Source organism: Canis aureus, chromosome X (assembly GCF_053574225.1).
Source record: "Canis aureus isolate CA01 chromosome X, VMU_Caureus_v.1.0, whole genome shotgun sequence".
In the NCBI taxonomy this organism is placed as follows: Eukaryota; Metazoa; Chordata; class Mammalia; order Carnivora; family Canidae; genus Canis; species Canis aureus.
The window spans coordinates 108,114,979-108,175,926 of NC_135649.1; the positions used below are offsets into that span (position 1 = coordinate 108,114,979).

The 60,948-nt window shown below is 42.4% G+C and overlaps 1 long non-coding RNA gene across 1 annotated transcript; it reads left to right on the forward strand.

The window, feature by feature from the left end:
* The first annotated feature begins 46,364 nt into the window (after positions 1-46,364).
* Positions 46,365-60,692, forward strand: LOC144308282 (uncharacterized). Its single transcript, XR_013374798.1, has 2 exons — positions 46,365-46,714; positions 60,337-60,692. It is a non-coding gene; the product is annotated as an uncharacterized LOC144308282 (long non-coding RNA).
* The last annotated feature ends 256 nt before the right edge of the window (positions 60,693-60,948 follow it).

Here is a 60,948-nt window from a genome sequence, read left to right on the forward strand (position 1 = left end):
TTAGAGAATCCCTTTGGACCCAAGTTCTTACCTCTTTGCCTTTTCTTTTGCTTTTTTTTTTAGATTTTATTTATCTATTCATGAGAGACACAGAGACAAAGGCAGAGACACAGACAGAGGGAGAAGCAGGCACCATGCAGGGAACCCAATGTGGGACTCAATCCTGGGACCGAGATCACACCCTGAGCCAAAGGCAGACGCTCAACCACTGAGCCACCCAGGAGTCCCATCTCTTACTTTTTTAATTTCTGCTGATCTCTCTGGTTTCTGGGAGGAGCCTGAGGACAGGCCAATGGTAAAGAGCAGAGAGCAAACACCGTGGATCCTAATCATGGCACTGCTACCAGAGCCATCCCTGGTCCCTGGTGTTGTACCCAATGGCACAGATTCTTGTAGGCCCCAAACCTCAAGCCTGTAACGATGTGTACTTCCTGCTCCCAAAGTCCTTGACTGGACTGGAGGACTGGAGGTTTTGTCTGAAATGACCTGCTCCATTGATAATGTATCTCCTCTTCCAGGGATGGGAAGAAGATTCATTCTTCAGAGGGCACCAACAGCAAATTCTTTTTTCATCTCCTATGATATAGAGTAGGAGTGCTGTAAATGCCAAGCAGTATGGATTTTTAGAATGATGAGTCATTGCTTCTGTTTTTTTTCAAGGCAATTATTCATCCCGTCTGAATTTCTTCAAGATGAGCCAGTAAGTCTGTTCTATAGATGAAGAGAATGGCTGAGATACCCAAAAGCCAGAAGAGTGATTTAGGTCAAATAGTAAAGCTGGGGCAAATGACTTAGAAATAGTGCATCTGTTTTGAGAAAAGCACTGAAATTCAGAACTGATTTTCAAGAGCTGAAACTGCTTACCAGTGTAACCCTTGGCTTTGCCGATCCTTTGGCACCAAAGGTCTGGGTTATTTTTGTGGGAGAAGGAGTCTAGCTTATGCTTTACTTTCTTCAGGCAGGCGCGCACTCCTAGAAAATGCCTCTTCAGCTCCAAGCTACCTAGAGAGTTAATTCACAGACAAAAAAAAATATCATAAACTTTAAATCTGCACGTTGTCTAAGGATCAGATCCCTTCACCCCCAGTGAAGTCTTGTAAATACCTCCACCTCTTACAATTTCCCCATCTGTTGTCCACCCAACCCCCCATGCCCACCCTGACCCTAGTTTCCCACCTGCAGTGTTCCTCTGCCTTGAACCACCATCTTTTGGCTCCAGACTTCTATGATTTCAAGCTTCAGTGGTTCCCTCGGTTTCTTTAAATGCTCAGAAAATCACTGCTTATTGCCTTTTGTACACTCTTAGTCCTGGTGGGGAAAAAAATCTCCTGTTACCTATAAACACTCAGATTGCTTCCATTTTTCAACTCTATTTGTCAAAGGTGGGGCGATAAACTGGCTTATCACTGGAAGGAGAGGACAAAACTTTCCCACCCTAATCCCTCTGGAGGCAGGCCTGTTGCCTAGCTTACTTACAGGTCTCTCCATGTCAACCAGCAAAACAGTATCACAGCCTCGCATGGACCTATGAAACCAGGAGCCTGAACTTATTTCACAAGGCATTGCTATCCTTATTTGGGTGTTAGGAAGTCTGGGATACCTTACGTTTTTTTGTGCCTACTACATGCCAGGTGGCACAATCCTAAATTCGAGCCCCTGTGTGTCCATGGGAAACATTATTCTGTTCAGATAGTTTGGATCACTGATGCCTTTATTTCGTAACGATCAAGAAGAAAATGTGTTGCAACTAAAGGATTGGAGAAAATGTCAACTTCAAATCCTCAGCATCATCTTTGAAGAATTCCAAAATATTAAATATTCCATTTTGCAAGGATAAACTAATTTAGAAAATGAGTTTGGGAAAGACAAAACAATTGCACAGATGTTGCAATTCCAGTTACATAGTTAACGCTTTGCCAAGTGGGGCTACCAATTTAAGCTCTAACTCCAAGGGGGTGTTGATATACCCAGGGCATATACCCCTGGGCATGATATACCCAGGTTGGGCATGCATGTGGAGGAAAGGAGGTGGGATCAGGTGACATCCTGATGTCACGTCATCGAGTACTTGCCCACCCTCCAGTTCAGCGGGTCAAGTGTCAGCCCACTGAGCCTGGGTTGTGAGTCCAGGACGCTTGGAATCAATCTCATTCTTCATTCCAACAGTACTTAGCCAGCTGTTACCTGTCAATAAATATCTAGCTCCAGAATTCCACACTGTGAATCAAACTCTTTAAGTCATGGAGCATTTCTCATCCTGCATACTAAACACTGACTACATTCAAAGCTTGGTTAAAAATGACTTCATGGGCTATCTTCTCAGACATTGATTCATGCCACACTTCTCCATGCAGGTTTCACTTCTGGTATACTAAAAATGGGCAGAAGTGCTTCGTTTCTAAAGCATATGGAGTGTCTGTGTTTGGGAGGAACAAAGCATCTTAGAAGGGCTATTTTGTGCCTCCTCTAACACCTAGGGAATGCTTCTTTCCCCTCTAATTTTTCAGCACTTTCTTTTCTGTAGAAGTAAGCAAAAGCATCAAAGTCAAAACATCATTTGCCTTGGATTTCAAAACCATAATTTCTGTTTTGCTTTATTGTGCCTAGCTAAAACCCTGTGGCTTAGTCTTTGTTTTGCTGTTAAAAAAAAAAAAAACACTTTGACAAATGTGATGAGGAGAGAGCACCCAACTGTAAAATCTAATGTTGCATTTGGGTAAGAACTTATTCCTTATTCTGTCCTTCCTCTCCTACTTAAAGCAGCAATCACCTTCATCTGGCTACTTATTGACAGATAATAACTTACTGAGTACTGTTGAAACAAATAATTAGACTGATTCCAAGCCTTCTGGCCCTACGGCATGGGCTTCGTGGGTTGGTACTTCACCCACTAGACTGGAAGGTAGGCAAGTACTTGATGACATGCTTTTGCTGGCTCCTGAGGTGCTCAACACATCTCTCTACTGATTCACAGTTTTGTGGGCTGGGAACCTGAAACAACTGAAGGCACTGAAGACAACTCAAATTATTCACAGTCCCAACGGTCAGAATTTTTGGATGCATCTATGGGAGAATTGTGCAATGAAAGCTCCCATGGATATATTTCAGTGAATGATTATGGGTTTAAGGCAAAGCAAAAAGACGGTTGCAACACTGTGGCGTCAAGTGGCCACCAGTGGGCTTATGTGGACTGCTAATATCTTTGATAGGAAAGCACCACTCCTGGACCCTATCATACAAGATTCTAAATAATTGTTTCCAATCTTTTCCTGCCTCATCCTACATGCCCTGTTACACCCCAGATCTTGTGTTTGTACTTTTGTTTGAATGTCTGCCATTGTCGTTGTTGTATCTGCCCAGGTTCACCCACCACCTAGGAGAACCCGCCAGGTTCCCCACAGCAGCTGGAACGATCACTGAAAAATACCCACGGAAACTGAAGAGGACAGAACACTTCCAAATTTATTTTACCAAGTCAGCAGTACCCTGATACCAAAGTCAGACAAGGCCACTACAAGAAAAGAAAATTACAGGTTGCTATCCCTACTGAACATTGATACAAAAATCCTCAACAAAATATTAGCAAACTGAATGCAGCAAGGCTCATACACCATGATCAAATGAGACTTATTCTTGGGATGCAAGGATGGTTCAACATACATGCCAGTAAATATGATATGCCACGTTAACAAAATGAATGATAAAAATCATATGACTGCCTCAATGGATACAGGAAAAGCATTTGACAAAATTAAACACCCTTTCTTGATTAAAAAAAAAAAAACTCTCAACATATTAAGTTTATATGAACGCACCTCAAAATAATTAAAGTTGGACCTGACAAGCCCGCAGCTAACATCACACTCAGTAGTGAAAAGATGAAAGCTTTTCCACCAAGATAAGGAACAAAGCAAGCATGCCCATTCTCATCACTTTTATTCAACATAGTACTGGAAGTCCAAACAATATCAGACAAGAAAAAGCATCCAGGGATCCCTGGTGGCACAGCGGTTTAGCGCCTGCCTTTGGCCCAGGGTGCAATCCTGGAGACCCGGGATCGAATCCCACGTCGGGCTCCCAGTGCATGGAGCCTGCTTCTCCCTCTGCCTATGTCTCTGCCTCTCTCTCTCTCTCTCTCTCTCTCTCTCTCTCTGTGTGTGTGTGTGTGACTATCATAAATAAATAAAAATTAAAAAAAAAAAGAAAAAGCTTCCAAATTGGAAAGGAAGAAGTATTGTCTTTGGTTGCAGATGGCACGATCTTATATATAGAAAATCCTTAAAACCCCAAACAAACAAACAAACAAAAATCCTGTTAAAATTAATAAATGAAGGGCAGCCCAGGTAGCTCAGTGGTTTAGCACCACCTGCAGTCCAGGTTGTGACCCCAGGGTCCCAGGATCAAGTCTCACATCAGGCTCCCTGCATGGAGCCTGCTTCTCCCTCTGCCTGTGTCTCTGCCTCTCTCTGTCTCTCATGAATAGGTAAATAAAATCTTTTAAAAAATTAATAAATGAATCTGGTAAAGTTGCAGGATATGAAATCAACATAGAAAAAAGTGTTGCATTCCTATACACTAACAATGAACTGTTGGGAAGAGAAATAAGGAAAACAATCCCATTTACAATAGCATCAAAAAGAATAAAATATTTAGAGATAAATTTAACTGAGATGAAAGAGCTGTATGCTGAAAACTATAAGACACTGATGAAAGAAATTGAAGAGGTAACAAATAAATGAAAGATATTCTATGTTCATGAGTTGGAATAATTAATACTATTTTTTAAATTTATTTTTTATTGGTGTTCAATTTGCCAACATATAGAATAACACCCAGTGCTCATCCCATCAAGTGCCCCCCTCAGCGCCTGTCACCCAGTCACCCCCACCCCCTGCCCACCTCCCCTTCCACCACCCCTAGTTCGTTTCCCAGAGTTAGGAGTCTCTCATGTTCTGTCTCCCTTTCTGATATTTCCCACCCATTTTTTCTCCTTTCCCCTTTATTCCCTTTCACTATTTTTTATATTCCCCAAATGAATGAGACCATATAATGTTTGTCCTTCTCCGATTGACTTATTTCACTCAGCATAATACCCTCCAGTTCCATCCACATCGAAGCAAATGGTGGGTATTTGTCGTTTCTAATGGCTGAGTAATATTCTGGAATAATTAATACTATTAAATGGGGTCCATACTCTCCAAAGCTATCTATTGATTCGATGCAATCCCTATCAAAATTCCAATGACATTTTTCACAGAAATAGAAAATTTGTATAGATCTGTAAAAGATCACAAGTAACTAATGCAATCTTAGAAGAACAAAGCCAGAGACATCCGTAACACTTCCTGATTTCAAACTATATTACAAAGCTATAAAAATTAAAACAGTAAGGTATTGACATAAAAACAAGCACATAGATCAGTAGAACAGAATTGTGAGTCCAGAAGTATACCCATGCATAAAATCTTTTTTAAGATTTATGTATTTATTTATTTTAGGGCAGAGGAGCATGCACAGGGGGAGGCGCAGAGGGAGAGGGAGAAGGGGAGAAGCAGACTCCCCACCGAGCAGGGAGCCTGATGCAATGCAGGCCTTGATCCCATGGTCCTGAGATCTGAGATCATGACCTGAGCTGAAATCAAGGGTCAGACACTTAACTGACTGAGCCATATACCCATATGTGGTCAATTAATTTTCAGCCAAAGTGCCAAGAATATACAATATGGAAAGGACAGTGTTTCAGTAAGTGGTACTGGGAACAATGGACCCCTATCTTAAACCATACACAAAAATCAACTCAAAGTTGATTATAGACTTGAACATAAGAACTAAAGTCATAAAACTCCTATAAGAAAACATAGGGGAAAGTCCCTTGACTTTGGTCATGGCAGTGGTTTTTTGGATCTGACATCAAAGGCAGCAAAAGCAAAAGTAAGTTGGACCACATCAAACTAAAAAGCTTCTGCACAACCAAGGAAACCATCAACAAAATTAAAAAGGCAGCCTATGGGATGGGAGAAAATATTTGCAAAACCACATATCCAATAAATGGTTAATATAAAAAATATGCAAGAAACTCATAATATAACTCAAAAGCAAAACAATAACAACCACAAACAAATACATAACCCAATTTTAAAAAATGGGCAAAGGACCTGAATAGACATTTTTCCAAAGAAGACATACAGATGGCCAACAGGTATATGAAAAGGTATTCAACATCACTAGTAATTAGGGAAATGCAAATCAAAAGCATCATGAGATATCACCTCACACCTGTTAAAATGGCTATTATCAAAATGATAAGAGGTAAGTGTTGGCAAGCTGTGGAGAAAAAGGAATGCTTGTGCACTGTTGGTGGGAATGTAAATTGGTGCAGCTACTGTGGAAAACATTAAGGAGATGCCTTAAGAATTTAAAAATAGAACTACCATGTGATCTAGCAAGCCCACTCTCAGATATAATACTCAAAGAAAACTAAATCATTATCCTGAAGAGATATCTGCACTCCCATGTTCATTGAAGCGTTTTTTTATAATAGCCAAGGTATGGAAAAAGCCTAAGGGTCTGTCAATGGATGAATGGATAAAGAAAATGTGATACATATATTTTGCTATTTGTACCAACACAGGTGAAACTGGAGGGCATTATGCGAAATGAAATAAGCCAGTCAGAGAAAAGACAAACACTGCATAGTATCACTTATATGTGAAATCTAAAAAAAAAAAAAAAAATTAAATAAATCAAACTCATAGAAACAGAGAGTAGAATGGTGGTTGCCAGAGGCTGGGGGTGGGGGGGGGGAAGGGAGAATGAAGCAAGGTTGATAAAAGGGTATAAACTTTTGGTTATAAGGGATCCCTGGGTGGCGCAGCGGTTTGGCGCCTGCCTTTGGCCCAGGGCATGATCCTGGAGACCCAGGATCGAATCCCACATCAGGCTCCCGGTGCATGGGGCCTGCTTCTCCCTCTGTCTATGTCTCTGCCTCTCTCTCTCTCTCTGTGACTATCATTAAAAAAAAAAAAAAAAACTTTTGGTTATAAGATGAAAAAGGTCTGAGTGTTTAATGTACACCGTGGTGACTATAGTTGATAATACCATGTTGTATAGTTTTTTATTGAGATGTAATTGACATATAACATTGTGTAAGTTTAAGATGTGCAGTGCGTTGATTTGACACATGTATGTGTTGCAATAAAATTACCACCAAAGCGTTAGCAGACACCTCTATCATGTCACATAATTATCTTTTTCTCTTTTTGTAGAAAGAACATTTAAGATCTAGTCTCTTAGCAATTTTAAAGTATATATTAAAATATGCTGAGAGATATTAAGTGTTCTCACCAAAAAAAAAAAAAGCAAATATGTGAGGTGATAGATTGTTAGTTAACTCAATGGTGGGAATTCTTTCACAATGTATACATATATCAAATCACCACATTGTCCACTGGATGTATTATAAGTTTAACTTTCAATTATATCTCAGTAAAACTAAAAAACACCAATAGGACCACAAAAGTCATAGCATCCCCCTACTTAAAACCTTTCAATGACTTCCTATTGATCCCAGAAAAAAGTCCAAACCCTTTTAGCTCATGAGCACAGGGATCAGGCCCTTGCTTATCTCTTTACTACTTTATTTGCATGCTGCACTCACGCCATATCCAATTATGGGCATGTTCTTTTATGATTTGCCCATTGAGAATTTCTCCCTCTGAGATCCTTCCTTGTTCCCTTCCCTGCCTTGCTAATGCCTATATAATCTTTAAGAGGTGGCTCAAGCATCACCTCTTACTGGCCTTCCATGAACCCTCCCATCTCCAGAATGAGAGAAGTACCCACCTCTGTAACATCCGAGAACCCTCTGCTTATGTCACTCACTCTGTGCCAGAGCCACTCCCTCATCAAACCTCAAGATCTTGAGGACAGAGTCTCTTTCTCACCTAATGCTCCCAGTGTCTAGCATCCTTCCCAGATCTGAACAACTAATCAAATTTATTTGGGAAGTAGAGAAAGGGCTATTGAAAATAGAGATATCATATTACACAGGGTTTTTAAAATACTGATTATAGGATAGTGTAGAGAAAACTACTCAAATAAACCTGAAACTCAAGAAATAGAAAATATCAGCTCCCCAGAATACCCTCAGTGTGTCCCCTTTCAGGCCTTACTGCCCCCAAGATAAGCATTATCCTGACACTATAAATTCATTTTGCCTGTTTTTGAACTTTGAAGGAAAGCAAATCATATATTGTCCTGTGTCTGGATTTTTTCACTGAAAAAAATTTCTTTTATGAGCTCCAACTGTGTCATGTGTGACTGTAGTTTGTTCATTCTCGTTTCTGTACAGTATTCCATTGTGTGAATATACCAAAGTATATCCAACCTACTACCGTCATGCAGTATTTGGATAGTTTCTGGTTTGGGGCTTTTACAGAGTGCTGTGATTTGTATTCGTATTTTAAAGTTTTTCTGTTAAGTCGCTTAATTATTTTGTTGGTGGAATCACTTTTCCCAAGGAAGGCCTTCAGCAAAGGCCTTAATGCCAAGCTAATTGCACGCTCTCTTTTTTACTTGTCGAGTTAATCAGAGCTGGATCAGTGAAGTCAAAAATGGCAGATCAATTATCAAAGAGTTGAGGAGTAAAATCAACCATCTAGGACAAACGTAGTTTACAAGTTTAAGCAAACAAGTACAATTTTGGACCACAAACATTCTAACATGCAGTTTCCTGTCATAAACATTCAGTCTCAGAGTTATAAGTCCACAGTCCTTAGAGTTAGTTAAAAAAACTTCATGATAGTACAGAAAGGCTCTCTGCTCTTTCTTAGTAAATAGCCTTAGAAATTCACCTTTATGGGCAGCCCCGGGGGGCTCAGTGGTTTGGCGCCTGCCTTCAGCCCAGGGCCTGATCCTGGAGACCTGGGATCGAGCCCCACGTTGGGCTCCCTGCATGGAGCCTGCTACTCTCTCTGCCTGTGTCTCTACCTCTCTTTCTCTGTGCTTCTCATCAAGAAATAAATAAGATCTTAAAAAAATGAAATTCACCTTTATAATGACAATATAGAGAAATCGAGATTTAGCTCCAAGGTTGGGAAGACTGGTATGTAAATATTTGTTAAATTTCTTCCTTGTCTGTCTAAGCAAAGGGTTATGGTTCATCCAGTGTAATGTATTGTCAAAATGCTTGTGCCAGTGTCAGAAACTTTCTCCCCATGTGTTTTCACACACTGCTATGTGCGACTTGGAACCTCCGGCTTCAGTGTTTATATTAGTTGAGGCTGAATCAAAGATACTGAGGACTTGTTTTATTGTCCACCATGGTGTTCATATAAATCATCTGATAATTACTAAGTTTCGCTAAACTGAACTGAATGAAATAATGTTTCAGGAAATAATTAAGAAGTAAGACACCACTGGGTGTTCTGATGGCTTCATTGTATTCCTTCTTTTACATTTCTGTAATTTGGAGATGTAAACTAGGAAAAGGTGGTATGATTAATAATGATTTGACTGTTAAATTAAGATCCAGTCAAGCATGACCTTGAGATAGCTTGAGCAAGCACCTACTATAAGAGGAGATAGAGGTGAAAAGAATGGGAAATAACAAGTAATGTTTCTTTAACATGTTGAATTAGAGGGACACCTGGGTGATTCAGTGGTTGAGTGTCTGCCTTCGGCTCGGGTCATGATCCCAGGGTCCATGGATCGAGTCCCGCATCGGGCTCCCTGCAAGGAGCCTGCTTCTCCTGCATATGTCTCTGCCTCTCTGTGCCTCTCATGAATAAATAAATAAAATCTTTTTTAAAAATGTTGAATTAGAGAGCATTGGCTAGACAAGCTGCCAGTAATAAGCAAAGTGGGAAAATTAGCAGCATATCTGAGAAACACTGAAAGGATCCCGAGTTAAAATAGGGAAAATGGGAAAGAACTCTATGAATAGGAATGTATTAAAAGCAAATAAGTAAACATTTCTGTAGTGCACGTGTGTGGAGGAGAGACACGAATCTGTGAAAAGATGCCTACTCTCTCTCAAAAAAAAAAAAAGGAAAATCAATTTATGACAAATTGGTGGGGAGCTGAGGGCCCAGATGGAGCTTGTGTACATTGGGTTTCCCAGATGTAAACCCTGAGATGAGAATTCACATGAAAGTGGTTTATTAGGAGGAATTCCCAAGTAGGCCGGTGGGAAGGAGGTCTGGGCAGAAGACCAAGCAGGGTCTGGCAGCCGGCAAAGCCCCAGGGAGGGGAGCTTGGCCCTGGTCCTGAGGCTGCTCTGACAACAGGGCAGTTCACACCTCACAGTTGTCCCCATCGGGAGCGCAGGGACTGGACCGTTTGCTACTCCTGGACTGTCGGTCATTGGCCACGGGCTACCCGTGAGGGTCCCTCCAGCCCGCGCTCTGCACAGGCAAAGCGGGTGCCAGCGGGCTGGGCGGTCCCCCCGCAAGGACCCGAGGTGCGCGGCAATGCTGAGGCGACCCGACCCGACGGGGTAGCAGGCCTCGCCGCCCCCCCCAACCCAGCGTCTGCTACAGAGCCCTGGAGCGTCATTATTAAAACTGGGCCAACATCTCGGCAATCGATGGAGCAAGCAGGATCAGAGAGTGACAAATGACAGGCACTGCAGCTGCGGCCTGGAGCAGAGAGCGAGCAGAGAAACCCTTGGCCCTCTGGACGTGCGGTTGAGACCAGGTGAGCTGAGGCGTCAGAGGCACCACGATGGGCAACATCGAGAGCACGAAGGGGACACCAGATGGGGTGTCAGGCGCACGAGCAAAGTGAGCACTGAGCCTATCCAGTCCCTCATTCTAGCTATCCCTCCGTTTTGCTCTCATTTTTCAATTCCGACGCCGGTTGATTTTCCTTTTGGCTTTAGTCTACAGGCATTTACGGAGCGCCGGCTAGATGTCAAGCCCTGCTCGAGGGCTGAGGCTCTGGAAGTTAATAGAAAGGACAAAGCCCTCTGCCCTTACAGAGCGATCAATCTCGGGGGGGCAGACAGCGAATTAGTTGTCTCCCCCACTAGACTGTAAAGCTCCATTTTTAAAATATATATGTAAAAAGAATGCAGTGTCCATTGGGACAAGGGCTAAGGCGAAAAAAAGCAAAACTGAGAAAGCAGAGTGGAGTGAGGAGGTTATTTGGAATAGGACCGCCAAGGGAGGCCTTTCTGCAGGGGGGCCTTTAAGCAGAGCTCTGAGTGAAGTGAGGGTGTGGGTGAGGCAAGGATCCAGGCAGGAGCTGAATTTCTTCACTCACGTCCAAAAGAGTCTTGAAATCATAACGACTATTTGGAAAGCATCATGTTCCATGGGCTTGTGTTTGAGCAGACCTACCATGGCCCCCATGGTGAAGGGAGGTCTTCCTCTGTGTCTCGCCTCGCCCAGTAGGCCCTGGTCAAGGGCCCTGGCCTTGTGCGTGGCCTAGACGGTCAGGGCCCAGCGAGCCCAGAGCTGTGGCCCAGCCCACAGGCTGAAGATTTCGGGGGGCCAGAGGATTCTCCCTTGTGGTAATGGGGATGCCAGCCCTGGAGGTTGGCTTTCCTGGTTCGCTCATCAAATGAGGGTTCTTAAGTTTGCTTATGTGCCGTCTTATGTCAGACTTTGTATTCAAGGGGATGTCCTTTGGTTTGGCTTTTGTTTAAGTCAGGTTTAGGGGAGTATCATTTTCATAGAGCCAAATTCACCCTTTCTCCGCGTACAGTTCTCTGCTCTTTGACAAACACACACATTCGCGATACCTCACTGCCATCAGCACCCAGATCACTTCTTTCACCGCAAGGATGTACCTTGAGAACTCTCTATTCTATCCTTTTTTCTCTGCTAACCGATTAGGGATGCTGAGGTACACAAGCATGAGAGTGGTGAGTACTTGAAAACTGAATCTTTGCCTGGGAGTTCAAGCTATAGTAGTTAAACCAACTACTACATAATAATCTTTGCCAGATACATGTCTCAATGCAACTGTTTCTTTTAGGTACAAAACCTGAAAATGGTTAATATTTGAAAATTGCCCTCTTTGTAAGTTTGAACCATCAGGAATTGACAAATTTTATTACATAATAATGTGAACACACACATTTTAAGAATAACGGAGCTGTTTTTTCTTGGTGAGCAACTGCTCTTTAGTTAGGGTGGGCTACTCCTTCAGGAATCATCTTTTTTCATTGTGTGTTCAGGATGTTAGCTTTAAGATGAGAAGTGGAAAACCTTGTTCCTTCCATCACTCCCGAAGCCCTCGAACGGCCTCCATCAGTGACCTTCACTAACTTCCCAGGGTTATTTCTTTGCTTCTATTTTCAACATGCCAGGTCTCACCTGTCTGGAAGAAAAATTTATTGAGTCTTTCTCTCTTAAATCCAGCTGGGTTCCCAGTAGCTAACATTGGTTGAGTGCCATCAAATTGATAGTTGTTTTATGATCATTATTGTACTTGATTCTCACAAACCCTAGGATGCTGGTAATATTTTACAGAAAAAAAAATGGCCACATTAATAGTGTTATGTAATCCCAGCACACCGTCCCATGTGTGCTTGGGATTCTCCTTTGCTTGATTCTCCTAGCAAATCCTATGTTATCAACAGGGAAACTGAGGCTTAGAGCATGAGGGTATAAGATATTTCAGGCTCAGGATGCCTGGGTGGCTCAGCGGTTGAGCGTCTGCCTTCCAGCTCAGGGCATGATCCCAGGGTCCTGGGATTGAGTCCCACATCGGGCTCCCCACAGGGAGCCTGCTTCTCCCTCTGCCTCTGTGTGTCTCTTGTGAATAAATAATCTTTGGAGGAAAAAAAGATATTTCAGGCTCTTGGGGCATCTGCCTAATGCTACTCCTGCAGCTTGGTCGCTCTGGACTTTGTCCCCAGCTGTGCAGCGTGGTTACATTTCTCCTTCATTGCCTGTGCCTGAGTCTCGTGGCCTCATTTACTCAAGGGTTTTGGGAGCCACAAATTACAGGAACTCAAACTGGCTAAGATTTAAAAAGGTAAATTATAAAGATAGAGAGTTATCAGAGCACCTGGGTGGCTCAGTCAGTTAAGTGTCCAACTCTTGGTTTTGGCTCAGGTTGTGATCTCAGGGTTGTGAGATAGAGTCGAGTTAGGCTCCACGATCAGTGTGGAGTCTGCTTCACATTTTCTTCTCTGCCTCTGCCCCTCCCCCTCCTGTGTGTGCACGCTCTCAAGTAAAAAATATTTTTTTTAAAAAAAGAAGATAGTTATTTCACAGAACACATGGTGAAAAATACTGTTAGGCTTCTGATAGACTGGCCCTGGGAATTAGGAAGTAATCAGGAACCAGGGCAGCTTGGCCTGGCCTCTCCTTGAGGTTACATCTTCTCAATTATTTGAATATTAAATCCTTTTTACATAGCCTACTGACACCCAGTATCCAGTGTTTCTTAGGACCCTGCCACACATGGTGGCACAGACCTGTTGAGCAGCAGCAGCAGCAGCATCACTCAAGAGCTTATTAGAAATGCAGGGTCTCAGGCAGCACCCCGGCCTACTGCAATATTAACAAGGTCCCCAGGTGACTCACATGCACTTTAAAGTTAGAGAAGCTGCTAGCACTGGCTTAGAGCACAATTAAGGGAAACATGAATCAGCCGCCCCCACTCACCATCAAATGAGGAGATGCAGAAATGCCTTCGTAGTTTTTTGAACCCCTGAATAAGAACATTAGCATTGTTTGGTGCAGTCAGCATGAGGCATTCACTAGATGATCCATTAAAATGTGAGCTCCATTAAAAAAATTTTTTTAATTAAAAAAAAAAAGGAATGTGAGCTCCATGAGGCAATGACATATCCTCTTACACCCATGCTCCTATCAGCTAGAACAAGCCCTGGCACATGGTAGGCACTCATTAGATATTTGTTGAAAATTTTTAAAAAGCCTAAGAAAAAGTGCCACAGGACAAATGATTGGAATACAGAGGGTATTCACTGGCTCACCATTCTATGGTGCTTGACCTTGCTTCAGTAGGGGATGCTGTAAAGATGCACTCCATGGGAATTGTACTCATTAGGATGGGCTAGCTGCTGAACCAGATAGACCTGAGACTGTACAGTGGCACTGGATTTCCTGCTCACTGACTAGTACTCAGCAAGTTAAAAACTCCAACGGCGGGGGGGGGGGGGAATCTCCAATGGGGTGTTGTCCTCCATGCAGTCATTCAGGACCCAGGCTGATGGAGGCCTTACTACCTTCAACAAGTGGCCCTGGGTGTCCCTGTATTTCAGTCAGCTGGAAGGGGAAAGAGATTGAAGGGGCACTTGGGAGTCTTTTCTGTAGCAAGCATGAAAGTAGTAGCTATCAGTTTCTGGTAGCCGGCCTTCGAGATAGCCCCGACAAGCCCTGCCTCCTGGTATTTATGATCATGTTTAGCCCCCTCCCACACGGAATGGGGTGACCTCTGTAATAAATAAGATACTGCAGAAATAGCAGTGTGTGACTTCCCAGGCTGAGCCTTACTCTGTTGGCTTGTTCACTCTGAAGGAAGCTAGCTGCCACATTAAGAGGCCATTCATGTATCCCCATGGAGAGGCCCGTAGGCCTCCCACCAACAGCCATGTGAGTGAGCCAGCTTAGAAATGGAAACCAGCCCCGAGCAAGCCTTCAGATGGCTATAGTCCCAGCCCACATCTCCACTGCAGCCTCACAGGAGAGCCTGAGTCAGACCACTCCTGACTGCCTGCCCCTCAGGAACTAATGAGATAACAAATATCTCTTGTTTAAAACTGCCAACTTTCAGGGTAACTTGTTAAGCAATAACAGATTATGAATACATTTCTACTCATTAGCTAGAAATCGGCCACATGCAAAGGAAGCTGGGAAATGTAATCTAGCCCACTAAGAAGAGGAGAACATGGATTTTGTTAAGCAGTCAGCAGACCATTCCACAGCAATAGACAGAATAATACCCAGAAGAAAATCAAGCAGAAATAGAATTGACAACCCAAGTTCAGAGCATAGAGTCCCTGGACGCACTTTGCCCTTCTATCCATCTTTGCAAAGTCCACCCACCCTAACGGGCCATCTCTAGTCCCTGTCTCCTTCATGAAATTGTCTCTGTGCCCCTCAGGCCACATTCCCCTCTCTCTCCCTTCTGAATGCCTGTGCACTTCTTGGCTTGATCTCTTCTGTATGCAGCAGTAAATGTCACTAGTTCAGAGACAGGAGGCATCATCTGATACTGAATCGTGTATTTCCTTTTGATAGCTCTTACATCACTGTCTAGGATGATTATTTAACTTTTCATGTCTGTATATCTTGTCTTCCCAATTATATTTAAGCTCCCGGAGGGCAGAGATCAGCGGAGGTAAATGATCTGTGATTTGTGACCACATTAGCTCAATAATATGTAAAGTGATTTATTAGAACCACCAGATTCATCTTAATGGGAGTTGAATTTTAATAGGAATTCAGTCCTTCCCCTAGATCACTAAAACTGTGATCACAACCACATATTTAAGTTTCTCTTTGTGAAGCATTAGATCATATCTTCAGTGGCACCTGGGACAAGGGTAGTCAATGAATATTATTTGAACATAATTTTAACAGCAACTGCAAAAGAGAAACATGATTATATTTTGTATAAGAGATATATAAAATGTACCAAAAATTCAGCAAAAACAGTATTCTGGATTTCTTTTGACATCACTTGTTCACCTCTGGTTTAGTAGATCCCAATCAACTTCAAATTTTAACCATTTCTTGGTGTGATAAAAGCAGCCATCATCTTGCCAGCAAATGTTTATTTCATTTATTCTCATTAACTGCTCTTCATGATATATATTAGTCACTTAAAATAATTGCAGAGGCTTTATGTTCACCTTCCATTTGAATCTTAGCTTGATGTTGAAAGTAATGGCTCAAGGACTGACAAATAGATATTGCTTATAATAAATTTATGAAGAGTTTATGAAGTGTGTGCACTGTTCTTTGTCAGGCATCTTGTAGCTAAACATAGCAAGCAGCCCATTTAAAGTAACAATGCTCACAGTAGAAGCTTTTAAGAGGGATCACAGAGTGCAGTTCCTCGAAAAGGCCAAGATAAAAAGTCTCCTTGTGATCAATTACTTCTGCTAACAAATACTATGGTGATAACTTTGATATTTTCTGTTCTTAAAAAAAAAAAAACCATGATTTTCCTACCATGTTGAGTCTTTTTCAGACCTCTGAACTATTAGAAATATGCACATTTGAGCTCATGGAATATGTAGTCTAACTGGCTGTGTAAATCCTTGAAATCAATTATTTACACTCTATATAAGGATTGTTCAAGGAAACTCAGGAATTTAGATTTTTAATATGCTGGGCCTTTCATTGTGAGAAGAAAGGAACAGGACTCTGGGCTTTTCCACAAAGATGAATGTTCTAATCTGACTTGAATCCCCACATGTTAAACACACATTTTTTCCTCTTTGCTGAATTAAATTATGGAATTGATTTGTTTTACAAATTCCATAGAAATAGCAATAGCTTTGAGCACCAGGCAAACTTACTAGGAGTACAAATATCATTGGTTAAAAGAAAAGATTCTTTGTGTTGTGCTTCATGCGTTCAGACCCCAGAGTCCCTGAAGCAATATTAGCTAAGTATGCCACACTCTGATCTTGTAAATAAAACATGACAATCTGAAGGTCAGAAACTGTTTTACTAGGGGGCTCTGACTGCTAAAAGTGGGGCCCATGATTGACACACATCTTCTATACAATTGTGTCCTTTATTCTGATGAGTCATCAGAGTTCAGTGTATAATCACATTTCACATGCTCCCTTCTAGAGAATTTTGAAAAATATGCCCATTGACTTTTAGCAGTTAGAGCTGTTTATAAAATATTGCAGGTACCACAGTAGTTGTTAATTTGTTCCTGTCCTATAGATTTACCATGATTGCATCGTTAAATGGTTAGTAGAGACTAGAAAGCTGGTTAGAAAGGATTACTATGAAAACATGCCCTGCAAAATTAAATTATGCTGTTATCACTCATAAGAAACAAAATAAATAGTAGACTACTTTCAGAAATAGTGGACTACTTTCAGAAAAAAATGTCTATTTTGAGATAGTTATTATCACTGATCAAAACTGTGTCAATTGAACATCAAATTTTTTAGCTAGAAAATATATAAATTGAAGGCACTAGTAGGTTTACAAAGGAAGAGGGATCACCCCCCTCAGACCAGAAGGGGACAATTACTGAAAATGAGTGAGAATTTAAGAAGTAGTGGCTATAGCTTCTGGATAATGCCCTGTCATGGGTCCCAGGTCAAGAAATACCCCTACAGGAGCGCCTGGGTGGCTCAGTCCATTAAGCATCCAACTCCTGTTTTTGGCTCAGATCATGTCCTCGGGGTTGTAAGATCAAACCCCACATCAGGCTCTGTGCTCAGTGTGGAGTCTGCTTGAGATTCATTTTCCCTCTCCCCCTCCTGTCTCCCCCTCCACCCCTCCCCTTCTGGAGTACATTATCTCCCTCTCTCAAATAAATAAAATATTTTTTAAATAAAAGAAAAAAAAAGAAGAAATACCCCTTCATACAAAGAACCTGACGCTCACTTTCAATAATAATAAATAGGAAGCCAAGAAAACCCCATTCAACCCCTCAGCTAGTTTGGGAGAGACCCCCTCAAGAAGCTGCTAGCTTTATAAAAGAAAGAAAGGCCTTAAAAAGAAGTGGGGTGATGCATCATGTCCCTTAGAAGTGGCCCAGAGGTGGAACTAGCAGTTGACCCATGGCCTTGCTAGGTATCTTCATAATTGGAGGAGAACCACCACAGGGCTTGCTATGACCCAGTGGTCTGCAGGTAAGCCATCTTCCTCTGCCCCAGCCCTGGATTGGCTCTCTCATTGCCAGAAGGCCACAGCGGCCAGGAATTCTAGAATTTTATAGAAACAGAAATGATTGATACTAGGCCGTTCGATGGTACAGACATTTTAGAACAACATCTGAGATTTTTAACATAATTAGGGACCACTTGGCTATGGGTTGAAATAAACATTTAAAATCAAATTCTTTGCTATAATTGAACAGCAACTTCTTTCTTTTAGCATAAAACACTCTAGTTCCATCCACATCATTGCAAATGGCAAGATTTCCTCCTTTTTGACGGCTGAGTAATATTCCATTGTGTATATACACTACATCTTCTTTATCCATTCATCAGTCAGTGGACACTTGGGGCTCTTTCTATGGTATGGCTATTGTTGATAATACTGCTATATAAACATCAGGGTACATTACTCCTTCAAATGTGTATTTTTGTATTCTTTGGTTAAATACCTAATAGTGCAATTGCTGGATCATAGGGTAGTTCTATTTTTAACTTTTCAAGGAATATCCGTACTGTTCTTCAGAGTGGCTACACCAGTTTGCATTCCCAACAACAGTTTAAGAGTTCCCCTTTGTCCGCATCCTCGCCAGCACCTGTTGTTTCCAGTGTTGTTGATTTTGGCTATTCTGACGTGTGTGAGGTGGTATCTCATCATGGTTTTGATTTCTCTTTCCCTGATCTGCGTGATGTTGAGCATCTTTTCACATGTCTGTTAGGCATCTGGATGTCTTTGGAAAAATGTTTATTCATGTCTTTGGCTGACTTCTTAACTGGATTATTTGATTTTTGGGTGTTGAGTTTGATAAGTTCTTTATAGATTTTGGATATTAGCCCCTTATCAGATATGTATTTTACAAAACTATCTTCTCCCATTCTGTAGGTTGCCTTTTAGTTTAATTGTTTGCTTTTCTGTGCAGAAGGTTTTATTTTGATGAAGTCCCAATAGTTTATTTTTGCTTTTGTTTCCTTGCAAGTATTATTATATTTCTTAAATTAAAGCTATCAAGATTATATTTGTTATAATACGCGTAGAACTGTTATTTTTCTTTTCTGAAATACATTGAGCCACCTGTAGAGTACCAATTTACCCATCATATTTGCTTGCAGTGTGCCAGCATTGCTGTACTTCACATTATCACATCTGAAGCTAAATCAATCAACAAAAAGACACAACAAAAGAGTGTCTAACAGCACTCATTTTTCTTTAAAGAATAAAATATGTATAAAAACAAAAGAAAAACCAGAGATAGAAGCAATGTATGTTTATATGGTTTCACATGCACTAGGATACACTTTAATATCCTCTTAATTCATATGTCACCTAGATCATTGCTTGTCATGCTATTATTGTCATAGACCAATACCTTGACCAATACCTACAAGGAAAATAAATTATTTGAAAAAATTTAAAATCATTCAACATACAAGCCAAATGATCACACATTTTTTTAAGATTTTTATTTATTTATTCGTTGGTGACACAGAGGCAGAGACATAGGCAGAGGGAGAAGCAGGCTCCCTGCAGGGAGCCCGATGCAGGACTTGATCCCAGTATCATGCCCTGAGCCAAGGGCAGATGCTCAACCATTGAGCCACCCAGATGTCCCTGATCACACAGTGTTAAAATAGTGTCAGATTTTTATAGAAGTTTCTATATGCTTATTCTCAATCCCTGTACTTAACACAGACTGGTATCAGTTTGTGGACTGGGGCTGGTCCACAGACCACACAATGAATAACCTTGGTTGGTATAATCCCATTCACTGCACATGCCGTCGGTAAAAATTATTCTTTATTTAAATTTTGTGTCAAATACTCCTTGAAATAAGAGTCATTGGCAGTGACTTAGAAGTCACCACCCTCTTTCCATTAACCTGTACAGTATCATCTAACGTGTGTTCAAAAGAGGGCAGGTCATTCTGTACTAAATAACTTCTGTGAAGTGAAAGCTGTCTTCTCTCATTTGCCTGGGCATTTTTCTTAAACCATCACCAGCCCTCATCTTGTTGCTTAAAGAATTTAAGAAAGGAAATATTGAATGTGGCATATACCTGTGTGGGTTTTCTTCTGACCTTATTTGCAGACATGCTAATTCTTGGTGCCAGTTCAGTTCTGCAGATGTGTTCAGTTTCACCTCAGTCATGTTCTTAAAGCATAAAACTCTAGATGCCTTCAGGTCAGGGATTGTCAAACACCCAGCCCCAGATACCCGTTACCCAGCTCTCTGCCTTTGGCTTCTTACCCAGAGCAGCCTGCTGTGACGGAAGAGGATAGTACTGGAGACCAAATCCACTTCAGTTAGAATTTTGAATCTGCAGCAGATTCTTAGGATGCTTCCTGTGTGAACTAGACAAGTTGTTTAAGTGCTCTGACACTGATTTTCCTCATCTGTAAAATGTAGATAATACTTAGATGCCAGAATCTTGGGAAGGTTAAACCAGGCAAAGCAAATGCAGTGCCTGGAATATGTGGTTGAGCACACAGTAATGTTACTTCCCCTCCATGTCTACCTTCCCATGCCTCAGTTCCCCTCACCCCACCTCTGCCCTTGCTCTTTGGACCTTTGGCATTTTGCTTTGGTGAGTTTATTGCTTCACTCTGCTGAAGAGAAGGATAAACAAACCACTCAAAAATACATGTTCGCTAAGCATAGAGAAAAGGCTATGCTGATACTTGAGCTTTGCCACCTGAAAAAAAAAAAAAAAGATGACTCAAAGTGGATACTAAGTAAAAAGGAAAGCTCTGAGGGGCAGAGCTGTTTGAAAGCAACTCTCTCAGAATATAAATGCAGCAAAACCAAGCACTGGGTGATTGTCCATCTTTGGGACCACCTTCCCATATTCCCTCCCCATCTCCCTGACAGGCATCATTACCTGAACCACGCGGCACATGCAGGGGACCATTTGATCTCTGTGTTGTTTCTCATTCTTTGGAAAATTATTTGCTTGTCTATGAAATGTGAAGATTTCTGTGATCTTGGGAAATTCTTTTAGCGGAAGTTTATGCTTTCTTGGGTTTTTGTTGCCTGTGAAAACCGATCTGTAAGCTAATAGCTCAGTACTAGAATGATTCCACTCATAATCATCTAATTTAAACGTGCGTTTGAGAGAATACATTGAACAAATCAAGTCCATGTACTCAGAGTGCTTTATTGTCTATTGTAAGGCACAATCTGTGCTTTCTGGTCAATTGCCTAAGCCAACACTGCCATGCCAAACCCAGTGCAATGATTCCATCCCACACTCTGGGTTTGATGGGTTCACAAGTTCATGTACATTTTCAGTCAATTTAATTAAATAGGGCTACCAAGTGTTTAATTAACTTTAGTTATAAAATTAATGTAGATCATTACTGTAAGTCTCAAACAATTTAGAAGTGAAATTAAAAATTAAAGTTGTCTACTCCTTGGCATCTACCCAAAATGTTTGAAAACTGAGCTCTAGGGCACCTGAGTGGCTCAGTGGTTGAGTATCTTCCTTGAGCTCAGGTCATGATCCTGGGGTCTAGTCCCACATCGGGCTCCCCACAGGGAGCCTGCTTCTCCCTCTGCCCCTCTCTCTGTGTCTCTCGTGAATAAATAAATAAAATCTTAAAAAAAGAAAACACTCCACAATGAACCTAGCACACATATCTTTATAGTTGTTTTATTTATAATTGCCAGGACTTGGAAGCAACCAACATGTAGGTGAATGGATAAATAAACAGTGGTTCATCTAGACAATGGAATATCATTCAGCACTAAAAGAAAATAAGCTAGCAAGCCATGAAAAGACCTGGAGGAACTTTAAGGGCACACTACTAAGTGAAAGAAGCCAATCTGAAAAGGGTGCACACTTTATGGTTATGACAGTATGGAGAAGGCAAAACTGAAGCCAATAAAAAGGTCAGTGGTTGTCAGGGGCTGCGGCTGGAGTGGGAGGTGTTGGGGAGGAGTGACGAGGCCGAGCACAGAGGATTTTTAAAACAGTGAAAATTCTCTGTATGATACCATAATGATGGATACATGTCTCTGTTTATTTGTCTGAATCCATAGTGTGTACAACACCAAGAGTGAACCCTATTGTCAACTCTCAAGTCTGGATGATCATGTGTCAATCATGTTCATCAGTTGTGACAGACATACCACGCTGATCGCGGGTGTTGGTAATGGAGGAGGCTGTGCATGTGTGGGGATAGGGTAAATGGGAAATCTCGATACTTGTCCCTCAATTTTGCTATGAACCCAAAACTGCTCTTAATAAATAAAAAATAAGCTGTCTTAATAAAAAAAACTAAAGTTGCCCCTACCCCAAACCACTTGCCCAGTCAACACCCACCAACACAACACTCTCCTGCATTCCCACCATGGTCTTCCCAGTCCTTAAGTTGCTTCCATGTCTTGGCTCTTGTAGATAATGCTGCAGTGAACATGGGGGTGCAATAAGCTTTTCCAATTAGTGTTTTCTCTCTTCAGATACCAAAAAGTGTAATTGCTGGATCATAGGGTGGTTCTATTCTTAATTTTTTAAGAAACTTCCACAGTGGCTGTGCCAATTAACATTCCCACCAGCAGTGTATGATGGTTCCCTTTCCTCCACATCTTCACCAATACTTGTGATTTCTTGCTTTTTGATAATAGCCATTCTAACGAGTATGAGGGGACATAGCATTGTGGTTTTGATTTGCATTTCCCTGATTTGTGATGTTGAGCATCTTGTAATAGACTTGTTGGCCATCTATATGACCTCTGTGGAAAAATGTCTACTCTGATTTACTCATTTTTATTTGATTTTTTTGGCTATTATGAGTTTTTAAATATATTTTGGATATGAACAACTTACCAGATACGTGGTTTACAAGTATTTTCTCCCATTCAGTAAGTTGCATTTTCATTTTGTTCATGGTTTCCTTTGCTGCACAAAAGCCTTTTAGTTTGATATAGTCCCATTTGTGTTTACTTTTGTTGCTTTTGCTTTTGGTGTCCTACCCAAAAAATTACACCAAGACTGATGTCAAGGAGCTCTCTATGATTTCTTTTAGGAGTTTTATGATTTCACGTCTTACATTCAAATCTTTAATCCTTTCTGAGTTAACTTTTGTGTTTGATTAGAGGGTGGTCCATTTTCATTCTTATGCATGTGGCTGTCCAGTTTTTCCAATACCACTTATTAAAGAGACCACCCTTCTCCTACATGGTATATTCATGGCTCCTTTATCATAAATTCATGACCATATATCTGTGGGTTTATTTCTGGGCTCTGTATTCCATTTCATTGGTCTACCTGTTTGTCTTTGTTAATAAAATACTTTTTTGACCACTATAGCTTTGTAATATTGTTTGAAATCAGGGAACATGATACTTCCAACTTTGTTCTTCTTTCTTAAGAATGCTTTAGCTATTCAGTCTTCTGTGGTTCTATACAAATTTTAGGATTGCTTGTTCTGTTTCTGTGAAAATTTTGGAATTTTCCAAAATCTTGGAATTTTGATAGGGATTGTATTGAAACTGCATATTGCTTTGGGTAGTATGGATATTTTATCAGTATCCACTCTCCCAATCTGTGAGCACAGAATATCTTTTCATTCATCTGTGTCCTCTTCAATTTCTTAATGTGTTGAATTCTTTAAAAACATGTAGAATTGTATCACAAGTGCTTTATATTGTATCCAAGCATGAATACAGCTAAGGGCACAATTTGCCTCTGAAGTGAAGGTAGAATAGAAGTTCCCTTACAAGTTTTCTGCTTAACTGATGAACTGACCTTGTCATTTCCTCTGTAAAACGAGGTGACCAAAGCTCATGATGCTCGGGATACCCACAGTTACCAGGTTCCCTTCCAGTCCACTCATACAACTCAGCCCCCATCTTTTAAGTTGGATGCTTTAAAAAGATCATTTGGATTTTCTCAAATATGTTTATTCCAGTTGTAATCATAGGCATGTTCGTTAATTTTACACATTATGCAAACTAATGAAACATGATAACTAGGGAGAGAAGGAAGCAGAATTAGGCAGAGGGAGAAGCTGAGTGGTACTGTGATTATCCCAAGGACATTGCTTAATAAATGTCTTGCCCACCAAACTCCATCTCAGGATCTGCTTCCTGGGAATCCCAACCTGCCACAGTGATGCTATGCATTACAGCACTTAGCAGAAGGAAATAGAACTCTTTGCACCCATTTGGCTTAAGTATGATATCATCAGAGTGTGGTCAAACCTCCGGCACAGGGAGATTTAACCCCAAATACCCACTAGCCAAGAAGAGTACAATAGCCTTCATAAACATAACCATCTGTTCTTATGAGATACCCTGGCTAATAACCAGAAAAGATGGCAAAACTGGAAGTCTTTAAAAAAAAAAAAAAAAACCTAAAATCCTAACAGTCGAATCTTATAGGAAAGTATGTTCCATGTAGTAAACATATTTAGGTTTAGAAAATCTAGACCTTCCCCTTTAATATTAAGATTTGATGTTCTGCCTAAATTAGAAACTGGGAGACTTCAAAAAGAAGAAAATAAGACACCAGGAATTCATCATTGCAACACAAATCTCTAAATCTTTTTCCAAGATGATAAATTTAGGCAAAGTAAGGATCACTCCTCATTACTGATGAAAAAAGAAATATGCTTGACAATAGCTGTGGGTGGACTTGCGACTTGGTCCTCAAAGCATTCAAGACTGAAAAAGAAAAAATTGTCATTATTTGAAATTTTCCATAGTGGTGACAGCTATCACACCATGCTGTCTTTTGACCTCACAATCCAGTCTAGCTGATCTGCTGCTAGAGGAGTTTTACTGATGACTACAATGTTTATTTAGCTGCTAAAATTATTCAACTCCCTAGATATAATGATAGAGATGTATTTTAACGTGAAGAGTGACATGAAAAGTGCCATCAATGGTTTCATTTGCAAGGAGAGGCGAACAAAGAAATAGAAAGGAAATAAAAACATTGTAATGCATCACATGTCAAGAATTTGAGTCCCTTTATTTTTTCTCATTATGTGTAGGGACTTCAGATATATTCGTTTCCCATATTCTATCAAGGTGAAAAATGACATCTCTCCTACCTATAAATAGAAAATTATGGCCTGCTAAAAATTACACTATATATCCAAATTCTACATGAAAGGAATTATAAATAGAAGGAAAGTTATGAATTGAAATGCTGTTGCGCTGAGAAATCTTCCTCACCAAGAATAAAGAGGTTAACTCATTTCCCTTCCATCTCCTCTGTATCATCCACACTTCTTTTATCAGACTTCTCTGACGGTAAGTTCTCATTGCTTTCCTCCTCTAGGCCTAGGACCTAGTACTAGGTTTGATGATTTCTCATCAGAACCACTTACATCGAGCATCCCGAAATCTTTTCTAACGTGTGTTTTTTAACAGATTCTAACGAAAAGGTGGGAAGGCATTGATTCTGAAAAGGAATGCAAATGTCTGATGAGATGGGGCAGTCATGGCATAACCAATAATCTATATGTTCCATATTCCTAGTGCTTCTTGGGGAAAAAAAAAAGGATGTACCATTTAATTATGGCTGCAATAATGTCGTGTAACATCCAATCATAAAATCTCAGTAGCAAACAACAGTAAGTATTTATTTAGCCCATGAGCCTATGAGTCAACAAGAGTCCAGCTGATCTTGGCTGGGCTCTGTCTAAGTGGTTCTGCTGAGCTTACTCATGGATCTGTAAGGTTGACTGAAGATCAGTAGATCTAGTCTGGGCTTGGCTTGAGTGACTTGGCTCTGCTCCACATGTTTCTCATCTTCTTTTTGGGACCAGTGAGCTAGCCTGGGCACATGCTTCTCAAGGTGTTGCCAGAGGTAGAAGAGGGCAAGCCCAGTCATGCAAGTGCTTCTACTTTTGGGTCATCTCACATTTTTTAACATTCCACTGGCCAAAGCTCTTTACATAGCCAAATTCAAAGTCAAGCATCAGAGAAATAAGGTCCACCTCTTTAGTGGGAAGAACTGCAAAGTCATATGGCAAAGGGTGTGGCTACAGGAAGAAGGAAAAAACAAAAATAAGAAAAACAAAACCAGGGTCATAAGTTGACTCTACCACAGGGAAGGAGCATATATAGTTGCTCTGATATCAGGACTGCCACATATCAATGCGCAGATGTATCATGCACAATGGTGCCTGGCGAGAGGGTGGGAGGAGCTAGAATCCAGCCCACACCGTACTGCCCAAAGCCATGCACCCTGGTGTGGGGCTGAGGCCTTTTTCTAACAAAGGTGCTTTATGGGTTAGTGGAGCCCTGTTTGCATTTCACCATTAAAGGCTTCAAAAACTGTATCACTGTCCTCCCACTGAATACAATTTTAAACTTTCTCATCAGGTTTTTCAATACCATGCTCTTCTAGTTCAGTTATCCCCTTCTACTCCAAAACCACCTCCAGATATCATTTCAAACACATGCAGTACATATGAATCTCAGTACACAAACCCAAATTGAAAAGCATTTAATGTATTTTCTATAGCTAAACTTAATCTCCTTTTTTAGGCCCTCATTCAGTCAGTGGTAGAAAATTAATCCCTGCCAGTTGAGCGCCCCTTCCCCACAGTTGTGTCAAAAGCATGGGGGACTTAGATATCATCACATGGTCAGTGGGAGATCAGGTGTACAGTCGTCATATAGCCAATGAAATGTGATAATGATATGCACCCATAAAATCCTCCCACATGTGATCCTCCATGCTCCTTCCCCAAGCTGCAGCCTTGACAACCAAGAGTCAAAGATGGCAAGGCGACAAGAGGGTAAGAACCTGGGATCCCTGAATCATCGCCTAGAGTTAGAGCCACCTGCCAATCAGGAATAATTTTTTGGGATTTACATAAGAAGAAAGAAACTGTTAGTGGATCAAGCCACTGATGTTGGGAGTTTATCTTTTCAAGAATTAAAATAACAGAAATGAAGATAGTCGGTTCAGAGAGCAAGTTCACTGGGCCATATGGTGAGATGACCAGGCTGTGTGTAGAACAGACATGACTTTTGCGATCACTCAAAGTGAAGATCACTGGGTATTGATGGGTTTCTTTCTGACCATGTTAAGCTTCTCAGAGCAGATGTGGAATAAACAGAGTCCTGTTTTGAACCCCCAGGACTCAGCCTCAGTGATTTTAATACCCAGGTAACCATCTTCCCCTCAAGTGTTATCCTGTCATAATTCTTGGAAATTTCAGTATCCACATGGGTGATGGTTCCAGGGTGCCAGCTCATTTAGTCAGAAGCGTGGGGCTTAGGTTGGTTTCTCTAGAAACAGAACATGAAATGGAGATTTTTGTACAAGTGACTTATTGAAGGAGGACTCTCGTGAGTAAGGAAGAGAGGAAAACAGGAAAGGACAGACAAAGCCAAACGGAGATGTAGTTTCAGCTGAAGTCCAGCCTCTGCCTTTTTTTTTTTTTTTAAGATTTTATTTAGTTGAGAGAGAATGAGAGCCAGAGAGATCACATAGGGAGAGGGAGAAGCAGACTCGCTGCTGGGCAGAAAGCCCGATGCCGGGCTCGATCCCAGGACCCTGAGATCATGACCTGAGCTGAAGGCAGATGCTTAACGGACTGAGCCACCCAGGAGTCCCTGACCTCTGCTTTAAAATGTCCCCATATAGCTGTCCCCAGGTTGAGGCAAGTGGGGGGATAGGACTTTGTACCCTCCCCCTAAAGCAGGCTCTGTAAGCTCTCAGGGAAAGGGCATAATCTCCCAGGCAGAAAGCAGCTCCAACTGACCAAGGATAATTCTTCAAAGAAGAATACAATTACGGCCAGAAGCAGCCAGTTCTCGCAGCATACTCCCCCGGCCCAGGAAAGAGCATCTGAGTAGAGTACCAACAACCAGTCACAGCGTGCTACCTGGACGACTCCTCCAGTAAGAAAATCTGCTTTTCTGTGCGTGGTCTTCTCCGTCAGAAGGAATCCAACCAGACCACTTTTCTCCAAGACAGTCTGGCCAACTGCCTCGGTGTAGCTACCCATGAAGCCTCACCACCCATCTAAGGTCATTATCACACCGACAGCTGCATCATAGCAAGGCACAGCAGAATGACTGCTAAAAGCTACATCTCCACCTAGAATAGAAAGCAGTAACATGCAGTGTCAGCCTAAAAGGTTACTACTCCCACCTCATTTCAGCTGAAATAATTTGATGTAGCCCTTAGCACTTTTATCTCATTAGGAATTTTGTGAACTTGTTCTGCAAAATAAAAGTAAAGGCAATGTGATTTGCTCTGCTAACCTCACTGGGGTCCATGGTTTTCATGCAATGTTTCCAATGTAGCAAGCTTTTCTGTCACTTGACAGAGTGATTTTGTGTTATGGCAACAGGATTATTTTTACAATTTGAAAAGCCATTTCATGAAGACATTTTGGCTCAAGGCATGGTCAGAGAGCTCTTAAAAATCACACTAACAGTGAATTGGGGCCCTTATCTTTATAAACTGATCAAAGACCTGCTTCCCTTCTATAATAAAATATTCTAAAACTTTTTCCCTTGCTGATGATTATTAGCCCCATTAAAAAAAAAATTCATCCACCCAGTCTATACAACTCCAGGGAAGACCTCTGCTTTCACCAGTAAGGAGTTTCATATATATATGAATATTTATTTTCATAATATATGTAGTTTCATATATATATAGATTACACACATATACATACATACATACATATATACATACAAAAAAACTGAAATGGTGGCCAAGGTTAGCATTATACCTCAGGTATTTTATTCAAAGTGACAAATATTTATTTAGCACAAATGTGCCAGACACTGCTAAATGCTAAGATTGTAAAGGAGAGTGAGACATGTGTCCTGCTCTCAAGTTCCTCACAGCCCATTGGCAGAGAAGGATCTGTATTCAAATAAACTACAATAGAACTGTGGCATGTGGCTAACAGAACAATTTTGCATGGGGTGGTTTAGGATAATGTCATTGAGAAGGTGGCATTTTATCTGGAGTTTAAAGGATGAGTACACATTGTCTAGTAACTGGAGTAGTTAATATCTGCACTTACAGAATCATCAGTGAATCCATCTTTCAAAGTTAAGAGTGGTCACTATTTCCTAAGACACGAGAGTTCTGAAGTTTCGAATATAAAAACCTAGTTAATAAACATTTTTGGTCTCTAAAGCCAATTCTTGCTCAGAAAAAAAAAAGGCTTGATATAGTATAGTGATAAAAGAAGGAAGAAAATTATCATTATATAGACCTTATTGTTGGCCATCAGATTATTTTCTCATTCAATTCAACAAACAGTACCCAACACTTAACATAAACCACACATGGCAATGATATTTAAGATGAAGAATAGTTGTGTGTGCAAAATCTGAATTTTAGGACTTTACAACAAAACTGCTGGCAGTGAAAGCTATTTTTTTAAAATATATCAATAGAATTATTTGATGCATTGCTCATGCTTTCTTTCAACAAAGATTTCTTGCAACAAAAATTAAAATGAAAGAATTCTTGAGGACACACAAACTGTACGCACCCCAAGGATGGCAGGTACATTAGTGAACACAAGGAGTATTCCCACCTCAAGGGAGTCTGCCGCCTGAGTAGCTCCAGACTATGGAAGATGGATTAGGCATTGCTGACAACCATGAAATTGATGTAGCTAGAGAATGATTCAAGCATAAGAGTTGCAGTCATAGTCATGGGATTTAGAGATGGAAGGAAATCCACTCATCAGGAACAGACGGTTGTTTGTCAAACAGTCATCCAATTTAAATAGCTCTTCCTGTATGATACCATAGGTCAGGATTAAAGCATTTGGGAGAAAAATTGGCATGTCGACCCACAAGCACAATGTGGGCAAGAATAGGCTACCCACTTGAGCTAACATGGTTCCAAGGCCCCCAACCATTTACATGCCCAGCATGTGCACTCTCACACTCATACACGCTCACACGTACAATCTTACTCCAAATCTCCAAATCACAGCCTGAAATCTCACACTTAAAGAATTATTACAGTTTAAATGCTGAATTCATTCCTGGACCCAATTTAAGTAAAAATTCCACTAGAAAATGATCTATTTACTGTATGATCCGGCAATGCCATTCCTAGAGAAATGAAAACTTACATTCCCACAAAGACCTATACAGGAATGTTTATAGCAGCTTGATTTATAACTGCCAAGAGCTCAAACCACCCAAATTTCCTCCAACAGGTGAATGGATAAACATGCTGTAGTATATAGTATGTAGAATGTTTACCCCACGGAATACTACCCAGTGAGAAAAAGAAATGATTAACAATACAAACAACAGCATGGATGAATCTCAAAGGCATTATGCTGAGTGAAAGAAGCCGCTCTCAAAGGTCACATTGTGTATAATTCCATTTACAAGACCTTCTGGAAAAGGCGAAAGTGTAGTGATGGATAACAGATCTGTGATTGCCAAGGTTCAGGAGCAAGGGCAGAGTTTTGCAAAGGAGCAGCTCAGAGGTGGTGTTTGCTGTTGTGGTGGGGATTGTTATTAGGGGTTTTTGTTTTTGAAATGACGAGATTGTTCAATATCCTGATTGTGGTGGTGGTGGTTACACAAACCTATATACATGTTAAAACTCAGAGAACTATGCATCAAAAAAAATGTACAGTTTGATTAAAAGAAAATTGAAGACCATACACCCCAGTCTCAAAATGAAAAACAGAGATGTATATTTAGGGACAATGTGGAAGGGTAATCTGCTTCCCCTCCTCCTCCCAAATCTGATTTATATGGAGTGAGAAGGAAGGATATTAATAAGGCTTTTGGGACACCAGGGGGTGAATTTGCAGAGGGTGCAACGCGTGGTGAAGGAAAGGCATGGGTGAAGAAGGGAGGGTAAAGGACAAAGTAAATGGAGTCTAGGAAACCAAGGAACGTCTCTAGGACTCAGACCCATAACAGCATCAATTCCACAAAAGTTAGCAGGGGAGGTAACAGCTTTTAAAGCTGATTGCACAGCCCCCAATTTTTGTTCTTCAAGAGATAGCGGCTGGAAAGAAGACAGAGATTAATAAAAAGAGGTGGGGGAGATAAACAAACAGAGAGGAGACTTTGTTCCCCTAAGTACTTCTACCGGGAACTTGGCTTCCTGCCTTGAGTGGAATGGAGGGGAGTTTGCACTCTTTCAAATGGAGTGTCTCAGTCGATCACCTGCCTAACCAGATGATGTCCTGCCCTTGCCGAATGAACGTGAACCGTACGATGTCTTGTCAGTTTTCAACTCTTGAAATGATCCATCTACTTATGCTTTGGCAAGAAGCTGGTTTTGGCAAGGACAAGTAATCATCATCAGTTAAGCCTTCCAAACTTTAAGTCTGTCAGGTGACTCATTGCCTTTGGGAGCACACATTTATTCTAGATCTAATTCTAAATCAGTGGTTCTCAACCAGGGACGGTTATGCCCTCCATGGGACCCTGGAGACAGTTTTGCTTGTCACAGCTCAGGAGAAGATGCTCCTAGCAACCAGAGGGTGGAGACCAGGGCTCCTGCTAAACACCCCGCATCACACAGGACAGCCCCCACAATAAAGAATTACCCGGCCCCAAATGTCAGTAGTGCCAGGATTGAAAAACCCTGTTCTAAACGTTCTAATAATACTTGAAATTTTTCCATTGCCTAATTTACATACCACCTTTTCCTAAAATAACCTACTCATTAGAGGTTTTTTCCCTAACATGTGTGATGTGGCTGGGGTCTGGTGGGGTTTCTTGACTTCACAAATGAAGCTGTCGATCACCACGGGAAGCTGCGAACCAAATACGATTGCTCTGACTTGAAAACCAAGGCGCTGCAAGACTGCATGCTCATCCGCATATGCTAAGTACATTTTCCACATTTGGTACTTTTTATGGGGCAAATAAAACCCACACTGCTTTCTCAAGATCACACAAAGATCAATCAGTGTTCTCTATGGAAACATCGCCCAGCTCGAGGCAAAGCAAAGCAAATGTGCCACCTCTGTGAAGGGACAGTACTTCTTGTTTCAAAGGCTAATGACAGGTTAAGATGAGGAGTATTTTCAGGACTCCTCACTGTTTTAAAAGCATGAATTTTTCTCCTTCTCAAAGTAATAACCGAAAAATCTATTAATTTTCACTTTTTCACTATATAATAAAACTTGAACAGATCCATTTAAATCACCAAGCTCCATCTGTACCCCCTGCCCCCAGCCAGCAAATTCCCTATATACTCCAAGACACAAGGACTAGAAGGCAAGGGAAGCCCAGGTCACATCTCTTCAGTAAAGGTTTAATAGAAATGTTAGGTTGGCATCTCTGCTCAAGTGAATTCTTTCTATGCATGCAGAACCTTCCTTCTTGCATCAGAGACACTTGGATTTTTCAGACTTCTGACTCCTGTCTCTCATCTCCTGCCCCATCCAGGCTCAAAGCATCAGCACAAAGGTATATTATGCTGCTGTCTTGGTTCATTGTTCAGCTTCTTGTGAAGAAAGCAAGCAGTGAACAGTGTCGTGCATGAAAGGAGGCAGGTGTACCGCACCTTGCCTTCCAGCTTGTGTCTGACATTTTCAAACACCTAATAGAAAAATTGTGCACTAGCAGGACCCAATTTGTTTCCATTTCTAAAATGCCTACAGCATTAAATGGATGACTAAGAGCATTCACCCATTTCTCCCATCTATGCATTATTATGAGAGCAATACATTCGCTGGGGATGACAAGGACATTTATTCAAAGACCACCTGCCCCAAAGGCCCAATTTTCTGCACAGAGATTCTTTTCTGTTAAAGGAATAATGTTTCAGCCTGCACTTAATAGCCACCTTACTCTGATGAGCTCGGGACACGGTTTGCATTTATGTCCTAGTGAAGTTCCATCAGGAGGCAGTGATTGCTTAAAAAACACAGACCTGGCTGGAAATTTCACTCACTGAGGATTTGGGAATGGAGGGTAGATACACAAAAATACGTGTATTAAATCAGTAAACAGTAAGTCTACTGTTCTAGGTTCCATAGCAGGTCCAAAATGACCTGCCTTCAAGAAGCTTAAGATATAACTGAAAACATAAGACAAATTAAAAAAAAAAAAACACCAGAACTAAATAATTTCAGAACACTACTGATGTACATATGCCACTTACTGGAAATTCTGTATGATGGTGGTTAACGCTCAAATCATAAAAATCCCAAATTCCTTTTGGACAATTCAAAGAATATGATATCATATGATATCCAGATGGCATCAAACACAAATCAAGTGAGGATTTTTCTGAAGACATCAAGGTATGGCAGCCATATGTGGCTGATTTCTAGAGTAGTCCCAATTTCAAATATTTTATCATCTTGCCAGATCCGGTGCTGATTTTTCATTGAGGAAATATGGTCTCAATACGTAGTGAAGTGCTGGATGGAGTCTCATCAGTAGGTTATGTCCAAATCTCACTGCAGGAGCAGTTTCCTAAAGAAAGTCTTAGAGATCAGGAACTCCCTCTTAAGTGAACAATTGTCTCAAGGAAGGAAGGTAGTAAGATAGCACTTGGTCCTTCTACCCTTACATTTTGACAGATGCCTCTCACTTTTGAGTCTTTGGGCCTGTGAAAGTGGACTGCATCACCTGTCATCATGCTAAGGAGCCAGAAAGCATGAGGACAGAGCAAGTTCCTGCCTTTGACAAGCAATGTACTTAATCAAAGAACAACAACCCTGGGACACAATAAAGACGTTGTTAAAAAAAAAAAAATGAGTATTTTTATCCTTGTCAGGCTCTGACATTTATACCAGGATACATAACATGAATTCTTATTCTCCAATTAGCCACACGGCTCCTGACCCAAGGTTATGCTTATAAAGGAAGCGAAGAGAGTAGAAATGTGCAGAGAGGGATGGATGCCTCAAGCCAGCAAATCCACAAAAAAAATCCCAATGTGAAAGAGCCTTTGTATGGACTCCACGAACAATTTCTTTTTTGCATCTCCCTATTTTCTCTGGCTATGTGGAGGGTTTTCAAAAGAACCATCGGGTCAATAATAAATTGACAAAAAATGCTTCAAGCTACTTGTTCTGTCAGCATGTATAGACTCCTTTAATTCCCAAATGACTGTCTTCAGTAACCTTCCTGTTGTTATGAGTTAGGAGTACTGATGTGTGATGAATAAATTGCACCCACTGGTTATTGTCAGGAGCAGAGTTAAATTACATGTTTAGATTGGCATTCCTTTCTCAAACTTCATTGCCAAATGAAGCATGTGTGATAGGACTATGAAAGTCTTCCCTGACTCATAACAGAATAAAATAAAAAACAATTTCTAGATTATTGACCCCTTATAGGTAGGAAGAAAAATCCCTAAGAGCCCAGCAGTATCAAAAGAGCTCCCGGAGATTCTTTCCTCGTAGGGCCATTTCTCTCTGCTTCTCTTCTACCACATGAAAGCTAATATTTCAATGTACTGATGAAATGCTTGAGATCCACTTGAGAGGACGGTTCAGATGAGAATGAACTTATTTCTGAAGTTATAGATGGATAATCAAAGCATATGCAGGCTGGGCATCATTCGCAATACTAATACTTTGACAGGGCAAAGCCTGCCCTAGTCTTTCACAGCGTCCCATGATTCCCAGCTCTTTCCCTCCTGCCTTTTAGTGGGAACAGAAAAGAGGAAGAAAAAGAATCCCATTAATGAGAATTCGGTCCAAATTCAGGACTCTCTATAAGGCATCTTCTTACATTCCATCCATGTATTTGAAATGGGAAATAAAAATTTTATGCAAAGAGGCTCATGGATTTCAAGTAGCTACTGATGACTTACCAAATGAACTTGAATTTAAAAAATCCACTTGAGGCAACCCTGTCGGGACACCCCTCACTTCTGAGAGCTTTCTCTGTATCTTTACTTAATAAACTTCTGTCCCTTTACACACTGCCCTGTGTCCATGAGATTCATTCTTCAACTCCATGAGACAAGAACCAAGCTCTCCTGTATCAGAGGGGAAAAATAACCCTGGTTTGACAATAGTAAGGACTCAAGTATCCCGTGAGTCTTCTTCAACATATGAAAATCCTTTTGGAACATCCCTTCCTTTTACTACCCCCAACCCCAAAGTATATAATCAGTTGCTCCTCACAATTCTGGGGCAACAGCTCTTTCTACGCATGGCTCCTATCCTCCTGCTTTAATAAAACCATCTTTTTGCACCGAAAATGTCTCAAGGATTCTTTCTTGGCTATTGGCTCCATACCGCAACAATGCTACTCCAAAAATATCACTTGGTGTACGCCTGGGTGGCTCAGCAGTTGAGCGCCTGCCTTCAGCCCAGGGCGTATTCCTGGAGTCCTGGGATCGAATCCCACATCGGGCTCCCTGTGTGGAGCCTGCTTCTCTCTCTGCCTATGTCTCTGCCTCTCTCTCTCATGTCTCTCATGAATAAATAAAATCTTTTAAAAAAAAAGTTCACTTGATAATTCACCTATGTTCCCCCACATTTTTGTTCTGTTGTATGGAATATTTAGAAATTGAAACTTTTTTATTTAACAAGCTATTCTTTCAAGTATCAGTAACATTTACAGAGTTTTTAATATCTAACCAAGACATGGCTTTTAGTCTTGAGCTCAACCTAAAGGGGAAATTTTATCTAAAGTCATAAAGAAATTTTAAATAATTCAGTAATGTTATATACAATAGAAGTATCCTTATTCACAAACTATTTTTTAATATTGTAAGATAAAACAAGTAATGATAGTAAGCATCAAGACTTTGAGAATAGAAGAGAATGATAAAATCAAAGAAATTAAGTAAAAATAGCGATGTTAAAGTTAATTGGCAATGTCAATATGAAGTCATTTGTTAAAAAACATTATGTATATATATAAAATTATTTTTTTCTAGCTCTGATTTAAAATGCCCTAGAAGCAATGTCACTCCAACCATAATACATAACCTTGAGTTTTTTTCCTCTGATATAGTTCTCATTCCAAGGAACCTGGGCTCCTTAGAGAAATGGCAGATTCCAGGCCTGGGGCAAAGAAGGTACAATTACAGTCTGAGATACCTTGTGGGCAAGAAAAAAAGGGAGCTTTTCAAGATTAATTGGGTCGTGTCAAAAGGACACAGGAGCCAAATTGAAAGTGCCCCTCCTACTGGCCAAAGTTGTGACCAACACACATCAAAAAGAACAATGTAGTTGTTTGAAATGTATTAAATCTATGAAAATCCATAAATAAAAAAAAAAAGAGAAAGCCAGGAGGAAAACTCACTTGGCACTATTCAGGGCAGCTCTTTTTTAATATTTTATTTATTTATTACACACACAGAGAGGCAGAGACACAGGCAGAGGGAGAAGCAGGCTCCATGCAGGGAGCCCGACGTGGGACTCGATCCCAGGTCTCCAGGATCAGGCCCTGGGCTGAAGGTGGCGCTAAACTGCTGAGCCACCCGGGCTGTATTCAGGGCAACTCTTAAACTGACTCCTTCCTTTACAAATTGGTGATTAAAGGAAAAGACTTCAGCATTTATCCTGGAAAGGTAGCTATATAGCTCTTCATTCCAGGACAATGCCAGTTAATAAATGTAAAATAGTAGAATTATATGACCATCATTTTGCAGCCCCCAGAGAAATTGTTGATTCAAGCCAGGATTATCAATTGGTGTTAGAAAGAAAGACAGACAGACAACTGTTAAAGGAACCGTAAATGGGAAAAGAGGCAGTCATGATGGGTCCAAAGAAAAACCAATCATTTGGGACGCCTGGGTGGCTCAGTGGTTGAACGTCTGCCTTTGGCTCAGGGTGTGATCCCAGGGTCCTGGGATCAAGTCCCCGCATCGGAATCCCAATCCCCACAGGGAGCCTGCTTCTCCCTCTGCCTGTGTGTCTGCCTCTCTGTATCTCTCATGAATAAATAAATAAAATCTAAAAAAAAAAAAAAAGAAAGAAAGAAAGAAAAAAAAACAATCAGTCTTAGAACTCTGGTCTCAAAGCCTCAAACTCAAGTATATGGCAGAAGAGTCAAGCTGTTATCACCCTAATCCAGGGCTCAATCTTTGTGTCACTAATGGTAGAACAAGCAGATATCACATGTCACCTGTTGTAACGCATTATAATGTACCCAACATCTGTGACCAATTCTAGTGGCAAATACTTAATGAGTACCCATCAAGCTTTTAGAGCCAACTTCCAGTTTACAGGAAATAGAACTAAATATAGCAAAGTGACACCACAAGGAATCAACCACACAAATCTAGAGAGTGAAATCATTTTTTATGGACAATTTGCCCATCAGTAAGTCAGGGTCATGAAAAAGACACTCTTTTGCAATAAAAGAGACTTAAGGGAAATAACCACCTGCAGTGGGTGGTCCTGGAGGACATTATGGTTCATTAAGGGGAATTTTGGAAACAACTGGGGAAATCTGAATATCAACTGGATATTCGATCATATTTGAAATGAGCATAATTGTAACTTCCAGTGTGATAGTGTTATTTCGCCAAAGATATTTTTTAAAGATGCCTATTTAGTAGCTTCCTTAGAGTAGTGTGCAGCACAAGCTACGCCTAGAACCAAGTGTGGTCCGAGGAACAGCAACACTGTCACCATCATCTGGGCATCTGGGAGCGTGTTAGAAATGCAGACTCGGGCATCATTACCCCAGACCTACTGAATCAGAGTGTGTGTGGCCACAAGATCCCCTTGGGATTCCTCTGCACACGGCACACTTCACGAGAAGCATGATTGTAGGGCCAGATCTTGCTACATAAGGAGACACTAAAGAATATTGAAATGAGGCTGTCCATTGCTTCTGCCTCCAGCTCCCTGTGTACCCGAGGATGTGCCTGATTGCACCCCAGAATGGATTGAGGCTTAGCCCCTGAGCCCATGAGATGTAGCCTCTCGTTTATCCATCTGCTATCATCACTCTCCTCTTCTGACTACTCTTGGCAGCCCCCAGTTTTCAACTCCAGAGTTGAGCAGAGGAGTCTGGTCAGAAGAGGTGCTGCTGTACACAGTGGGGTCAAGCAGTCACTCACTAAATATGCACAATTCTCCTGGAGGGGAGGAAGAGAGAAAGTGCCCCCTGTGACTCATCCCAGTTGCATCCCTTCCTGCCCAGACTCTGCTTAGTTCAGAGTTAGCTCTGCAAGCCTGCTCTTAATCTTTTGCAGGACTTTGTACCTGGGTGTTCTGGCATAAGTAGTGTCCCTCCAAAGTTCACGTCCACCCAGAATCTCAAAATCCAACCTAATTAAGAATTAGTGTCTTTGCAGATGCAGTCGGGTTAAGATGAAGTCATGCTGGAATAGGGTGAGCCAAAAACCCATTGTGACTGGTGTCCTTGTAAGACAAGAGAACTGTGGACACAGACGTGCGCACAGGGAGAAGGCCCTGTGAAGATGAAGGCAAAGATTGGAGTGATGCGTCTACAAGCCAAGGAATGTGAAGGACTGCCAGTGACCACCAGAAGCTAGGGAGAGGCACGGAGGGACCCACCCCTAGAGCCTTCAGAGCCTTGCCAACACCTCAGTTTCAGAGTTCCAGCTGCCAGAAACATGCAAGGATAAATTGTTATTGTTTCAACCCACCAAGTTCCTGGAGCTTTGTCGCAACAGCTAGGAAACTACTATGCTGGGCAGCCCTCCCATCCTGAATTCAAAAGGAATAACTTATTAGGATTACTAGTTCACATTGATCCAGTGTTTATTATGTACAAGGCACTGGACTAAGTACCTCACATGCAGCTGCCTCATCCAATCCTACAACAATCCTCTAAATGAGATAACTTCATTCCCCATTCTACAGATCAAAAACTGAAGTTTAGGGAAATCAAGTACCTTGTATACATTTATAAGTGAGTAAGTAGCAGAGCAGGATGGAATGCATCTGTCTGAACCCACAGCCCGTGCACTTCGTCCCCATGCTATGAAGTTCGGGATGAAAGTAGCAGCATGCTTTGACCAGGCTTTTTCGATGGCACGTGTCCCACTGTCACTCCTAATATGGATTTGTATCATTTCCCAGCCAGAAGGCAGCAAAATCCAAGGCCCTGAGAGTCTGGGGACCTAGGGACACTTGGAAAGCTATAGCTCACTCACTGGTATCTCTTCATTGTATGTGAACACAGCTCACATCCCAAGTGAACCTAAAATAGCATTGGGTCAGCTCTATCCCATTAGATACTCAAAATACTCAGTCTTTTATCCCTATTAGGACAGAGATAAAGCCAAAAAACGTGATCCAAAACATACAGTACTGTTGCGTAGGTGAAACATGCCTGAGTTAAATGGTCATGAGCCACCTGCACTTGCCGCAGGCCAGGAAGCTTGGCTGAAAATACTCCATAGTTTTACTCAATTGTCTCTCTGGATCTCCAGAACCCAGAGGCAAACTCTCATCGTATCATGAGGTCCATCAGGGGAAAGAGTCAACTAAGGAGCAGGTCAAAGTTACCCCTGAGTGATTAACAACTTAGAGGTGAATTTAGATGTTTCAGGAGTCTCAGTATCTTAGGAGGATCTGAGGCTTTTAAATTACTGCTCTTTAGGTGTCTAACCAGTTAACATTTTTTGAGATCCTAAAATGACTCAAGTGGTTTCTTTTAGGGAAGGCAGGGTGTTTCTGCTTTCAGTGCTAGGGCCGGATAAGGCAGGGGGATGGGTCAGAACTTGAAGATAGAAATACTTGGGTTTTAGGAACTTTGGCTTTTTTTTTTTAACCATTTTAACAAATATCTTGTTAAAATACCTCAAGTTCCTGCCGCTTTTTCTCTGTTTTGTTTTCGATCCCTGCTCTGTGTCCCAGGTGGCCTGTGAAAGCGGTCCCGGTGAAGGTGGCACGGAGGGTCCTGTGTGATTAGAGAGTCAGTCCTCACCTACACTGCTTTTTCTTCCCACTTACACTGCCCTTTACAGTTTCAGGTCTATTATTGTATTTGATGTGCACCACACTTACAAGAGGTGGGCAGAAAAGGCATTCCTGTGGTGGCCCCTTGTGAAAGAGAGCTGGCTTTGAGGTTCCAGCAAGCGTGTGTCGGGTCTCAGCTACTCTTGACCAAAGAAAAGGAAGACGCCATTCCACCCACAGGCTTTGGGAGGGGCTGGCGTAAGGAGTTGAAAGGGACTCCCACTTAGCCAGTTAGCTCAGTGGAAGCAATCCTGGCAACCAGTTCAGTAACAGATGCTCCGGCCAGATGGCCCTCTCATTCATTTTACACATGAGGAAACTGAGTCCCTTCACTCAAATATTTATTGAACACTGTGCTGGTGCTACAGTAACGAGGGTTGCATTCTAATGAGGGAAGTGGACAATGACCACACAACTGCTCCGAAGAAAAAAAAGCAGGGGAAGGGGATCGGTACCGGGGTGCTGTTTTAGAGACAGCAGTCAAGGAAGACTTCTGGAGGATGCCTTCAGCAGAGCCCGGGGGGCAGGGAGGGAGTTAGCTTATAGGTATGCAAGGTGAGTGTGTTCAAGTTAGAGGCAGCCACAAGTGCAAAGGCTCTGGGGCAGGAGCGCGCTGCACCAGCGGTGGTGGGCAGCAGAGAGGCCGGGTGGCTGAGCAGAGAGGGGGAAGGGAAGAGTGGAAGGAGATGGGTCACATAATGGGGACAGGCTGGGGGCCGGGCAAATCGTGTAGGGCCTCGGAGGCAATGCTGTGAATTCTCCGTCTCGTTCTGAGTGCAGTGGGAAACCATCGTAGGGCTTGGACACAACAGTGACATAATCTGGCATTTTTAAAGGCTCGCTCCACCTGCTATGTTGAGAACAGACTGGAAACAGAAGACTAAAAGCCTGATCCAGGCGAGGGACAGAGGTAGAAACAAGAGCTGACAGTGACTTGGACCAGTGGTGACGATGAGAAGACATCAGAATCTTTCTCTAAGAGAGAGCCACAAGGATGGCGGGGGGTGTGTGTGTGAGTATGACAGAGAGAGAGATGGGGGGCTGAGGGAAGTCAGGGGTGACTCCAGTTTATGGTGTGGACCCTATAATCCTGCTAACCGAGACCAGGGGCCAGCAGCGTCTTATGTAAAGGGCCAAATGATAAATATCTTCAGCTTTACAGGCCAGACAATCTCTTAAGACCACTCAGCTCTGCTGTTGGAAGGTCAAAGCAGCTATTGATAATAAGTACATGAAGGGGGCATGCCAGTGTTCCAGTAGAACTTTATTTGGAAAACTGAATTTGCTCGTGGTCACCCAACTCGCAGGGAGGTGAGATGAGGAATGGGACCTACTGATCCTCGCTCTAGTGTTCTTTATGCCATTGGGCCACTCCTTTTTTTTTTTTAAGATTTTATTTATTCATGAGAGACACAGAGAGAGAGAGAGGCAGAGACACAGGCAGAGGGAGAAGCAGGCTCCATGCAGGGAGCCCGACGTGGGACTCGATCCCGGGTCTCCAGGATCACGCCCTGGGCCAAAGGCAGGTGCTAAACCGCTGAGCCACCGGGGTGCCCCCATTGGGCCACTCCTAATAAAACTTCTCCTACCATTGCCAGTATGTGAGGATCACAGCGCGGCGGGCACTAGCTGACGTGCCACCAGGCGCTCGGTGAGTCCCCCGCACAGGGCACCTGCAAACGGCCGAGGAGAGGCTCGCAACACACGTCGCAGACAGAGCGCGGAGGCTCGCAGTACATCCTTGGCCTAAGTGGTATGTTTGCTTGTGCGCCTCTGAGAGGTGCTCCGCGTTGTCCTGCTTCCATCAGGCTTCAGTAAGGTCGCTGCGGCGAACTTGGGGCATGCTGCTCTTTGTCAGAGTAAATTTGCAAAACTACTGCCAGTTATGTCTTCCAGAAGCAAGAAAGGAGAAAAATATCCCACTGCATCATCTCAATAGCTCTAACAAGATGAATCTAAAATTGGGTTTTGTTTTCCTCTTTGCCTTGTGCCAAGAGATAAAAAAGGGAGAGAGAGATCCTGGCCGTGTTCCCCGTAATAACCTTTACTCACCGTGTGATGAGCAGCTGCCACCTTTTTGGTTAGCCCGAGTCTTCCTGTTAGTTCTCTATGGCTCATAGGGGTCAGTAGCATCGTAGCTGCAAGAGGAGGTAACCGGTCGTCAATTGTTACTGGCTTTTGTCCTGGTTGGCACCCTCCACGTTTGCATCTGTAGCCTCTTTCCCTGCACCCATCGATAACCAGTCATTCAAAACTCTCCGTGGCTTCCTCATCCTAACCTCAAGGCCCCTGGAGCTCTTCCAGCATATGTCCGGCCACTTCCAAAATGCTCTCAAAGGTATAGGAAAATCTGGTGGTCTTCTACCGCCAGGAGGTGACAGGAGACATGGGAAGTGGTCTACTGCCCTTGCCACCTAGACCCTGCTGGGTGTGCTCCCATTTCCACTCTTGACAACACATGATGAGGAAACCTTTGGCTCTTTCTTCTCTTTTCTGGTTCAAGCCTAGAACTAAAGCACATGACTCTCTGCCCTCAGATCCCCAAACTTGTGTGAAGGATTCCTCATGCTCATATCCTCGTGGCCGGTGTGCTGGAGCCAGCTCATGGGGACTCGCTAGAGCCAGTTGTATATATGTCTTTGGAGCACCACCAGCAGTGATGCTGTGTGTGTTGGTAACTTGAACACGGCCATGTACAGCGGCAGTCTTGACACCACAGAAGGTGGAAGACACCACAAACCAGGGCTTTTTTTCTCTTGGATAGCCATCTGTTAAACATTTACTGGCACATCACTGCCCATTACACTTCATGACTCGATGGGGATGGGGGATGTAAGGTACACATGTCACAGAGCCCCTTCTCAAGGACACACCAACGTCTAAGCAACTCCTCTCTGCTTTTCACCTCCCCTCTCACTTGCCAATCTGTGTAAACTCCCAAGTATAATGCACTAGAACTCTCGACAGGAATTCTTCCAAAATCTGCTGTGTAAGGCACTTGGCTCCCACCTCCACACATCCTAATTTCATTGGCATGAGTATACCCTCAGCCTTGGGGATTTTAAAAGCTCCCTAGATGGGGCACCTGGGTGGCTTAGTGGTTGAGCACCTGCCTTTGGTTCAGGGAGTGATCCCAGGGTCCTGGGATCAAGTCCCACATCAGGCTCCCCGCAGGGAGCCAGCTTCTCCCTCTGCTTGTCTTTCTGCGCCTCTCTCTGTGTCTTTCATGGATAAATAAATAAAATCTTTTTTAAAAAAATAAAGCTCCCTAGGTAATCTTAATATGCAGAAAAGTTTGGGAACAACTATTCTAAGGCTTTGGTTCTCCACCTGGTTGCATGTTAGCATTATTGGAAGTTTGTGTGTAAATATACGTGTATGTGTATGAATATGTGTGTGTATATATATGAATGAATACCCACCAAAAATCAACTAAAACTAAGTCTTTACAGGTAAAGTCCAGGCACTGGTAGGTTTTTAAACACCCTAAGGTGATGGTGATACAAGGAGGAGTTTGAGAAGGACTAGTTGGCAGCATGTTTTGGCTCCACTAGTGTTAAAAACTATGCTGGTGAATCTCAAAGCCTTTTCTCCGAATCTGTTTAGAAACTCAAAAGCTGTGAGGTGTCATGCCTTTCTATTTTCCTGCTATAAGCATCCTCCCTTGTGGCAATCTGTATAGAAAGGTTTCACCACTGCCTGAATGATGTGAGACATAGAGAGGGGAACATGCGTTCCTGTGGATGAATAACAGAGGTTACTATCAAAATATGACTCCACTACAAAGGTATAAAATAAAGCCTTAACAACTAGGTTCCTTGGTTTTCTTCAAGAGAAAAGGGAAAATGGGATAATGCCTAGGCGTCTTAGTTCAGGCTTCTAGAACAAACACCATAGACTGGGGGGCTTATAGACAACAGACTTATTTCTCACAGTTTTGGAGGCTGAGAAGTCCAAGGTCAAGGCACCAGTAGATTCTGTGTCCAGCGAGGGCCCATTTGCGGGGTCATACAGGGGTGTCCTCTTACTGTATCACCACATGGCTGAAAGGGTGAGGGAGCTCTCTGGGTTTCTTTCATAAGGGCATAAATACCATTCATAAGGAGTCCACCATCATGACCCAAGCACTTCCCAAAGGCCTCACCCCCTAATACCATGACGTTAGGCGTTCAGATTCCAATATAGGAATTGGTGGGGGGAGGGACATAAGCATCCAGTCTATAGCACTTGGATTCTGTTGGGGGTGGTGATGGTGGCAATGGTGGCAGTTTGTTTGCTTTTTAGAGTTTAGGTCGTTTTTCTTTTTTTTTTTTCCTCTCTCTTTTTTTTTTTTTTTTAGGTCGTTTTTCATTCTTTCCTCCCTCCCCCCAGAAGCTCAGATCTCTTTAGCAACGGTGTGGCAATGGAAGTTAGTATAGTTACTCTGTAGCCACATCGTTGCACATTCTGGAAGCTCATTCCTCTAGAATGCACAATTAAATCCTGTCTTGTGGTTTTTTTTTTTTAATTAAAAATCCAGTTAGATAGTTTATAGTTCTCATTATTTTTATAATCTCACGGCCCAGTGAACCCTCAAATTACTTCTCCCTACAAGATATCTCCCCCTTCCATTGAGATTTATTTAAGAGTTCATCCACCAGATCCATACACCCAGTGGTGGCGGTGGTGGGAGTGAGGCCGGTAAAAATACTCAAGTCGTTGCCAGCTCCACTGTGTCAGTGTGATACTGAGATGAATCCCATAAATACATCAACATTCCCACCCGACTAAGTCACTTGGCAGATATAACAAGCTCAAATGCAACATGGAAAGCAGCATTTTGCAGTCAGACGGACATGGATTCGGATCCCACCTCTGCCGCCAAAAAGACACGCGGCTTTGGCAAGTTACTCATGCTCTCAGAGCCGGTTTCCTCATCCCCTAACCAGCGATAATCATACTTTCCTAGAGGGCATTACAAGGATCACAGTTAATGTGTTTAGAGCTAGAAATTTAATACATTAAATGGTTCTTTTATATTGTTATTTTCAGGTCCAGGCTTTGCCACAAGACCACACCACATACTGTAATAAGGGTTTTGTTTTGTTTTTCCCACAAGCAGAGAGAAACAGCGAGCTTTCATTTTCCTTTTGTATTTTAATATGTGAGCAACCACTAACCTGTACGCGGCCTTCAGCATGCTCTGTACGCGTATGATGAAAGGACAGGGAGGCCAGAAGAATGAGTGGGAAGTGTACCACGCAAATGATCAACTCTCATTTTCAAACCCCCGAAGTCACCAGTAAAGATTGATCTGCAGAGGGGCATGTGTTCTATCAGAAAATGATTCAGGGATGCCTGGGTGGCTCAGTGGTTGAGCATCTGCTTTTGGCTCGGGTCATGATCCCAGGGTCCTGGGATCGGGTCCACATCAGGCTCCCCAGGGGGAGGGAGCCTGCTTCTCCCCCTCTGCCTATGTCTCTGCCTCTCTCTGTGTGTCTCTTATGAATAAATAAATAAACTCTTTTAAAAAAAAAGAAAAGAAAAGGATTCAGATACCGCCCTTGTTCTTATTTCCAGAGCTCACCATTCATTAGTGCTCTTCTAGCTCTGACAACATGAAGAGTGGCTCTTGGGCATGAGAAGTAGCTGCTGCTTCTGTGTTCTTCCAGCTGTATTTGATTTTTACCTCTACAGAACACTTGGCATGTTTTCATCAAAAATTGTCTTTACTTATTTGCCTCTCTCCCCCTTCCCTCGTATTTCTCAGCCTCACGGGCACTTTAGGATCACCGGGTAGGAGGGCCTTTAAAAGATCCTGAAGTCTGGGTTCTACCCCCAAACATTCTAATTTTGCTGAACGTGGTGCAACTTGGGCATTCTTTTTTAAGCTCCTTGGGTGACTATAATCTGCAACCAAGGTTCAGACCCTCTGGCCAGCACCCTCCCTAGAATGTGGACACCGTGAAGGCATGACCGTGTCCTCCTCAGTTTCATGTCCCAGGTGCATAGCATAGTGGCTGGCACAAGAGTTACTCAATAAACATAAATAGGTATTTAAGATCTTGGCATTTCTGATTCCCTCCCAACTATGGAAGGAAGTGATCATCATATCCCTGACGTTCTGATCCTAGAATCTTGGTCCAGTAATCCCAGGGGCTCTTGTAATTAGATTCCCATGATCACCATTTGGGTCAGGCACTGGATAACAGGGACACTGGCGGTGGTCCCCCAAACCCTTCCTTTATGAATTGAATAGATAAAGAATAACTCCATGTCACATGGAAGCCTGGGGGAGAGCTCTCATCAATCCTGTTCACAAAGGAAAAGAAGTCCCTCCCAGGAAGTGCTTAATGGAAATGAAAAGAAGACTGCAGCAAGATTTCCTTCTCAGGCCGACTTGACTTGAGGTACGCCAGCATGAGACCTTATTCTGTAAGCCCCACTGCTACTCTGTCTGATCACGTGTTTCACTGGGGACACATTTATCGAATGGATATTTTGTGTAAGTTTCTGAAATAAGTGCTATGAAAAATACTAGGAAGTTTCGGCATAATAATAATACGTCAAAAATGCATAGAACTTTCAAGTTGACGAGGCACATGGTGCGTTCTAAACTTGATATTTCAAAAGAGTCTGTTCAGCCCAATCATACACCAGTGAACTCACAAAGGTATCCAGTCCCCCCTTCACTCCCTTTGCCATGGTTACGGCAAATTCTAACACTTTGGTTTCCACATCTAAAGCCAGCCTCACAGGAAAATAAGTTATTACTTGCCCAGGAATAATTTAAGAAGTTCTAGAAATACCTCACAGCCAAAAGCACCTACCTACCTCCCCCACATCTGAAATCCCAGCATTTGAGATTCTTTCCTTCCTGATATCCTGCTAGGAGGAGCAAGAGAAAGCTCTCACAACTTAATGAATTTATCAGCTGCTTCCTTATCCCAAGAAGCACAGAAGAAGAAGGGGCAGGATGAGTGAAAGTCTGGAGGAGAATAAAGACAAAAGTGCTGGGGAGCCTGGAAAACAAATCTCTCCACCTCCATACTCCACTTGCGGTCAGTGGTGAGTACTGCCCCATTTCTGCTATGGGTGAAGTGATCATACACTCAGGATGTCCAAAACCAGACAGCTCCACTCCTTCTGTCTCAATAAGCTTCTTCAGTCTGCTAACTTTCACTTACTTGACATATTTTGTTTGTGTTGTTAAACCTTCTGAATATAAATTGCATATAAACGGCTCCAGATCGCCTGAGGGGGGAAAGAAAAAGTATTTCTCAACAGGGGCCCTTACTGGCATTTTGGATGGGACAGCTCTTCCTCGCGCTAGACATTTTCGCTCTCTCCCCCACTTCAGCAAATGGAAGTAGCACGCCCCCCAGTCATTGTGACAATCAAAAATGCTCCCACACACTTCCAAATGCTCGCTGGAAGCGTGGTACTGGCGTGGGTTCAGAATCGCTCATTTTACACCCTGAGCCAGCAAGACACAAAAGGCTCACAGCCATCTTGTAGAGGCATTTTGCCTACAGAATTTTGAAGATGAGGTTGTCATCTTACCCTACCACCTTCATTAACAAACAAAGCAAAAATTAGAACTTATCCAATCACGTGATGCCCTTCTACCAGAAACAAGAAAGAAAGAAAAACCAAAAAGGGTTTGTCCTCCCCTTTATGAGAGTTTAAACATTGTATATGTTCCTCTCAAGCCTTCTCTGAATTGGGTTGTTCTCAGTAAAACTCCAATATACGTGACATTTATTTTGAAACCTTCAAAGAGGATTATGGAAGTAGTGATCTCTGAGATACTCAACGCAACTTGAACTTGACCCCAGATGGGGAAGTTATGTCCTGTAAGGAGGAACATTTCAGTGTCCCTCAGGGGGCGCCATAACCCCTTCGCAGGCCTCTTCTGTGGCTAGGCTGGTCTGCAACCCAGTTCCATTATCAGAGGATTGGTAGCAAAGAATAACTCTCAAATGTGGTCCTCTGGGGAAACAACCAGGCCAATTCTGGTAGCCCCATGGCCCTTTGTCTGTACCAAGGTCTCATAATCCATCCTGCTTGGATTCCTTCCCCCAACACAGTTTGATTATCTTTAGCCATGGGTGATACCAAGGTGAACCAAACTGTCCTAATTCCAGGCGATGGGTCCCAACTTAATTTCCAAGGTACTAAGCATTCCTGTGCAAGGGATCCTGAACACTTCCATCTGTTCAGACACACAGGACCTTGTATTCTTCTCACCAAGAAAGAATCTGAGTTCTTTTTCTCCAATTCCCTATGGCTAAGCAATCACTTGAAATATTCCAAGTCTAATTGCTGAAATAATGTCATCAGGCAGTAAGTACAAGGCTGTGTCCTCACTTTGCCAAGAACAGATATCAGGGAAACAGTCACTTTCTCTGTACTCTTCTGATTGGCATGTGTATGAGTGTGATATATATATACATTACATATATATGTAATTTTTTTGGTAAATTTTGAAGGCAGACCCAACAGTGCTACTCTTGAGTATATATGCAAAAGAAAGAAGTGTCCAAATAGCCCTTTTCTGTACGTTGTCCACAAAAACACCTATAGAAGAATGTTTACATCAGCTTTTCTCATAGTACGCAAAAAACTGCAGAACAACTCAGCAACAAGAGATGGGCTAATAACTGTGGTACGGCCATGCAATAGAATACTACCTAGCAGTACAAAGGAATGAAGTGCTGATGTATACTACAACCATCTCGAATGTATCATGCCTAGCAGAAGGAGCCAGAGCAGGAACAGGTGAAACTAATGTGTGGCATTGGAAATCAGAGTAGTGGTTTCCTCTGGGAGAGGAAAATGGTTTCCTCATTTGTGTGGGAGCATGAGAGGATTTTACAGGGTGGCTGAATTGTTCTATATCTTTATTTGGGTGGTAGTTTATGAGTATACAGATAGAAATTCACAAAGGCACCTGGGGTGAGCATCTGATTCTTGGTTTCTGCTCAGGTTGTGATCTCTAGGTCATGGGATCGAGCCCTGTGTCGAGCCCTGCACTCAGTGGGGAGTCTGCTTGAAATTCTCTCTCCCTCGCCCTCTGCCCCTCTCCCCACCCCCCCACCCACCCCCACCCCCGCTCATGCATGCACATACATTCTCTCTCTCTCTCTCTCTCTGAAATAAATAAATCTTTTTAAGAACTTTGTCAAATGGGGGCACCTGGGTGGCTCAGTGATTGAGTGTCTGCCTTTGGCTCAGGTTGTGATCCTGGAGTCCCAGGATCGAGTCCCGCATTGGGCTCCCTGCAGGGAGCCTGCTTCTCTCTCTGCCTGTGTCTCTGCCTCTCTCTCCTTGTCTCATCATGAATAAATAAATCAAATCTTAAAAAAAAAAAAACTTTGTCAAATGATACACTTAAGATTTGTGTATTTTACCATAGGTAAATTATTCCTCAATACAAAAAATTCTAGGGCAAATGCAAACTGATGTATTTAGAAGTTTCAGCGAAGAATTTCTCTTATATGCAGTAATACATATGATGCCCAATGTTTATACTAATATTTCTCTCACCTATGTCATACTTTGCGAAATCACATTATTATGCTTTCCTCAAAATTATGTAATTCAACACAAGTTGATGGGAACCCTTTCTTCCAGAGGGCTGTTTGAACTGGAGCGGCATCCAAGAGAGAAGGCAAAACCCCTCCGGTGAGTGAGTGGTCTCAGTTTAAAAGCAGATTTGCTAGGAAGGCACTTCATCCTTATCCCCAGAATCTTGCCAGGAATCCTCAAGACAGACCTCCTTTCATGAGGCCTACTGAACTCTCCAATGACTGTCGGAACAATAACTGCCCTATGCCCCAAGTTTCTTCCTTTTCAAATCCAGTCTTTGCCCGTGTGAATAATTTATGACAAGTCTGGTTTAGAAGACAAACACACAGCCTCTACCTGATTGAATGGCCCTTTCAGCTTTTCAAAATGCAATAAAGCAATTCAGTGATCTAAGATTGTTTTCCCAAGCAAGCATTTAATTACTGCACAATTACTGGACCCTGCATCTAAACTGACACTCGCTAACTCCAGAGCAAGAATAATCTGAAAATAAAGAAACTATTTAGAAAATCATATTCCAGTTGTTTACAACAGCACAGTGGGCTTCTTGACTACTTATCACATTGTTTTATCATGGTAAAACAAATTAGAATTTCAAAGGAAGTTGTTGCAGCATTGCTTATAGGGTTTTTGTTTCCCAACACGCTAAGAAGAACTTGATGAAAGCTTGATTTATTATTGCATGTCAGAGTTCAGGGCCACTAGCGGAGCGCAGCAGAAGCAAACCCACCCACAAGCTAGACCGAGTAAAGGACATTCCACTAATGCCGTATATTTTATCCAAATGTGAATGCATTAGGCACCTAAGTTGCAACTATAAAACCTAAAAAACTTTTAATTCACGCCTGCTTACGGGTTATGAGACCATAGCAATGGAAGGATAAAACCGAAAAGCATTGCCTTCTCAAGGAGGAGTTAGAGCCAGAAAATCAAGACCTGCCAGTAGATCCTCAGGACCAGCCTGAGATACCTGCACACTCATTGCCAGCTCCATGACTTTCTTCTCAGGTTTTCTGGAGTACTGTCTCTAACGGCATGCATTAAGAGCAGGCCCTGAGACTCACGCTAATGTACAATGTGATTTATCAAGGAAGAGCTCCCAGGAGAAACCAGTAAGGGTGAGAGGAAAGGGGAAGGAAGCCTAACAAGAGTATGACCTCAGAGATCTGGGGATCTCAGCTCATGTGGACCCCTTGGGGGGCTCTGAAATCTAAATGCCACCTCGAGGCAAAAGAGCACCAGCCAGTCATCGGCTAATGGACCCAGAGTGGCGCTTGGGGGAGATGAACTCCTAATAACGTGGTTCTCCCCTGGTGTCTGAAAGTTGGCTCCAGTAGCACAAAGATAGGCCCCTAAAGAAAGCTGAAGGCAGGTGTGTTCTGGTAAATGTTTAACAACTGGTTGGGGGCTGAGGTGGAGGAGCCTTGATTTGTAGCATTTGCTGATTTCTGCCATGTAAATACTCCCACCGTGGCCAGTGTCTAACTACCAACTTGTCATCACTGACCATGGGGGCTTGGAAAGAGATGCACAGATCCTCCACTGTATCGTAGTTCTATTATACAGCCATAATAATACACGTAAATAACCTCAAGAGCATAGATGAAAGTAATATGTAGTAAAATAATTAGGAAGTAAGGAGTTGTCTTTACTACCTTTTGTGTAATATAATTCATTTTATTGTAAGCGTATATAGTCAATTCTCGTTATTCACGATAGTTCTGTAAAGTTGCTGCAAATACTCAATTAGCAAATACCGAATTGTCACTTCTAGAAGAACTACAGGGCTAGTTTCCTGCAGACCTTTGGTCAAAATATTTTGCCAACCAATCAATGCATGACTTTGTTTCATTTATGTTTCTGTTTAAAGACAATTTATTTACTATATGTTGCTGATTCATTAGCATTGAACTCATGACCAACAGCTCTATAACTCATGCCTGAACAAGGCTTATTTAACACATGTATTTTCTCCATAAAGCATATCACAACCTTTTTGTGCTTAGGAACACGAGTCAGCACTTCAGCACTACACTTAGGAGCCATTTTCAACAGTGAAATCATCCACAAAAAGCACAAAAATGTGAAAAACCTGGCACTAAATATACCACAAAAAGGAAACTCATTTACAGTATGTGAGGGCTGGAACAAGAAGGTCTTGTTTGACCTCAGCTAGGAGCGTGCAAATCAGGCAACTTGAATTTTTCCAGCTCTGCACATGCACATGTTTACAAATGACCACAAAGGTGCCCCAACTATTGATTTGGGGCTTACAAATAAATTTTAGCGAGTAAGCGAATTCACAAATATGGAATCCGTGAATAATGGGAGTCAACTATATACATAATTTTTAACAATGACTGTGTTTAACAGCCTACTCAGAGAATTCCTGAAAAGTCAGCAGTCAGCTCTTGTGAGCCTAAATGAGCCAGCTTCAACACAGCCTTGACTGGACTGGACTGGACATTATCTTGACCACCATCTCCACTGGTCTATAAACCACAATGCAGAACCAGGTCCGGTTTATTTCATTATTCTCGCTCTTAGCTCAATGCCTTGCTCATGGCAGGTAATCAGAAACTGTTAATGGATGGATGAATGCAGTGCCCCTCTTTTTATTATAATGGCAAAATAATAAAACTCACATTGGAAGAACACTTTTATGTTTAAAAAGTGCCTTCCCATCCAAAGGTTGTCTGGTGCTCGCAAAAAATTCTGTGGCCAGCATTAACAATTGTACAGATAAGAAAATGAGGCTCTAAGATTTAGGTGACTTCCCAAAGATGCCAATCAATTAGGAAGAAGTCAGGACTCAAATCAAGCCTTCCTACTTCAAATACCATGTGCCTGCATCATACTAGGATTAACTGTGTCCCTCCGATTAATGACTATCAACAGGAAACACACCCGTGCTATGTACGGACAGGGTACCCGCTTTTGCTTCAAAGGTTTCAACTGAACAAGTCACCACACCAGTCTACCCAACAAACCAACAACAACAAAAATGACCTTTGATGATAACTATTCAGTCATTCATGGTACAGAATTTAGTGTTCCAGATTTTGAAGGGCTTCAGGTAACTGAAACACAAATCATCTAAGCACAACTATTTCTCTAGGAACAGTTTTTAATAAAATGTGTCAAACACATATGCTAAGGCAATTTCTAAATTCTCAAACGACCGAAGTGTTTGTATGAGGTCCTGGATATCTCCTAAATCATATTTCCTTTAAGAGTAGTTTATTTCCTGTGCATGTCCACACACAAGTTATCTGCTTTTTCAACTTTGCTAATGTTTTCTCTTTCGCTTACGGCTATGTCTAACAACGCAACATTTTTAACCGCCTGTGTACCTGTTGTAAGAGGAGAACACAAGAACCACACTGAGGTTCAGAGGCTAGTCAGCTAAACTTAGCACTTCAGCAACAAGTTCTGTAACCAAGTCCTCACAAAGCTCACAGTTCAAGTCACGTGTGCACACACACGCACACACACATGAGATATGGAACTGAAAATGGCCTCCCCAACTGTACCGCCATATTCAGAAATTTAACTTATCCTCAGAGATTCCAGGTCATAATAATAAGCAGCAGGACCTTAAACAATACCTTCTTCATAATAGGTACTCAGCAAATGTTATGAGCCAGAGTCTATGTTTTCCACATAAATCTACAGTAAAAAAAAGAGAGAGAGAGAGAAAAAAAAATATATAAAGTCATTGAATGAAATGAAAGATCTTTCTCAGCTCTTGTCCTGGCCGGTGAGCCACCTATCAGTTCAGCTACATTAAGGAAAAAGTTTGCTACTTATATGTAAAGTAGCTTGGTACAGATGGGCACCAGTAGCCTTAGAATGTATTAGTGTATAGTTCTCAGCTTTATTTCCTCTCTACAGGGAGCTCGTGTAGTGATGAAAAATGAGACTCAGCTTATCAATGTGGTGAGATGAGTCCCTTCCAAGAGTACAATCTGCAGGAAGACTTGAAAAATCCTTTGACCTGGCAATTCCACATCTGGGAATTTAGCTGTAGGAAATAGCAAAAGATTGATAGGTGAAGAGCTCCCAGAAATATTTAGCAAAAACATACAGAACATACTTTTTTACTTGGCAAATGACTTTAACAGAAGATATTTCAGAGGAAGAAATAAAAAGAACCAATAGTTGTAGGAAAGAAGTGCAATGGTAAGATACCATTTTTTTTCCCAGCCATCAGCCTGGGAGAATGAAAAACATTAGTAACAGCCAGCGTCATCAAGATTGTGGAAAAATATTGGAGGAGTGTGATTTGGTACTCTACATTTTGAGGGTCAGCTATCTATATCTGTTGAACTTGCAAGCACCCATACTCTGGACCCAGGCATCTACCTTATCAAAACACGTACCTATGTTTAAAAAGGTATATATGCAAGAATAGTTATTTCAATTATCATTTATTGTGATTGGAAAACAATTACAAAACACTAAAGGTGCATTACCAGGGGAGTCGTTGTATTAATTATGCCTTGTCAGTCCGATGGACTAATATACAGCAGGCTAAAAGAAAAAAATGGGTCGATATATTAATACGGAACCATCACCATGACATACTGTTAGATGGAAAAAGCAACTTGCAGAATAACACATAGTATTGGATCTCATGTAAGGAAAAAAATGCTATGAGTCTATGTACGCATATGCTTGAAAGTAGATGTATAGATGGGGCTATATAGAGGCACAATGAACTGCACTTGCTACTTGTCCAAAGTTGAGTAGTTGGAGAGTCAAAGTAAGGGGGCATTTTTTGTTTGTTTGTTTGTTTTACTGTGTGTGCTACAGTATTGGCATAATTTTGCAAGGGAGAATGTAATTATGTACCACTTCAATGATTTTCATAAAAATACATGACAAAAGATTTTTTTTAAACCCTTCATTTAGAAAGGACTGGGTGCTGGAAGGCAGAAAAGCAAAATGGAAGTTTTGAAAAATAAAAAGACTGAGTGGCTGTGTGTGACGGAGTGTTCAAAGACCACTTGTGGACTCTCTACCCCAAAGTTACAAATTGGCCAGTGGGAGGAAGAGGCCAGGAATCACAGGGAATTCTGTTGGCTGCTTGGGCTTGACTTAATCTGATCAGAACCTAAATAGAACATGAATTTTAAAAAAACTGTTCTTTCCACTTCTCTCTCTGTGGTAGATTAAAGATAGCCACAAATTCTTTGCTATTCCTCCCATCAAGAAATGGAGTCTCTTTCCCATCTCAAATCTAGGCATGTCCTGTGACTTGCTTTGGCCAGTAGAACATGGCAGAAATGACGGAGGGCTTGTTCTGGGCCAAGCCTTTGAGAAGCCTGGCAGCTTCCACTACATAGGGGGAAGCCAGCTAGCAGTGAAAAAGTCTCGCAATTCTGAGACTCCTGGGCGAGGGCCTAGCTAGCCATGTGGAGAAGCCACCCAGCAAACAACTGAGGGCCCAGACATATGACCCCAGCTGAGCCATCCCCGCCAATATTCCCAGTCATTTCAAGCCACCCAGCCAAGCATCCAGACACCGTGGAGCAGACAAGCCCTCCCCGCTGTGCCTCTCCAAATGCCTGAATCACAAAATCATAAGTAGAATAGCTACTGCTTCAAACCACTAAGTTCTGGGGGTAGTTCTTACTCAGCAATAGGTAACCAAAAGCCTCTACGCTGTTCTTTTTCTCCCCCTGCCCTGAAAAATAAGAAGACGTTACTGGGATGTGTAGTCTGACGAGTTGGCTTTTATTACAAATCCTGTAGCCGCAGTGCTGACCATGCAAACTAACATTCTGACCCAAAAGATACACTGTGCCAAACACTCAGAAAGCTATCTTCCTAGAAACTTCCAGCTAAGTATTGTCAGGGAGCCAATAGCGCATGGGTGTTTTCGAGCTGGAAATAATCAGGTCATTATTGAATTTGGAAAACCAGATTGCCAGCCCCTGACATCACAAAAGGATTGCTCTTCTCTGGAACCTACTCTGCATGAGTTCATCCAGAGGCTGGACCCTCAAAGGGATACACCCTGGGTCATCCACCTGGTCCTATATGCCCATCTCAGTCCCAACTACCATGACTGGGGAGTGTCTGGGAGTCATCGAGGGGCTGAAAGAGCTGGCCAAGTGAGAGAGGTCACAGGTGTGGGTGGGAGAAAAGCCACAGATGTGGCCTTCAGATCATCTGGGTGGGCCCTTGGGACTCAGCTTCCAACAGGAGTGAGACCCAATGAAATCTGGCTACTTGACTTCTCACAGCAGGAAATGGGCAGTCCCTGTCACCCTTGGCCAGAAGCTTCTCCAAAGGAAGTTTTTCTGGCACACCAAGACAGGAAGTTGCTTGGTTTCCCTAAACCTTCCTAAACAGTTCCTCTGTTCCTCAGAATCATGGCTTCTGACATGCACATCTCCACTAGTCATTACAGCCCAGAAATTGGAAAACACTTTATTCATCCAGATGAATGTGCAGAGATGTTTCTGACTTCACTGTCACGGGTAAAACGTCACTGGATGGCTTTTTCTTGTTTTGGGATACTCTTAGTTTACTGTGACTTTCTTTCTGGTTAATACGGAGTTGAAATTTTGAAACATCCCAAGAATGATCATTTTTCGTCATTCTGGGTAAATAGATGTGGCCATCATATAGCCTAGACCTAGAGCCTGGCTCCCTGTGACCACCAGGCCCTGGGATTTTTTTTAAGATTTTATATATTTATTATTTATTTATTCATGAGAGAGAGAGAGAGAGAGAGAGAGAGAGAGAGAGGCAGAGACACAGGCAGAGGGAGAAGCAGGCTCCATGCACGGAGCCCGATGTGGGACTTGATCCCGGGTCTCCAGGATCACACCCTGGGCCAAAGGTGGCGCTAAACCGCTGAGCCACCCAGGGATCCCAGGCCCTGGGATTTTGCTAGAAATGCAGACTCTCAGGCCCCATGCCATACTGCGCCAGCACCTGGTGCTTATTGAGATCCTCAAGGGATCTGTGTGCACAGTAACATTGGAAAAGTGCTGGTGTGGGGGACCACATCCTTATGCAGCTGCTCCAGAAACATCCAGCTCCTCCTCCTCCCCACCCCCCAAAATTTCTTGCAGGCAGAATCATTTTTCAAGAAACATGGAAAGTGGCCCAAGTAGACCAACCCACTGCCTCAAATAGCAAGAACTCAGGTAGTAGTTAGACTTTGCCTAGACAGGGGCTCTTGGCATTGAATTGTGTCCCCCAAAAAGATACGTTGAAGTCCTAACTCCCAGGACCTCAGAATGTGATCGTATGTGGAAATGGGGTCCTGGCAGATGTAATTAGCTAAGATGCGATCCTCCCGGAGCGGGCAGGCCCTTAGTGCAGTGTGATTGGTGTCCCCATCGGAAGAAAAGACACACTCACAGAGCAGATGGCCATGTGACCACAGCGGAAGAGATTGGAGTGAGGCAGGTACAAGCCAAGGAACGCTAAGGACTGCTGACAACCACCAGAAGCTGGAAGAGGTGAGGGAGGAGTCTCCCCTACAGGGGGCAGAGGGAGCATGGCCCTGCCAACACCTTGAGGTAGCCTCCAGAACTGTGGGACAAAAAAGCCACCCAGTCTGTGGCGCCTCCTTACGGCAGCCCTAAGAAACAAATGAGACAGGGAAGGGAGTAGATGGGCCTAGCAAACCGTCAGGGCCCCCCTCCCCCCACACACCTCCTTTCTTAGCCCCAGGTCAGGGCGAGCCGCCTCCTCCTCCTCCACCTCCTTCTCCTCCTCCTAGGGATTCCCTCCCTGCTGATTCACTTCACAGCTGAAGATTATCTAAGCACCATGGCTATCTTGGGCGATAACATCACAGAAACCACTCTCCTAGCAATAAGGGAACAGAAGTTAAGTATCTTAAAGTGCCTGGTACAGCAAGTCCTGCTCTGTTTTAAACACCTTCAGAACACAGAGGAAGTGAAAGCACAAATGCCCTTCAGAACCTGACTCTTCATCAGAAACTCAGCCATCCAGCTGGCTGGCTTGTTGAGGAGGACACCACAGAAAATAGCCCTCATCTGGCCTCTTCTTAGCTCTGTTCCTTTCACCGTAGTGAGAACTGTCTGGTTTTGGCTTATCCTGCTTAGTGCCACATGGAACCTTCTGTTGTTCTTCAGCAACTTCACTGCCACCCTGAACCTCAGGCTGAGAGGGGAAATCCTGCCCAGCGCCCTTTCTCAAGATACCGAATGTATGTTATTTATTTTCTCTTATCCCTCCCTGTGGTTTACCAAGCATTTCGAAAGATCTTAGAACCAAAAAGAACCTCAGTAAACATCTGGTCCAACTGTCTTACACATGATGAAATGGAGGTTCAGAAAGGTCAGATGTTGGGCAGCAAAGCCAACATAAAAAAAAAAAAAAAAAAAAAAACAAAGCAAAGCAAAAAAACTCGGGCTGTCCGACTCCCAGGCTCAGCAAGCCTCATGGCCACAGGGAGTACGTTGCCTTTTCACTATTTTTTATCTGAGGCGAGGTTTAGGAGACCAAGCAACAACCAGAGCACAGCCTTTGAAGTCAGACGGAGCTCAGTGCGAGCTCGAAATCCTCCACCTACACGGTGGGTGACCCTGAGTGATTTCACCTCTTGGTTTCCTCATCCCATGTAACGGGGACAACACCACCACCTCACAGATGGCTATGATGATTTCTGTGATAACATATGGGAAGTTCTATGTCAGTTGGGGTGGTTTCAGCTCACAATGTCTTCGGCTCCACTCCCCAACTCCCCACCCACCTCCACCCCTTAGCATTTCTGTTCTTCTCCGTTGGCTTCAGCGTCAAGAAAGCAGCAAGATGGCGGCAGCTGTTCCAGGCCTCTCCCCCAAGCTCAGCACTCCAAGGAAGAAGAGAGATCGTCTCTTTTGGGGGCTCTCTCTTGGGAGTGAGAAAACTTTTCCCAGAAGCCTCCCAGTAGATTGTCCTAGTCTCACTGGCCAGATTAGGTCACCTGGCCATGTGAGGAGAATGGGAATAATCTTAAACCAACCAGGCTATCCCTGAAGATGGGATCAGCTTCCTCTAGGACACATGGCTGAAAAAATATAGGATTCTGTTAGAAAAGAAAGTAGACTAGATGCTAGGTACGCGAGAAGCGGTGGCGATTGCCATAGGTGTTTTCCATTAACTTATTTTCTTGTGAGTGGAGAAGACACTTTTTTTTAATTTTTTATTTATTTATGATAGTCAGAGAGAGAGAGGGGTAGAGACACAGGCAGAGGGAGAAGCAGGCTCCATGCACCGGGAGCCCGACGTGGGATTCGATCCCAGGTCTCCAGGATCGCGCCCTGCGCCAAAGGCAGGTGCTAAACCGCCGCACCACCCAGGGATCCCTGGAGAAGACACTTCTGAAGTGTTTTAGATAACCCTTCTGACAAGATTTGAATGGCAAATTCCCTTCCCTCCCTCCATACCGTTTCTTCCAAAGGGAGTTTCCTGACATTCCTGCTACAGCATCCCCCCCACCCCTCTGGGAAGTATGTCAACTCTTAGCTATTCATCCCCAGTGACTCACCAAGTATGTGGACTGCCCCTCACGGTTGTACTGGAATTAATATCTAAGGAGAAAACCATCCATATGAATAGCACTCTCAAGTTTACAAAGCATTTCGATATATATTATCTCACGTAGGTCTCTACATCTGAGAAAAATGAGGAACGGGGCAAGGTACAACAACTTGCCCAAGGTCCTCAGCTGGTAAGTAGCAGTACTATCTAGGATGAGACCACAAATGCAATGTGCTTTCTGCTCTTCTGCTTGGCCACAAGCAATTCTGGCTAGAAATGTGGCCTACATGGCAGGCAGTCATGAGAGGGTATTGGTGCCGATTGAACTGTGGGGTTCTACAGTCTACATCCAGTATACCCATTCTTTCGAGATCCACCCATTTTTGAATCCAAAATCTTCCTAGAAGCACAAATGAAACCTTCTTTAATTCAAAATAGAGCTTCTCATTTATTTATCAAACACTGCTATAGCACGTGCTGTGTGCCAGGCTTTATGCAACATGCTTTACACATATTAATTCATTTAATCCCACTCAGTTCTGTCTGGCTAGTGAAGTCCAATGTCCTTAGGTCATATGTGTTTCACAAACACCTCGTATAATTTATCCTATTGGAAACCCACTAAAGGATGAGACCCCAAAATGGTCCACAATTCAGGAACAGATGAAACTTCTGAGCAAAAATTTCTCCAAAACTAGCCATCTTTTCTCTTCTTCTTGTGTTAGGAGCAACCTATGCTCAAATTACCCAGTCAGGGCAAATATGTAAACAAATCAGGCTACAGTCTGCAATTGCTTGAGGAAAAATCTGGATTGTCCTAAACTTATTATAGAACATAATCCTTTCATAACCCCTTTTCTATCTTGGCAGATTATAATCTTCCTTAAAAGGCGAGGGAACTTTCTGGTTCAAGTTTAGGGATGCCGAAGGGTATTCGTTGGTGTTACTTTTGTGTCGACACATTCTTAATCTTCCTGTTGGTGTTTTAAAATAACAGATCACCCATGGAAATTATAAACTGTACCTTATAAAAGTCCCTGTGAAGTGTTGCCATTTGCAAGAAGGGCTTTCTGACAGCCCCAGAAGTCACAATATGTCTCCTGCTTTTCATGTGACAGTAATTACTATCTCAGCTCTGAAGTGTTTACTCCTGCCACCGAGAAGACAACATTTATAAGAGGTTCCAGCCGTGAACCATTACTGTTTGCAATATGGGAGGATAAAGCCTTCAAAGTATAAAAAGAGAAAAACCTAAGATATTTTGTCTCCTTTAACAGTTTGGGATAAGCCTTTTGTGGAGGATATGGTCAACAGCCTCATATGCTTGCAAAAAACAAGTCACAGTTGCATAGGTTTGATTAACAAGATACCAGCAGGTGCCAGGGTTTTTTTTTTTTTCCTCTCTCTCTCTCTTACAGTATTTTTCTTTTTTAAATTAAAATTTACCACGGAAAAAGTAAACCAGTAAAAATTACTGCTCCTCACACCTTGGGGGAACTAGAGAAAACTCTGTCAGATTCTAAGAAATACACTTATTTGAAAACATGGTTCACTTTGCTAGAAATAAATTCCCTTTGGTTGAACAGGTTGGATCGGCACTCCTCTGTAAAATGTCAAATGAAGACTACACCAGGGCTTCTTCAACCTTAGCATGTGTAAGAAGACTTTGGCAGCTTGTCAAAATGCAGATTCCTACACACCCCCAGAGCATCTGGCTCAGTAAGTCTGGGGTAGAGACCAAGATGCTTGAACTCAAACAAGCCACCAGTTAGTGCTGATGCAGCTGGTCTGGGAACCACCCTTTGACCAGCACTGGTCTACACCAGTAGCCTCTTCAGTGAAGGCTGGCATCTCACCTTTAGAGATTCCTTTCCTGGGGTAAAGAAATGTGCAAATTAAATATACCAGCCCATGTGACCAACTAAAGAAAACTGTATTCTTATTTTGGGTTTCAGTTCAATTCGCCAAACTTACTCTGCTGTCTTGCACTATGTCCACTGAAGACATCAGATTTACCCTCAAGAAGATTCCTACCTCTACATGTATGTAAATACCAAGGCAAATTATAATGAGACTGTGATATAACAAACACCAAAAATGAAGCCCAAACTCCTAGTGGATGCTAGCATTCAGGGAATGTCAAAGCAAAGATGAACGGGCAGGGAATGGTCAAAGAAAGCTTACAGAGAAGGTTTGCA